Genomic DNA, 72,089 nt, shown 5'->3' on the forward strand with positions numbered 1-72,089 from the left:
TAATCTTATACAAAATGTTGCATAAACTAATTGGTTTGAAATCACTAACATACTTTGGAGTTTTGACTTTTGGAATTAAAACAATGTATTTATAATTAAGAGGATGAGATAGAGGATCATTATTTAAGAGACACAGAGGTGCATTACAAACCTCATCACCAATAAAAGCATGCAGCATAACCATCAGGGCTTGGTGGTTTTAAAGGAACCGTCTGGTTTATAGCTACCTCTACTTTAGATTGGTGAAAATCAATGAGATATTGTCATTCATTTATGCAATAACTGTAGTTTCCACAACTCTCAAGCACTCTGCAATATCTTCTATTGATGGCACTAAAGAAGTAAATAACTTTTCAAAGTAAGACTTGAAAGCTCCTCTCAACTGGCTCTGTTAAGGCTCTATCATGAGAATCACAAATTTGCCTGATAGTATTTTTCCTCTTCCTCTGGTTGGAACACACATGAAAATACTTGGTGCTTCTATCTCCAAGCTAGTGCCAACTCTTTTTTGCCCCTTTTCTCCATTTTAGATCTTCCTTATCAACCATTTGACCTAACTCCCCTTAGATTCTCCTAATATCCTCTATGTTATGGCTCCTCTCTTCTACTTGCAGCTGTTTGAGACTATCTGTTTTTACTCTAATTTCCTTTTCCCTATCCTTAGCAGACTGAATGCTCCACCTAATCAAAGCACCACTATATAGCCTAAGTAGGTCTTGCACTTTTGTAATTGGTTTTGTGCTTATCAAGTCATTACTCCATTATGCCCCTATTAGTTTCTCACAATCTTCTTCAAGTACCCAACATGCATCTTGCTTAAAGGCTTTTTCCTCATGCACTACTTTTGGTCTAGACTTACTCAAGTAGAGGATTATAGGTCTATGATCAGAGCTCCTTGCAGTCAGAACCTCCAACCACCTCTCTATGTATATTTTAGACCATTGTGAATTGACCACTGCCCTATCAAGCCATTATTTAGTGAAAGTTTCATCTCCGTGTTTGTTACTCCAAGTGAATTTATCCCTCCCTCCAGCCAATGTCATGTAAATCTCTAGCCTCCAAAGCTTCTCTAAAATTTCACATATGGTTTTCCTTTCTCGGCCTACCCCCACTTTCTCATCATTAGAAATTATCTCAATAAAATCCCCCATCACACACCAACCATGAAAGCTGGTGGGTTTGAGAGAGGATAGCAGACCCCACGCTTGCTTATACTAACATCTTGTTGACCATAGAAGCCAATTAACATCCATCTAGAATTACCCTCCTCATCTATGATCCATGTATTTATATGCCTCTAAGAGTAATTATAAATTTTCACCTTTATCTCCATTCTCCAAAAAAGAGCCAGACCACCCCCTTACCTACCAGTTCAACCACAAATACAGTTTTTATAACTCAGTTTTCTCTTCAAGTTTCCAAATTTACCAGCTTTAAGTTTAGTCTCCATAACAAAGACTAAGGTCCCGTTTGGATGTGAGCTGAATTGAGATGAGTTGAATTCTTTATAAATAATAGGGAGTTGAGATGGTGGAGTGAGTCTTGTGAGGCCCACCTAAGATGAGTTTAGATGTGTTTGAATGTTAAGATGAGTTTAGATATATTTATGAAAAGTTGAAAAAGGTTATGGGTCTAACGTGTAAAGAGATGTTAAGTTGAAAAAGGTTGTGGGTCCCAAGTGTAAAGAGGTTTTGAGTTAAGATGGGTTTAGTGATTTAAGAGTTGGGTGTTTATATGTTAAATTCAGCTTAAAATTAGACTGAACTGAGTTGATTTCAATTCATTCTAAGTTCCAAATAGGGCATAAATTGGGACTCTTTTCCTTCACTAACAAGAAAAGGTCTTGAACTGTCTAAGAGTCCCCAACCTCAGCAGTTCCAGCTTAAAATTTTTATTGTTATTGGTAGGGTTGATAAATAGCTGCTGCCAATTCCTTATCTGAAGCACCATGCTCTCCACTTTTGCCAATTATGGCTTATTTTCACCTCCACCAATAGAGTATCCTCATTTTCTTCATCTATCAATTATCTTGTAGAAATGGAACTGCAAGACAAAAGCTCCAAGACCTTACCTTTTTTATAAGCTCTTCTCTTCCATTTACCACTTGTCTAGGTCCTTCCTCTCAATTTCCTTGCATGAACGCTAGACTATTTCCTTATCCTCCTTAGAATGGCCCCATACATGGCTTTGGTGTTATCTCTATGCGTAGGCCCATTTTCTGCTTCAAGATTGAGCTCCTTTTCTCCAGAGCCCATTAGAGCATAGTTTCCCGTGCTGACATTCCTCATTGTCCCTTTGCCTTTTGAAAACTCCTTAGAAATATCCTCCCAGTTTTTTTTATTATTATTTTTAAAGAAAGGAGGACAGCACGTCCATATATTATCAAAAAACTCTGACTAAGGCAGAGGAATCACCATAATTACAACCATAAAAAACCCAAAAACAAAAAAACCAAACCTCCCAATACTCATAACGTCTAACATAAGGTAAACTCATTCTATCCGTATGTATAAGCCCCTTTAAGTCTCCTCAGACCAAACTCCTCTCCAACAAAATCTCAAGTGACGCCACTTGCCCCATGTTTTGATAAAAAATCAGCAACCATATTCGATTCCCTAAACACATGTTTAAACTGAACATTGAGAGAAGAAATAATAGATTATGCCCAATTGTTGACAAAGATGAAGGTCATCTACAAAAGCTCTACATTCAACAATGGTATTTGTTGCTTGGCCATAGCAATGGGCAAAGCCTCTAAGCACCCTCCCTTGCACATTCCGAATCACGCCCACCCAACTAGCCATCCCAGGATTGCCAAGAGAACAACCATCCACATTAAGTTTGGCGAACCCCCTTGAGGGAGGTTTCCAAGCAACTAATGTTGGTGGCCTTACTCAAATGGGAACCACTAGGCAATTTAAAGCTTCCATAATTCTCAAATCATTTTCACCCATTGATTTAAAAGATCTCAAGCCTCCTAAGATCTCTAAAATAAAACATTTAACCATCTGAATGATGCTCTTCCAATCATACCTTACATCTTCCATACGCGCCTCACATCTAGCTCTCCAAAGAGCCCATGAAATGAGGGACAATACCATGGAGCCAACGTACCTACGAGGATAAAGAAGCCCGACACCACCACACATTCACCACATTGGTCCATACACGAGAATTTGGTAAATGAACAGCAAACAAAGCCGTAAAAAAATCCCACACTTTTCTTGGTCCCTCTCCATCGCAAAGAACATGATCTAAGGTTTCAACCTTATTACCAACACAGCATTGGCATTTAGAAATAACCGGCATATCAAGTTGTTGAATAACATCATCAACCGGAATTGCATTTTGACATGCCCGCCAACACAAAAATGACATCTTCTTTGACACATGATCCTGCCATAACCATTTCCTCCAAGGACACAAATTTCCACGAGATCTAATAAGTTGCCAAGCCAACTTAATAGTAAAAATTCTATCAATTGTATGTTGCCAAACCAATACATCCCTCCATTCCCTAACCCGCACGTTTGAATGCAAAATTTTCTGCACCATTTCTTCATTCACCAACTGCCGAGTTACCTCCAGGTTCCATCCCAACCCCTCTCATACATTGTGTACAAGCAAATTTGGATCTCCCACAACTGGTAAGGAAGCTGCAATCGACCCTTCTCCAAGCCAATTATCAAACCAGAATTTTACAGTCCCCTCTCGAACTACCCACTTCGAACACCTGAGCAATACTTCCATGACATTTTTCCAGAAAGCATAACCTTGTACTGAAGCTCCCAGTCAACGTGTCATTTCCTTCCTCAAGGATCTCTGAGATCACATGCTGTTGACTCAGTTCTTCATTCACATCCTCAGATTCTATTGTATCCTTTCTATCTCCCCCCATCTCCTAATTATCTCGTTTATTTGTGTCCCTTCCATTTCATAAGCCACCTTCCATATCTGTTACCTGCATCAAACTGATACTGGTGTCAAAGAAACCATCTCTTTCCCAGCGAAACCAGTTGTCCTTTTTAGAAGTTCCCTTGAAGCTTTTTTTCTCCTGATCCTTAAATCTCGTTGCGACTCTCCTCTACAAATTGGGATGGGCACGTAACCATGGCCCGAATTGATCATCAATAGCAGACGGCTCAATCTTCTGTATATCTCTTCTTGGGCATCCCTGAAGTCCATGGATTATATGGCCATATGTAAAACTAATGCGTGCCAGTTTTTCATATTTAAAAGGAACCCACAATTGATTTCCTTGCACCATAATTGTTCTCCCTCTTGCAATTGTCCTTGTCCAATTCAAAGCAATTTGAACCCCTAGATAATTTCTCCAACCGCATCCATCCGCTTGGACATCAACATCGATCACCCTGCCATTGTGCCACCGATCTATTTTCCATAATCTCGAGTCATACAAGCCAATGGTAAATTGTGCATTTGGACCCAGAAAATCTCCTGATCAAAAATCATCTTATGGTTGAATAAAACCATCAAAAGGGTTGAGAACAAATAGATTGTTGTCAAACAACCAAGGCTTCCCGTCCCATCTTGGGTGGCAAAAGTAACCACGAAGACATTTGTTATGACCTCCAGAAATGAGGAAATGAGGTTGGTTTGCTTACCTTCCACATCCAATGTTCCGCTCTGAAAATACCTTACCCACCAAACTTCTATCTCTCTTACTCTTTTACTTCGTCTAGTATTCCATCTTCCACCTCTATAATCGAAAACTCCCTTTCCGTAGTCGTAGCTTGTCCCACTGTTCTTCTAAATCCTCTATCCCCTCCACCACGAACAGCCGCTGATGACTGCAGTTCACCCTTACCTTTTAAGAGTAGGGAGTGACGTCTTACTTCACCTCTGCCTTCTCGAGAGAGAACTGTAGAGAGAAGACTTCTAATTTTCAAGAAACCACCATTATTAGACATTAAAAAAACTTTATAAATAATTCTATATATTAAAAAATACCAACAGCTGATGCTAATTTCTGGTTTGAAAATTGGGGAAATGATGTTTCACTCTCTGAAAAAGGATTTACCATTAGTCAGCCCGAACTAAGGATTAAAGATATTTGGACACCAAATGGGCCAAATATCAATCTCATTTCTCAGCTTGGTGGAAACCAACTGAAAATAGCTGTTTTGAATTCCAAAGTTCATATTAAAACAAGGAAAGAATTGAGAGTTTGGATATCATCTTACTCTGGTAAATTTTCTATAAAGTCTGCCTGAAATTTAGTTAGTAGTCCACATGATGTTTTTCCTCTTTCTACTTGTATATGAAACCATATTTTGCCTCCAAGAATTCCTGTTTTTGGAGGGAAGCTTTACCATAATGCAGTACCAGTTGATGTTGGGGTAAAAGGGTGTGGGATTCCCATGGTATCCAAATGTGTTTACTTCCCTAACTCACCAAAGATAGAATCTGTATAGCATTTGTTTGAAAATGAGAGATTAGCTACTGAAGTATGGGAGCATTTTGCACTACTTTATGGTTACTCCTCCCTGTTAAGCTTTCCATGGAAAAGGTGTATCTGGTACCAATGATTATACTCCTCCCTGTTAAGCTTTCCATGGAAAAGTTGTATCTGGTACGAATGATTATCCTCTGGGAATTATGGCTGTGAAGGAATAACTATGTGATTAATGGAATCTTGCCATGATCTCTAGTAGTTATAAATCATGTGTTACTCATTGGTTACATGGTTTAAATGGTTTTTTTAAATTCAAAAGAGGTCCTAAGAGATCATAATTCTCTCTTTGTTGGCTTTGCAAGTGCATCAGCTGCAAGTAAAAATAAGAAGGCCCTTGTTAGTGCACTGGAGGCTTCCCCCAGTAGGAAAAATGAGATTTAATATTAATGGCTCATCTCTTGGAAACCCAGGTCCGACTGGTTATGCAGGTGTCTTGAGAGATGACGGTGAAGGTTTTTTTTTTTTTTTTTTTTTTTTTTTTCTCCCTCCACTTAGGAGAGGAAACTATTATGTTTGCTAAAGTAATGGCATTGAAGCAAAGTTTACTATATTGTTTACAGCTTGGGTTTAATGATATTGTATTTGAGTATGATTCTATAGAATTGGTACACTGGTTCGACCATATTTCTTCTCTGCCTTGAAAGTTTTTAGAGGTTTGGGATGATATAATTGTTTTTGGTCAATCTTTATCTTTCTCATTGCAACACACTTATAGAGAAGGTATTGATCTATTGCTGATCAGCTAGAAAAAGCTTGTACTAAAGGTTTGTCAGAAGTTTTCTTCTTGTCTGATTAGCATGGGGTGAGTTAAAATTGGATTTAAATGGCCTGTCAAAGTTTAGAATAGATTGCAGCTGTTAGATTTCTTTCATGTTCATTGCTTTTGAATAAGTTGTCAATATAGTTTTAAGCTCTAGTGTTTGTATTGTTGCTAATTACATTCTAGTGTTGCATAGATAGTTAATATAGTTTTTAGAATTATTTTAGGACTTGGTTTGGGATTTTTGTAACCCCCAAGTTCTGTTTTTGTACATTATATTCCTTGGCCGAAAGTGATGACTATTAATAAAATTGGGGTGCCGTCTCTCTTCCTTAAACAAATATAAAAGAAAAAATGATCTTTACAGACTTCATATGGTATCAAAGGCCTCAACTGCCATGTTTCTTCCAATAAAAAATGGCATTTCTTATAAGAGTAAACAAGTACTATGTACTACTTTTTTTTGTATCTTGTACGCACGTGCCTCCGAGCCACTTGAACTAATTAATTTCTATGCCTAAAGAGGAAATATAGCTTTGCTAAGTAGTTTGGGGCTTCTACGAATTATCTATTCTGGCCATGAGATGATTGTTTCTGCTGCTGATTTTGGTTGGCGATTATTTTCTTGATTGGAGTACTTGTGTTGGTTGGTTATGGCTTGGTGGGTTTCTGGTTGTGGCTTGGGTTTGTCGATTGGAGTACTTGCCGTGTTGGTGGGGCTTCTTGTCTTGATTGATGTCCGAAGCTTCTTTGTGTTTTGCTGTTGGAGGACTTGCTTTAATTGCATCGCTGTTGGAGTATCTGTATGTTGTCTGTTGCCTGTTTTGTAGTGAATGATTGATTCAGAATCTGGCTGCTTTGTTAAATTTCTTTGTGCAGCTTTGGCTGGTGGTGTGTTCATGCCTACTTTGTGTGGTTTTTTCTTTTAAGGAGAAATGCTTGATCTATATAGAAATCTTACCAAAATTTATTAACTAACATGGCTTGACATGAGACATCAGATTATAAAGCTTTTTAATTGTGAAGTAGATCTAATAATTTACATGATCAAGCTATGTTAATTTACAAGTTTACTTTTATAAGATATCCGTGTAAACCTTCTCATTACATTATCAAGGCATAAATTGCATTTTGAGGGAGTGTTCGAGAGAGAGTATTTGATCTTTAAGATTTTGGTATTTGGTCTAACTTTCATGAGCAAGGAATTTCCATGCACCGAAATCTTGTATCGAATTATTTTTTTTTTTTTTTTTTTACTTAATAGTTAAGGAAGTATTTTTGAATGAATTTATAGTTTTTTCTAAAAAAAAAAAATTAAAAACAATTACACAATCGGTAGCAATCCTCGCTGGATTTCCTCGGTATATAGCTCTAGCAACTGCCAAACTCAAAAAGATGTTACTACAATAAAACAACCAGTACTGATCAACAAGAGGAACCACAAAATACATGGCCAAAAACAACCACATGATTAATTAAATAACTTGGCCACAACTCTACCAAAAAAAAAAAAAACAAACATTAATCAATCGCCACTGCAGCATCGGCTCCACAAGACCCAATCAAACAGCTGCCACAGTAAATGCATTCACCCTAATATATACCAACCAAGCAGCAGCTATACAATGCGACAGACAAGACCATAATTCCACATTATGATAAAGATTCTTGATTTTATAAAGCTTGGAGTTTTAGTTCGTTAGAATTACAACTTTCAAAACTTGACATTATTTCCTCATTATAATTTCATAAATAGCATATATATATATATATATATATATTCATATTTATAAGGTCCTCCATTAATTAATTTCTTGATAGTTGATACATTAATGGTACTTATATAAAGCTTTTGCAAATATGGGTACCTCATCTGAATGCATGTGCTTTGTCGTGTTTCATGTACATATAACATATTTTCTTAAAACATCCACGTTTAAGAGGAGTTCAGATACAGAGAAATAAGCCGGCCATCAAGTCAATAGACACAAAAAAAAACCTAGAGAGAAGAAGGGGACGGATAGCTGATGATGATCATCTTATATCTAAAGCAAACTGTTTCCATTAATTTAGTTTCATGATGTGCATCACTACTTCACTGATTAGATAAGTAAAGAGTCACATAAAAAAGAAAAAATCAAACTTGAATAACATATAATACCGCGTTATATATAGCAGTACTAGCTTTATTGGACATGCAGCATATCCCCACCCAATCCAAAGTTTTTGGGCCAAGATTGAAACCGACAGCCTAGCCACATCCCTACCAAGCTAGTAGTCATCATCATTCATGGGCTAATTAAAATGACTGTTAAGATCAATGTATCTGTTTTCCGAAACATCATCCTTTTAACTTTTTTTTTTTTTTTTTTTTTAATGTAAGATCATCAATACATGAACAACATGGCAACATCCCCGGCCAAGTTGAAACATTTCTGCATGGGCCTAATCGGCCTTATATTCCTGTTGGCGCTGTTGGGATGATCTGCAGCACATGGAATATGGATCCCAGGGTTGGTTTGTTTGTTTAATGATGAATGAGTGTGAAATTATTTAGTTTTTCTGCTCATCATTTAGATTTTGGTTTCAGATATTATATGTCAAACAATAATAATAATAAAATTGATCTTTAGAAGCGAGTTTTGTTTTGGATTCTAATAGCTGGCCGTGAAGTGTGAATTGGGAGATCTGATAAGTGAGAATTGATAGATGGAACACTGAACTGAACCTTCTTCAGCTCATGAGCCCTGACTGGTGGATGATAATGATGTTAGGCGCAGACCATGACGACTTTAAACCTCGTCTTCTGGGGTTGAATCAGTCCAAATCAAAACTATAATGATTGAGGCTAGTTTGTTTTCAGAAAATTTCTCATCTTATTTCATATCGTCTCACCTCATCATTATAATTTTTTTAAATTTTTACATAAAATAAAATAAAAAATTCAACTTTTTTAAATTTCAAAACAAAAATAATATTAAAAAATATATTCTAACAATATTTTATTCAATTTTTTAATTTTAATCTCAACTCATCTCATCTCATATTTGAAAACAAACAAATCCTGAATTAACTTTGCTATTAATTAATTAAATAAATCATTTTTCTTAAAGTATGATAATATGCCTATAAAAAAAATAAAGTGCATGTGATATAAATATATCGTAATTAAATATAAAATGCTAATGTCCTCATGGTCAACCGTCGTCTTTTAATTTTTTTTCTGGATGGGTTCAAGGAAGTAAGTAAACTCACGAGGCATTACTAGGGATTCTTAATTGGTCAAAACTAATGAATTTTCTTTTTTATTTTTTCATCCCCAGTCCCACTACTAAATATTACCTTCTAGAAGGAAAAGCTTTGGCTAATATTAATGAAAGCCCTCAACCCCTAGAGCTTAGCCGTGTAATTTACAACTAATTTAAATATTCCACACGTAAGTTTATAATAAGGTTAATTTTTACCAATTAATCACATTACGAGGCATTAGGGGTAGACATGCTTCCCCAAAATGAGGTTACTTATAAATGTAAGTTTGGCAACATACTGTTTTTTTTTTTTTATGTTCTTCAAAGGGAAGCAAGAAACAAGATTTCGAAAAAAGAAAAAAGAAGATTATACAATTAGGGTAGAGATCATGGTGATATTCTACTTACAAGTTGTAGACATACCATTAAATATATATAACAAAACTTTATTTACAAGAGAAGTTTTAGATTTTTTTCAATCTGTTATAAATTATTTTATTCTCACGCTGGTCTGTAAAGCGCATTATCTATATCACTTAAATGTTAAGACTTGATTTGTAAGATTCAAATTATAAAATTTATTTTTCAAATCAAATTATGTTATATAAACATTTTACTGAATTTGCTCTATACATCAGTTTGATAATAGAATTTTTCATCTGGTATATTAACGGTTACTCATCAACTTGAAAATAAAATTTTACTTTATAAAAATTGTTGAATATGTGTCATCTCAATCCAAAACTTATACCCCAATTATCCCGTTGTTGCTAACTTGCATATATGGGTATACAGCCACACATCAAGCATAAATGGTAGTACTCTTGATTCACCATAAATAAATAAACAAAACAACCAAAAGAAGAAAAGGCAGAAGAAGAAGAAGAACAAACAATAGGAATAGCATTGTTAAGAAAAGAAGAAGAAAAGGAGAGAGTTGAAAGAAGGTGTGAGCAAATAGATAAGGTGTGAGGCAGAAAAGGGCAAGACAAGTAGAGGTGTCAAGGAATCAAATAAGGTATTATAGTAAAAATGTGTATGAACGTTGAAATTAGTAAGAATTAATAAAAATAAGGTCATCAGACACCGACAAAGTGACAAATTAGGGAATCGGCATGTTGTATTGGAAGCTTACACGAAACTGAGCTATATGTTTGTTTGCCCAATTAAATTATTATTATTTTTTTTTTTTTTTTTTTTAAAAAGGCACTTTCCATTTTCAAAGTGCATACCAAGACATCCAACTTTCCAGACTTGGCACTGAGCCGTACTAGGCAAGAGTTTCTCATTATTTTTGCAAATAAAATAAAATAAAATAAGATAAGAAGAGATTAATTGAAATAAAAGTTAAAAATTAAATAAAATATTATTAAAATATATTTTTTTTAATATTATTTTGTTTTAAATTTTTAAAAAATTAGATTATTTATTTTATTTTGTATGAGAATTTAAAAAAATTATAATGATTAAATAAAATGAGATGTGATATGATAAGAATAATTGTGAAAACAAATGAAGCCTAAAACCGTTATGATCCGTTTAAATATTGAATTGAGCTCAAAAGAACTGGACGGAATTAATTAATTTATTTATGCTTTCAAGGAAGAGCCTAGATTTATGTAAGAATAAATTTATAAATTAATATAATATATTAGATTTATTTTATTATAATAATAACTTCACAAGAATCTAGCGCATTAAACATCGTTAATTTATAAATTTTTCTATTTTTAGGTTTCTTCATGGATGAATAACTTTTCATTACGATATTTCCTTTTCATCACAATACATGATAAGGTTATATTGAGATTTTTTTTTTCCAAAATTCTCGAAAAAAAAATCATCAAAAGATTTCTTTAGTGAAAATTCTTGCATATGTAATCAAATCTTTATATATTTAAATGTATTTTTTAATTAATTATTAAGTGATAGAGTTATCTATAATTATACTTTATATTCAGGTTAATTTTTAAAATTAGAATAATGAGACACCTATAATTTTTTTACTACTCATTTCAAATCAATGAATTATATAATTATGAAATTTTATTAAAAAAAAAAAACTAATCTCATGTTTACATAACTACCATTCATTCAAAATGAAATTGTAAAATAATTGTGGACTATTTATAGGTTTATCATTTTTCTTCAAACTAAATATGCTGATTTTTAAATATATATATATATATATTTATTGTATGGATATAGTTGTAATTCCATCTAGATTGTTACTTTTTTTTATTTCTCTAATGATTTAATAAATTTGTTAACTTTATCTTTTAATTATGTTGCTGAACCAACTCCACTGACCATGCATATTTTAGATGATTATTAAAATATAAGAACTTTGGTGGGTTTCACACTCAATGTGAACCCATTCGTGGGTTATGGTTTCTAAAAGCATACATTAAAGTAGAAAAGTTCAGCTTGACTTTTTTCTTTCAGAAGTGTTACGTGGTGCCTTCCGTGGCCGTAAAAAAGAAAAGTCGAGAGAAAAACATTGACCCACGAGCCAAAAACTCCCATTATTTACGTTAACGATCCAACAAGAGCGGCATATCTAATGATTTTTGTTATGTATAAATAAATTTACGTATTAATCTATATATTAATATTATTATTTTTATATTTTAAATTTAAATTAATATTATTTTTAATAAAATTTATTTTTTGACCAATCATATTGAATGAATGCGTGTATTAATACGTAAAATTGTTTATAATTAGATTTTTTCATATTTAATATGATGCATGAACTTTGTTTTTTCGTTTTTGTTTTTTCTATTTATCGAGAAATCTAGCTCCATTTGGATGGTAAGATTGTCTCATTTTATTTTATCTCAACATTTAAATACTATAAATTCAAATACTTTTTAATTTAAAATTTAAAATTTTTTCATCTAATCATATTATCAAATCATTATTATTTTACTACCATTTAAAAATGTCTTATCATGTTTCAATATCCAAACTATGTTTAGTAGTTATTGATTTTGTTATCTAATAGAATAAATATTTTGTGCTTTAAAGAATTTTAAAAATTAAATTCATAGATTGATGTGCTTTGGTATAGTATGTTAGATTGTAAAATAGATCTAACCTATTACATAAATTTATGTCAATTTATGAGTTTACTTTTATAAAATCTTTTTATAACTGTAACATTTCTTGTCTAATAATATTAACTAAATTTTCTAATTCAAGATGACCATGAATAAATAAATATCTAAAATTCAAATCCCTGCATCCTCAACATTCCCATTTTTTTTTAAAAAAAAAAAAGAAATTAATTTGAGTAGGGCAAAGGACCAAGGTAGATTGGTAGGCCTTGGATGCCTTCACATAAAGTGTCTAAAAAATTAAGAGAAATACTTTAATCATAAAGAAATTACACAAAAGTAAATTCACAAACTGATATGACTTGATGCAATACGTCAGCTTATAAAGTTACTTTTATTGTAAAGTAAATCTAACGGATCATATGAACCCACATCAATTTGTGAGTTTATTCTTATATACTCCCTTTGCGCATACTTCTAAAAAATTAAGGATCTCTAGCTAATAACTATTGTAGTAAAAGAATTATTGTGAACTGAACATATTATACTGTCATAATATAATTAAGTGGTTTTTTTTTTTTTTTTTGGGATAATATGGTATAAATGAAGATAAAAGTTCATATTTGTAAACAAGAACAATTAAAATAATTATTGAAAAACATGTTCTCAACTGGAATTTGCCAATATAAATATTCTAAATTATTTGTTCGTACCATGATCAGCTATTGAGTATTATATACTAATAAAACTTGATACAAAATATTGATCAATAATTTGCAACTCAAAAAGAAAGGAGGAGGAGGATATATCATTGATCGAGTAAACATTTTAATATTTAGTTTCTAGTATGTAAATTCATTATATTAAAAATAAATAAAACTAGACGTATTGACTACGTGATTGTGAACATATTCTAATATAGTTTTAAAAATTATAAAAAAGAAAATGTCATTAGAACACGTGATAAAAAATAGGAATAAATTAACCTTTTCACTCAAAATTCTCTTGCACAACTTAGCTGTCTTTGAACGTCAAAGATAATTTCAACTCATTATTGGTGATGAGATTTAAGGCCTAGTTTGTATTCGTAACTCATCTCAATTCATTTCAACTCATCTCAACTCATCTCACTACTATTCATTATTATTTATCAACTTTAACTCACAAATCTCATTACTATTCACAACTCATCTCACTACTATTCACAACCCATCTCAACTCATCTCAACTTATTTTCGAATCCAAACGATACCTTATTATTATTTTAACTTTTCATAAAAATTTTAAATTCATTATAATTTAGTTCATATATTTAAATATATAGTTTAACCTATTTATATTAAAACATATTTTAATGAGACTCACAAGATATTATTATTCACATATCAACTCAAATCATTTAAAATCATCTCAATATCAAAATGCAGCCTTAGCTCAAAAATAGAAAAAACTGACTCGTCTAGCTTAGATATGAAACAAGATCAAAAGGGCATGAAAATGAAAAATGAAAAATAAAAATCAAAAGATTTGGTGAGTGGGGGGGCTCAACATCCAGACGACAGAATTAAGAAGTTATCTTGAGACTCTTTTTCTTTTCCAACAGAGGCGATGGAAGTACGTATTTTCCTGGATCCGTGTGAATGCATGCCCAGGCGAGGGGGGTGTGATGGCGCGTAAAATGATGTGCGTTTAGACTTTAGGGTCGGATCGAGTAGACAATTGGTCTCTTAATTTGGTTGCACAGATTGTCGGCTGTTTTTGTTTGGTTGTTTGGGGAGAGTTGTCTTTTGCTTGTTTAATTCAGCCGAGACGTACGTGTGTGGCTTTTCATACCTCATCCATCGACAGTTTCAAAACCTTGTACTTGTTCGCACGTTATCTTCTGTTAATCAGTAATATATTGATAGGATAATATTATGTGAACATATCCTGTTCTGAAAACGAAACTTGTGGGGGATGATATCTACTCTTTTTAGAATTAAGAATGTTTCTCCCTTTCTTTTCTTCCTTTTTTGGGCCACCTGAACTAAAATTACCATATTATATAGACTCTAGCCTCTAGGTTTGATAATTACCAATTTAGGGCATGTTTTGTTTTTTTTTTTTTTTTTTAATTTTTAACTTCCATCCAAATATATCTAAAAAAAAAAGATTATTTTAACAAATAATTATCATCTAGTTATTTTCTTAAGTTTCTGTCAATAAAAAACGTAAAAGAAACTATCATGAAAATTAAATTAAAAAAAAAACTCACAAAATCTTTTTTTATTAAATACGATCTTTGAGAATTTAATACAGTGTTATCAATTAGGAAATGTTTTCCATAAATTTTACTAAATTTAATATATAATTTCAAAACAACATGTAATTTGCTAATTTGATAGAGTATTGCTACTATATATTTAGAACAAAATAGAGTTGAAAAGCACAAAAAGAGAGACTGAAAAAATCCTATACCCCCTATATCCTCTTATGTTTGTGTTTTTATTTTTTTTTAATAAGCCACGTGGCATTCTATCAAGTACAAAGTGAGTGGTATAAACTAGGGACATAGTAGCATTTCTCAATTTTATATTGAGTTTGTGTTTGATTCATCAGTTGTAACAAAAATTATCAACTCTAGTGTAACACGTAGGGTTCAAGTTATGTCAATTCGAGTTTGGATTGTATATGAGTTAACCATCATCTAGGCCTATTTATTGTGAGATCCACAATCTTAATTAGTCTTTACTTAAGGTAAAATGTGATTAAATGGTTTTAGACGAGCAAGCGAGTAAGTTGACAAATCAGTCGAGCAATTCGTGCCCGAGCAATTTACATTGGGCGAGCATCAAGTGACTAGGCAAAGTACTTGGCTGAGCAAAGGTGTTGGATTGTAAAGAGTTAGTGCAATTAGTTGTCGAGCGAAGAAGAATGTGGGATGGCCGAACGGTCAAGCAAAAGAAGAATGTATGATGGCCAAATGGTCAAGCAAGAGAACAGGTAGCGAAGGATTAGGACGGGCAAGGAACTTTGTGAGCATGGTTAGGCGAGCAATGATGGTAAGTGCTCCAAATAGGGCGAGCAAACTGGGGTATGTTCCTCTAAACATCCAAACAAGTACTCAAAAGTATAACTAAGAGTCTTCCGGACAAATACCCATAATGCATTCCCCACTCTTCTCAAGAGTTTGGTTTAGTATATCGAGCTACTCTTTGGATAGAATGCTTGTGATCTCCGTACTACTCGTTAGTCGCCCAGTACTTGGATTGAGCTTTCCTTGGATATGATTTAAGTGCATGGTGTGTAATGCTTGAAAATGTGTAAACTCTTGCATGGATTTGCCACATTTCACGCTTCAGTACTTAACACCTCACAAAAAACTTTATTAACAACGCATGTTTGGCTTGACAATGCATAGCACAACTGTCGTGTTTGTTGTAAGCTATATATAGATAGACGGGCTTCACTTACTCCTTTCTATTGATTGCCACACTCACTTAGAACTTCATCCGATCACTTCATCTTCTTCCTTGGTTATGCAAAACCAGAGAGAAATAGAGAACGAAAGAAATAGAGTAATCAACTAGTGTTTTTAACTGAGGAAAAGTCATTTTCTGGGCTAGATCTTAACTTAGACAACAAGCTCAAGAGTAATTGATGAAAATAGAGTGGTAAGTTACCTTTGAACTTCTCTTTGTGATGTCGTGTTAATGATTATTTATTAACTAGTAGAGTTGAGTATGATTGGATTACATTGTCTTACAACTGAAACTATATGTTTGTCAAAACATAGTATCATCACATAAAGTCTTAAGTTATTTATGAAACCTTATGATGCCAATTAGGGGTATAATCGGTCTGGTTCGGTCCGGTTTTAGATAAAATTTAGGACTGAATCGATATGTATCAATTTTACATTTTCAAAACTAATTACGTCCCGATTACTCTCCTAAACCGGTACTTACGATTTTACCGATTTCCGGTCCGGTCCGGTCCGGTTTTTCAATTTTTTTAAAATGTAAAAAACATAAAATAAAGTGTTACTTCTTATAATAAAATGTTATTAATAATTTAATATATATATATTATGTTTAAAGCATATGATCAATTAAATTTTCATCTTTAAGATTAAACTTTTATTTCATAAATTATAATAACATTATCTTATATATAATTATATTAATAACATATGATCAAACAAATTACAAATGTTCATATTTAAGATTAACATTTTATGTTATAATTTATAAATTATAATATGAAATTATTTCATATATGATATATAATTGTATATAAAAATTTAATATATAACTATATATTATATATAAAACTTATATATATAAATATTTTGTATAATATATAAAATTAATTTTTATATATATTTTTTTAATCGGTCCGGTCCGGACCGGTTTTTCGGTTTAAATTTATACCACTAACGCCAATGCTAGAATGAAATATTATTCTAGTGAAATTCATTTGTCTACTATAGAGTGTCTAAAGATAGACCATGAATTGATGACGAACAATCAACACCATGATAGAGGTAACCTGTAACAACATGAGACGTAGGGGAGCCCTCTTGTTGGCGGTGGCTAGAGATGTTAAATGCATTTTTTATATGAAGTCACATCGATGAACATTACTCAAAGGTGTGATGAAGAGAGCTAGGTGTGCACACCTTTATGATGGAAGGCCCTGATAGCCTTGCAATTGAAGATAACAGAGCAAGAGAACCACCAACAACGTGATCACAGCATACTTTCCTTCTTTTGCTTAATGTATCACTAGAAATCTTCTGTACTATTTTATTTTAGACATGTACAACACACTTTTTCTATATTTGTTCTCCTTACATGTAAAGTCAACATTGTACTACTCCTATATATGCAATACAAGATCCCTCTCTAACATCGTCGTGAGATAGCATTCTCAAACTCTTACTATTATTTTTCTATATGGTATTAAGAGCCTTACAGTGATTGTCAGAGAAAGATTTCTTTTTTTTTTTTTTTAATGGCCACCAATTCCTCTTCCCTTTCCACCTCCCCACCCACAGCCTCTACTGTTTATCCTTATCTTGTCACTCAGAATGTGATAAACTTTGTTTCACTCTGTCTCACACCTTCGAACTTCCTTTTATGGAAGACTCAAATGCTTAACATCCTGAAGAGCTATGATCTCCAAGGGTTTGTCAATGGTGATATATAACCACCATCGGTCTTTATTGAGAATGAGACAACTGGGTCCATTTTGAACCTAGATTATGTTCAATGGCGAAAATCTGATTGCCTTGTTAAAGGCTGGATCATAGCCACTCTCTTGAAGGAAGTTCTTGGCATTACTGTTGGCTTGAACTCTGCTACTGAAGTTTGGCATGCTTTGTTGCATGCTTTTGCTTATCATTCTTCAGACCGCAGCCTTGCTCTTAAGCAAAGGCTCACCTCCATAACCCAAGGTACCAGCATATATTCGACGTTTTAAGTCTATCTGTGATGACCTCTCTGCCATTGGGAAATCTATTTCGGACCACAAAAAATCCTAGTGGCTTCTCAACGGTTTGGACAAAGACTATCAAGTGTTCACTACCACCATGATGCGACCACCCATGCCTTCGTACTTAGATATTGTCACTCTCTTGGAAAGCTACACTAAGCGAAATAAACTTGATACTCCAGTCACCCCTTAAATGACATTTTATACTAAAAACAAATCACAAGCCTAAGAAGCATGGCCAGCCCTTTAATTCCAAAGGCCATGGTTTCCAACCCAGCCATTCTTCACACTCCAAACAGCCTCAAGGCAACCCTGGTTTCTCATCTACACCCAAACCCTCCAAAGATGACCTCCCCACTTGTCAGATATGCAACAAGTGCAATCACACTGCCCTCAAATGCTTCAACCGCTTCAACCATTCCTTCCAAGCTGACAGTGTGCTATAGGCACTTGCTGCCATGAAGATTGCTGAGTCTCAAGACTCAGACTGGTTTCCCGATACTGCAGCTACTAACCACGTCACCAACAATCTAGGTAATCTTCGTGACCTTCAAATCTATCATGGGTCCAAAGGCCTTATGGTAGGTGAGACACCACTCTCCCTATCAGCCACGCTGGTAAAGATTCTATTGGTTATAATATTCATCTCAATAATGTACTTGTTGTTCCCTCAATCACCAAGGACTTGCTTTCTGTTAGCAAACTTGCCACTGACTATCCTTTCATGGTTGCCTTTGATGGTGATGGTTTTGTGATCAAGGACAAAGCGACGGAACACATACTAGCGAAGGGGCATAGACGTGGTTGCCTTTATGCCTTCAATGGAGCATCATCGGCTTGCTTCTTTTCTTGGTTTCGCACATTTGAACCTCATTGCTGGCACTCACACCTTGGCCATCCCATCAGTAAGGTTTAAATTTCTTGCACTCCAATAAGAGTATTTTCTTCAATATGTCAAAATCCAATGTTTCTACTATTTGTGTTAGTTGTCAATTAGGCAAGTCCTGTCGGTTGCCTTTTTGTCAAAAGATAATAAAATAACTGCTCATTTTCAAAAGGTTCACTGTGATGTATGGGGACCAACCCATGTAAACTCTAGAGAAAAATTTCATTTCTATGTTGTTTTGGTGGATGAATTCACCAATTTCACATGGTTTTTCCCTATGTACCGCAAATCTGACTTGCTTGGTTGTTTTGATGTCTTCTACAAACACATTGAGTGCCAACTTGCTACCAAGATTAAGGTTTTTAGATTGAAGAAGGAAGAGAATTCTCTTCCACTTACCTTCATCAACTATTTTCATTTCCATGGAATTCATCATTAATTAGCTTGCCCCAAGACACCAAAGCAAAATGGAAAAGCTAAGCGAAAACACCGAAATATCACTGAACTTGGACTGACCATGATTTTTCATGCCCACCTTCTAGCTCGATTTTAGGTAGATTGTTTCTCCAGTGTTGTGTTTCTCATGAACCACTTGCCTTCCAAGGCCTTGAACATGGAATCCCCCTTCTTCCGCCTCCATGGTCGTCATCCTGACTATACCAGTCTCAGAGTTTTGGGCTCTCGCTACTTCCATTTTCTTGGTTACAACATCAAACACAAAAGCTACAAATGTCTATACCCCCAACTGGTCGAGTTTACATCTCTCAGCACGTTGTCTTCGATGAAACTGTTCTCCCTTACTCATCCCTTGCACGTCTTTATGGTCAGGACACAGTCACTGGCAAGTTTTGTTCACTTTTGGATTGAAAGCCTTCCCCTCCTTCTACAAGCTCACATGCACCTGTCATTCTAATTTCTGCTCATACTCTTCCCTTGATGGCACCTCCAAATCCACGTTAAACCAGCCCCCTAGACCCTCAACTACCCATGTCTTTGGCATATGAATCTTTTGCAGAAGAGTTTTCACCACCTTTGACTCCAAAATGTGTTGTCTCCTCTACATAACATGCTGCTGCTCAACGCCATCACATGATTACTTGTGCTCAAGCTGGGATTCGCAAACCAAATCCCAAATACATTCTTCATGTTGCTCGCCCTAACATTTCCATTGTGCCTCGCTCTATTATTGTTGCCTAAAAACATCCAAGATGGCATGTTGCCATGAACGAAGAGCTAGATGCTCTGGCCAAAAACAAAACCTGGACCCTTGTACCCCATCAACCTCATATGAATGTTGTAGGTTGTAAATGGGTTTACAAGGTCAAACTCCAACCTGACAGCCTTGTAACTGAAGACAGCAAAGCAAAAGAACCACCAACAATGCAATCACAGTATATTTTCCTTCATTTGCTTAATGTATCACTAGAAATCTTCTATAATCTTTTATTTTAGGCATGTGCAGCACACTCTTTCTATATTTTTTTTCCTTAAATGTAAAGTCAACATTATACTACTCCTATATATGCAATACAAGATTGCTATATGCTATCATCGTGAGATAGCATTCTCAAACTCTAACTGTTATTTTTCTATAGGTCCATCGTGTATGGTAATCAGATAAAAACTAGTGTTGGAAATTTCAAAGTTTTCGAAGAAAACCAAAATGAATCTTTTTAATATGAATATTAACATATACATTTATTTGTATAATTTTTAATATATGTCATTGCATAATTTTCACGAGTGTAGTCGTAGGGACTAACTTACTAAGATTATTATAATGTCAACATGGTAGTTCCACTACAGTCCCACTCTTCGAAACCGTAAATTTTTTTGTAGAGCAAGTAGCGCAGGACCAAGAGGAAGAGTAGACTGATGTCTGAAGTACATTGATTAAGAAGTTTTTCGGAATGATGATATTGTGAACATTGAACACTTTGTAGACATGATATTTGTGTATAGATGTACATATCTATAAAATGGGAGGTTAATATATTCAGTTTATGAAATATGGTTTTTTTATGTGAATATTTTGGTGATATTTAATGTTTATATTGGGATGTAAATTTATTTCGTACGAGTTTTAGATTACTTTTTTACTGTAAATTATTATTGCGTATTGTTAGTAATTTTCTAGATTTATTTGTGATAATTGCCATAAATGTGAAGGGTGTGTAATTAGGAAAATAATGTCAGATTTAGGGTAGGGATTTTGCACGAACGGTCTACGTGGAAAAGGAAAAGGTACATTTCGCACAATCCCATCGCATTCGGATTGTTGTTCATCTCCCCCAAAGTTTCTCCTCCATCTCACTCTCCTCCTTTCCGAAGCTTCCCCAAGTCTCGTACAAACCCATCATTCATGTTTTCAGTTCCATCTCCCCAAAAGTTTATCTTCCATCTAACTCTCCTCTCCGAAGCATTCCCAAGGTGAAATGAACCCACCATTATCCTCCATCTCACTCTCCTCCTCTCTGAAGCTTCCCCATGTCAATATGGGTTTATGAAACCTAACCTCTTCATCTCCTCCTCTCCAAAGCTCCTTTGCAGTTGAACTTGTAGCATGTAGGTAGAAGTCACAAGAGTGGAAACTGTTTCCTCACACCTGGGTTGCATGCAAATACATATCGATTTTCTCTCCGACGTGGGGTTCCTCTTCTCCTCCAATCAAATACTTGTCTTTCATTATTAGTATATCTTGTAAAAATTGATAAAAACATCGTAAAAAAGCCAACACAAATAAGAATAAATCCTAATTGAGAGACCCTTTATTTATGGCGGTTTAAATCTCTCACAACATTTTTCACATTTCAGGAAATGGGTCATTAGCTACTTCTTTCTTTATTATTCCTATATAAATCAACACATAGAATATTCGATTTTACGAGAAGTTGTATCAAGAGTGGAGAGATTGAGTTTACCGTTGAGCATAACCGACACGACTTTCAACTCCGACCTTCATTCTAATTTTCCTCCTTGGGATACTTACTCATCATCACGCAAAAAATAACCCCTTTGTACGTTTCTCTGTAGTTTCAGCCGAAGACCCAGACAACTTTCATTGCAAAAAGTTCATTCGGATCTGGGTTTTCAAAAACATCCATATTTTATTAGAAACAAAAAGAGCTTTTACTTATCAGATTTGGTTTAATATACTTTAAACCGAGTTCTAATTTTGTTGGGTCTTTTTGAGTAAAATGTAGTAAAATGGTCTTTTTGTGGATTGGTTTAGGGAGACTCATTGAAAAGATGGGGGAAAGGCTCGGGCTTTTGTTGTGTTTTTGGTTTATTTCTTTAGTTGTAGTTGATGTAGAATAAAAAATTCTTTCCTACGCAATCCCTACGCAAGCTTCCCTGCCCATAAAAGAATTGGTGTAACTATTATTACATATTCTAACACCTTGATTTCTGTCAAATCTAAAAAAGAATTGAGTGCATCACATTTACTTGAACTGTTGGACCTCACAAAACTAGTCAATCCAAATAAACCATTCTTCTGTCTCTCTTTTCCCCGAAGCTAACCCACATCACAACACCCATTGATCTTTCCTGACACCAAATTGGGGTCATAGGGAATAGAACAAATATAAAGTGCCAAACATTTAAAGGATGAGATTCTAGTTTGGTGTCAGATTCATATACCATGTCAAAAATTATTAGGTTTCGTTTAGAAAGTAAATTGAGATGGAAGTTAAAAATTGAATAAAATATTATTAAAATATTATGATTATTTAGGATTTGAAAAAATTGAATTATTTATTATATTTTATATGAAAATTTAAAAAAAATTATAATAATGAGATGAGATGAGATGAAACACTTTTACTATCTAAACGGATCTAAGCGGCTTATTTACACCGCTACTTCCACTCTCTTGCATCTTTCATTCTATCCTCCGTACTATAGTGGCCACCAGCTCTCTCCATCTCTAATTTGCGCCACATTACCCCTCCTTTTCCTCTCGTATCATCACTTTCTTTCACATCATTCTCAATAGATTCTTCCAAGTTTTTGTTGATTTTCTCAAAAATACTTTGAGTAAAATAAGGCACAAAAAGAACTTACTTTTTTCTATGTAACATAATAACTTTAATTTCTTTTTGCCACATGTCCTAAAGTCATGATCATTCGAGAAGTCTTAAATGATGATCGGGTTCGTTTGTTTCATTCAAAAGTATCAATGTCAGCACATGGATTTGGCCAAGACCCCTTAATTGACTAGCCAATCATGATATAATACGTCCTTGCCGAGAAAAGTGTAAAAACTAAAAAAAGAATAGCTAGTCAAGTAGCTGACTTTCGAGACACAATCGACCTAACAGCAGCTCAAACTTGCCCGAAAATTAATATCCCATGAAAGGAAACTATATGTAAGTTGGGGTCTACATGGGTTTTTAGAGCATTCCAGTTCCCTTAATGACTTCCAGCTTCATTCGGCTTAGTTTGGATCTGAAGATGAGTTGAAATGAGTTATGAATAGTAGTGAGATTTATGAGTTAAAATTGATAAATAATAATGAATAGTAATAAAATGAGTTAAGATGAATTATGAATCCAAACCGAACCGAAGTGTGTTCTAAAAAATAAGCTCAATTTTCTTGTGCATTAATAAATCGACTCCAACTCCAAGCAACCGAAACTTTCTTTTTCAGTGCAATCTTTTAACCTATCCAATATGAATAATGTTATTCATCATTTTAATTTATAACATCCTCTCATTATCTTATGATGTGACATTAGATGATTAGATAGTATTTATTATATTTTACTTATGAATCTATTATCTAATGTCACTTTATAAGATGATAAGAAGATGATAAAAAAAAAAAAGACAACTAATAGATTTTTTCTTCCCCTATATAACTATAAATATCGTTTGTTGCAAGCAAAAATCCCCAAGTTCCAATCTTCGTCATTGTGATGACAACAGTACGTACGTTACCAAAAATGACATCTATATATACATGCATATATAGACGCCGACGGCCAGCTAGCTAGCTAGCTGATTAAGACTTCACGTAACCCTTAATATATACAACATAGCTTAATTTGGGTCCCCTCAACTTTTCTTAAAAGATCACTTTCCCATTGCATTTACATCCTTATTGGTGGGTTATAGGGGTCCACCATCCATTAATTGTATAATCAAAATAGAAAGATTAGTTAAAGCCATGTAAAAATATTATATGGAGCGTTGAATTGTATTTTAAGGAAGGCAGGAGGATTAGGATACCTGCTTTCGATCGAGGAGATTCATTAATTGCTTGTTGCTTAGTGCTGTTGTTGTTGTTGTTGGCGTCGTGTTTGCTGTTAATTGGGTATTTCTCTCATAAATTTTTTTATTATTTTTATGGAGGATATAATATTATTATAGATTGATTGGTAAGAATATTTATTTATTTATTTATTTAATATTACAAGCTAGCTAACTAGGTTGAATGATTGAATATATAATAGTAAAAAATGATCATCCTTTTGTTAATTATATATATACTATAAGAAAACTGCTTATTACAAGTTAATTAATTACAAGAAAATTATTTATTTATAACTAATTATTTACAACGAAATGACTATTTTTAACTAAAATAAATCTATTTTCGTCATATATAGTTCTTTTCGTTGCAAAAAAAATAATAATAAATACTCATTTTTCTTGTAGCGGCTTAATCAAAGTGAAATAATTTTAATTAGTTTTGAGATAGGAATTAATAATATGCTTCATCATATATGGCATCAACCAGAGAGAACGTGCAGACACAGTCATATAACTAGTCTTACGCAAGAGGGGGATAGAAAAATTTATAATTTGATTGTAGATGGGTCTGGTTTGAATCTTTATTAATATGATCACTTTATGTGATTACAAGAGTAGTACTATTTGAAAACCTTTACACCATGTATTATTCACGTAACATAATTTGATTTGTAGGATTTAAATTTTAAAATATTTATCTTTTAAATTAAATTATACCACGTAAATTATGTGTAGTACAAAGGTCTTTAAATATAATTATTGTTTGTGATTATATATATTCAAAGAAACATTAGCTTTTGGATTTTTTGTTAAATCCCACAATTTTGAGCTGTTTTTATGGGGTTCCTTTCGAAGCCTTAAACAAATTATAAACTTATTTAATCCTTGAAAAATGCTTTTTTTTTAATATATAGGAAGAAGTCTTAGATCACTTCCTCATTTGAATTCAAAATCTACATCAGCTTATCTCATCTCATCATTATAACTTTCTTAAATTCTCACATAAAAAATAATAAACAATTTAACTTTTTCGAATCTTAAAATAACTTTATTAATTTTCACACAAAATATAATAAACAATTTAACTTTTATTCTACTATTTACAAACTATCTCAACTTATCTCTGAATCTAAATCACCTTTTGCAATTGTAAAGGTGACTTATATGTATATATTGAAATATAAATATTCAAATTAAATAAATATAATTTTTTTTATTCCTTTTCTATGCATGATCTATATGTGTCTCTCTCTCTCTGTGTTTATTTCATTTGGCCGAATGCTATATATATACCCCATTATTCCTTGTTCCATTTATATCTGTTTTCCTCGTATTTAATTGGAAAATGTCAACGTCGAAGTACCCATCAAACTTTCTTTAAAAAATGAAAAACAGAAAGAAACAGAAAACCATCTGTTATTAAAAAGGCAAAAAAGCTGAAGAAAAGGGAGCAAAACGCTTTTATTAGTTATATATATATGCTAAAAACAGCACGAGGTGCGGAACCAAGTTCTTACAACATTATCTGCCAATAATATATACACATTGGATGTTAATTATATAGTCTTTCAACATTTAAAAAAAACATTAATATTTAATAATATCACATTAAGTACCTAAGGAGACAATATTAATAAATTATATGCATATATATATATATATATATATTGGAAATTCTAATACTGAAAAAATAAAATTAATGTTGATAGTCACAGAAATCTACCTGCACCGCCACCGCAGCCTGCATGTATGGGTTCAAAAGCCCGGTCGGTCAATGACCCATATACGTCCATACCGGCCAATTACTGTCTGCCCTCCCCCACCACCTCGACGTCTCGAGTGAATGATGTTTATCTTTGGAAATGGCCCCATGCAAAGATAAACGTGCATGTGACGACATCCATTCCTTTTGCTATATGTCCCTTCTGTTCATCTCTATCTCTCTCTCTAAGTTCATTTTACTTCCAACATTATTGATGTTTTTTTCAAACATTTGGATATTTTCACGTGGACCTTGATATTTACCCATTTTAGCAATCTAGATAACAGATAACTACCTATATATCTTGGTTCACTGACGTTTTCGGTTATTATCATATATAAATGTTGCACCCCGTCCCCAATCATATATCTATACGGAGGAGGAGTACTGTTAGCTTTTATTTCTTTTATTTTTTATTTTATCTTCAATTGATTTGATGCATTTTAATTTTATCTCAACCATTTAATTAAATGGAAAATAAATTAAAATTCTATCTCATATATATTAATCGACTAATAAAGAACAACATTCTTAATCCTGGGAAACATTATTTTTTATTTTAAATTTATAATCTTTAGTCACTTAAGTTAATCTATCCAGTACATTTTAAGCAACTTTCTACGTCGATTAATGCGCGCATATGATTAAGAATATCTTGAATAAAGAGTAATATTTCTTATTTATGTAATTATAAAAGTCTTAACTTAGGTCAAAAATGTTAATGTCGTGTTTCGCACATTTGTTAGCTAAGTTCCGACAACTAAGATATTTAGAACTTACACTTGCAAAAGGTAGGAAATGAGGCAATTGGAAATGGCGGCCTTGGGGCCAGCGAGTCTCCGTGTCAAAGTTAGTAAATTCTTCAGTGTCATTAATGCGGCATAGTTTTCTAATTTCTCTCATCTTGTTAGTGTTCTTGGTGGTCCGTTAATGTCCCTCCTGTCAGAGGAACGAGAGTTCTCTGTACATTATGACATTATACAGACAAGCATCAAGAGCTGGATATTATTAGAGGGGTTTCTAGATCGACGAGTCTCATCTCTAACAGCACGTTCCCTAATACAGATTACTTCTAGAGGAGCTTATCCATGAGTTGAATTTGAGATTTTACTTGTTTTGGACTGAGTTTTTTATTCTTATTCTGTCAAATGCCAAGAATTTGAAAATAATAATAATAAAAAAATCCCCTAACAAAAAATATGAATTTGAGTAGTGTTAGAGGGTAGAGACATGCAGAATCTAGCATAAAATCTCTTTACCCGTAACAAAAGCTTGTTTCCTAATTGGTCCAAAGAGAAAGGACATTGTGCTTTGTAATCCGAAACATTCCGGCTGCGTTTGGATGTTGAACTGAATTGAGTTTGGTTGAGTTGAGTTAAGATGATAAAATATTATTAGAATATTATTTTTTAATATTATTATTATTTTGAGATTTGAAAAAATTGAATTGTTTATTATATTTTGTATTGAAATTTGAAAAAATTATAATGATGAGTTAAAATAAATTTGACTTCCAAACGAATCCTCAATACACCAAAATGGAAAGGCATTCAAGTGATTTCAACCTGATTACTTAGTATTTTCGTCAATACCCAGCATTACTTATTAAAAAAAAAACTTTATTTTCCAATAAAATCCCATTGTTTCAAATATAGAATATTTATTATTTGAATTAACAAATAATGGGTAAATTTTGTTTATTTTCCTTTTTTAACAAAGGAGGAAATAAGAATCAAGAAAAAAGATCATAACACGAGAGAAAATCTCAATGCCGGCTAAAAAGAAGCCGAGCCTTGAAGAAGCCGGAGAGCAGTGTGTAAGATTGACTCAGAGCCGAGCCGCCAAATCGTCAAGGAAATATTACGTATATTTTTTCTTCGGAGTTCAAACTTCAAACTCAATGACTGTGGAAAACTAATCATTAGGCCAACCTCCGCGTAGCAAAAAGGCTAAAAGTGCAAGCAACCAATGAGATCAGGAGAGAGAAGTATTGCTGATATGAAACCGGAAACCGGGAACCACCGGTTGGACTTCTTGCGTGAAACCTGCTGTAACCGCCAGCTATGCCCATTCTGGCACCACACACATACGAAACCCTCGAAAACGCAGCTACATCCACCTGCCATCTGTACCTCCTTTGCAGATATATTGCCACGTGTCGAGTCATCGTCGTGTGTTTTGGACTTACAATCGGTCACGCGTTGTGGTGGTTCTCACACATTACGGAAGTGACTTTGGCGCCTTCCTCGTGGAGAGATTCAGCAAAAAGTCTATAAAACCCCTCCATTTTCTACTCAAAGGGGCAAACTAACGAGGATTCAATTGTCTTTTCGTTACGAGACTAACTAACCGGAAGATGTAGGGTGAAAGTAATCGTGTAGTGGCCGTCAGTTTCGACGTAGAAACTACGTGCGGATAGGATTTGAGATCGGCTGGATCTGTAGTTTTGTGACCGTTCAAAGTCACAGATGAAGAGATGAGCCGTCAGATTGTTTTATTCTGTACATATTTACGCTCTCTTTTAACTCACGTGATGGTTCCTTCCTTTGCTTCCACTTTTTCTCTCTCTCTGACCACAACAGAAACCAGAACTCATAGATGACACCGTCCATTTAATTGACCTTAATACCCTTCCAAAAGCCAACATTACCGTCCTTTCCGTATGTATGAGATCCCGAGTTTTTAGGGGTAATATAGTCACTCAAAACGGAAAGCAAGAAAGAAAAACAAACGCGTTGGCCGGCAAGCGTTTGGTTGAACGGTACTTGAACCACCTAACAACCTCCACTTTCCTTCACACTTCTCCGCCCTTTATTTTTAATTCTTGTAAAAATATAAATAATATTCATTAAAAATAAATATAAAATGAGTAAAATATTGTTCTTACCTTTAAAGCGTTAATACATTTAGGAGTATAAAATCATAAGCCATCCAGCCTAGGGCCCTTTTTCGGTTTTCTAAAGCCCTCTCTCTCTCTCTCTCTCTCTCTCTCTCTCGTCCACCGTTCGTCTCCCTTCCTTCCTTCCTTCCATACCTGTAAACATTGTTCCTCGCCGGTAAACAGCTATTTTCGCCGGCGACAAGCCTCCGCATCTCGCCGGAAAATTGCGCAGCCCTCTTTCTCCGAGGTCCCTTGATTTTCTTCTCGCTTTCCTTGACTCGGTCTCGGGAGACTTTGGATCTCCGAGTCTGACTTGGTCCGGTCTTGCTCGTCTCGTTTTGAGAGAATGTGGCGGGCCTCGTTCACTTTAAAGGCTTGTTATTGAGTTTTTTATGCCCGGGATTGTGATCTAGGGTTTGATTTTGAGATTAGGATTCTGTTCTGTGGTTGTTTTTTATTCCGCTCACGGTGAAGCGAACGAATACGGAGGCTTGTAGAGAAACACTTCGGAATGAAATGGTACGTGGTTAATCTTTTTTGGTTTGGTTTTCTCTGGCTTCACATTTAATTTGCATTTTCTGAATTTTCGGTTAAAACTTTTGTGGATTTTCTTTTCTTCTTCTGTTTCATCGTTTGGATCTTAGACATTGTTTTCTATTGGAGCGGGTTCATAATTTTTTCTCTAATTATGATAAGTTTTTCTGATTTTTCCCAATTGGTTTTTTATAAGGGTCTGACTTTGTAAGGATTCAGATTTTGACGGGGTTTTTAGTATATGAATCAAACGTATACGATGCATTTCCGATGAGTGGATAAATATATATATACATATATATATATATATATTTAAAATATGAGTTATGTTTTTCTTCTTATTTCTAATTTACATTTAAAAAATAAAATTAATTACCACAACTATTTTCTATTTGTACTAATGGTTTTTTGGGTGTCATTTAATGACGAAGTTGGACCTGATGAAGATTTCAACGAGACTGTTCGCGATTAGTATTCTGTTTGACCATATGGTTTAACTATTTGTGGAAAATGGATAAGATTGATAGTTGCGTTTGAAAAATCTTTGGACCGGAAGGGTTCTGATATGGTAAATATTGGGCCAATTTACTTTCCTTGCAAATTTCTTGTACGATTTGGTCCATGCAACTTGTTCGGCTGTCCTTCGCTTCTATCTTTTTCGTCTCACGTTTAATTCATGTAGTTCGCCTCTTCGTAATATCTTTACCTTTTACGAATGTTTTTTATGACGATCAATTTCAGTAGATTATTATCAAATTGATTGCTTTTAAAAATACTTCATTATTGTTCCATCTTTTGATGGGGGCAGACCTCGCTAAGGAGGGCCTTCGGACCCATCCTTAAGTAAACCCCACATACAGAAATTAAATGTGACAACAAAAATCATATATGGCAGAATCGTAATTCTGTTCCTTTTTTTACATTCATTTGTCCTTTCCGATGGTGATTTGAATGGACACATCATCTTTGATTTTGTTGTTTGGGACCTATCTTGGATTCATTACATGGAAACTAACCGGGTGGTTTATAATTCAAAATTGTGGAGCAGATTAGACATTATGGTTGGTGAAGACAATGTGGAGTCAGTTCTAGTTGGTTGAATTCCTTGCATCATTTTAATAAACATAGCTAGCAGTTTTTCCTTAAATATGTACTGCAAATTTTTTTTATGTTTTCACTAGGTTCCATAGATGCCCATTTTTTGGTATGATATAGCCGCTTTGATGTACCCATGTTTGATACCTATCTTGGATTCATTACATGGAGACCAACTGGGTGATTTATAACTCACAATTTTGGAGCAGATTAAAAATTATGGTTGATGAAGACAGTGAGTCAGTTCTCAATGGTTGATATCTATGCATCAAACTTTAATATGCATAGCTAGGAGTTATTGCCGGAAAATGTATACTACATTTTTTTAACGTTTTCACTGCCATAGACACCCATTCTTTTGCACGGTATACTGGTGTTGATGTGCCCATATTAAGTAGAGGTTTGTCACCCATGATTTAGTTTGAGTAAGCTGATCAATGGCAATTATTAGCTAGTGGCAGTAGTCATTGTGGTGGTAGCAGCTTATTGAGCACTTCTTGGTTTGTATTAATGGTAGTGTTACGTCGAATTCATTATGTAAGCTGAGTTTAGTTAGTGAATATCTGTATGTTAATAACATGCATGGACCAGATGTTATATGGGAGCTGATCTGGGTTATTGGTAAACTCCTTTATCATATTGGAGAACTTTTACTAAAAGTTAACCATTTGTGTCTTAAATCCACTTATATCTCTGCTACCATTTTGCCGATTCTGATTTCATTAAGTTATATTGCCTTTTGACAGGTAGAAGGAAGGGTTTGTTTATCCAAAGAGGCCGGAAATGGGTTAGAATATCTCAAGCTTAAAAGGCTTCAGCGAATGAAATCAGAAACTGTTATTGAGACTACAAGCGTCGCCAACATGATGACTAGGAGTGGAGGAGATGCTTTGAGAGCTTCAGCATCCTGTGGTGTGAGGCTACACAGTAATGCAGATGTCTTTTCAAAGCGTAAGGTTGACAAGTTTGACACAAGTGATCTGGAATGGACTGAGAAAATTTCAGAGTGCCCTGTATACTGTCCAACAAAGGAGGAATTTGAGGATCCTTTGGCTTTCTTGCAGAAGATAGCTCCAGAAGCCTCTAGATATGGTAACATTCTCTTCCTTTGTTTATATGTTCTGAGTTGAGTCATGCCTGTCATGGTAATTAGAATTTTGAGAGTGCGATTGCCACATGTTATACTTTAGTTTGATACCATGTTTGTTCATGGTCCACAAGCACAGGGATACGCACAGACTCCTTACATGATGGAATGTGCTTGTAAGAAATCTAGCTATGTACAAAGTATTTGTAAGATCTCTATCTATTTACACTGTTGTCCATGGGAACTCGAAATAATATTGCATTAGACTTTGATACCTAAATTGTTTTGGCCTGCCGCTGTTTTATTTTTTACATGATTTGTCACGTTGAGATCTTGTATATCAGTAATAAAAGATTAACCAAGTTCTGTATATGGTGAATAATTTTTTTGGTGAAGATTGAAGCCATGTAACCCAGTGAATGTTCTGATTTATTGATCTAGAAAATGGATTTCATCAAACAATTTGATTGCCTTTTGCCAATTATGAACCAATACAAACATGAAGAATTGTGCCGGCAGAAGATTCTGCAACTGTAATTTTTCTATTATGTTTTTTCTTTTATTTTTCTGCCATCTCTGGTGTTTTCTGATGGAATGATATTTTTTTTCCTGTTTATTTGGCTGCAACAGCTGCTTCTGAAAATGAAACTGTTGAGCTTTCACTGTTTTTTTGTCCTCATGAATGGAATGTAACCCCTTCTCCTTTGGGATCTTTACTGATTTCAGGAATATGCAAGATTATTTCCCCATTGAGTGCATCTGTTCCAGCTGGGGTTGTATTGATGAAGGAGAAATCTGGATTCAAGTTCACAACTAGAGTGCAGCCTCTTCGACTTGCAGAGTGGGACTCTGATGATAAGGTCACTTTTTTCATGAGTGGAAGGTGAGTTCCTTTACCATATAGAGCCACGATATTTTGGCTTGCTTTATTTTTCTGGTTCTGAGTGTGTATAATTTTCAGAAATTATACATTTCGCGATTACGAGAAGATGGCAAACAAGATTTTTGCCCGTAGATATTATAGTGCTGGATGTCTTCCTGCCACATATATGGAAAAGGAGTTTTGGCAAGAAATCGCTTGTGGAAAGACAGAAAGTGTTGAGTATGCATGTGATGTTGATGGAAGTGCGTTTTCATCTTCTGCCAGTGACCAGCTTGGAAATAGCAAATGGAATTTGAAGGTTCTAATTCCTTTAATTTTTTATCTATAAAATTTAAAGAATTTCCATTGCTAAATTTTAGCACTAGAGGAATGGTTGTCTATCTACAACTGGCCAAGTGTCAATAGCATATTTTATCTCTTTCTTTATGTAAATCGATTTTATTTAGTTGGAGGATGATCTAGTGCTCAGTTATGACTTTTAGTTACGCTGCTTTGGAAAGCGTAATGCCGAGGGACCCAGCCCTTTGTTCTTCTAGCTAGTCTTTGAAACTAACATGAATAGCAACGCCCCAAATAAGGTCCACACAAAAGTCCACATAACCAGCAGCATAATGCCCTAAACATCCCTATACAACATCATATAGAGTAAAAATTATGTTAAAATCCAATTAAGATTTAAAGAGCACAAGGTATACTTGGGCTTTTGCCTGTCTTTATGATCAATAAAATTTTGTTTACCGATAAAAAAATATTGATATGGCATAAGTATATCTCTGTTGATATTGTCACACCCAAGTGCTTATTTAGTGTGGAAAAAAGATCAAGTTGTGTTAAAAAAAGTTCATTCTTGGCAACTTGATCAAGACTGAAAGATGTAGATAAGACCCTCTGGATCTTCCAAGTTATCATCTGTTCATTCTATCAGGTCCTCATATCTCAGGATAGCAATTCTTTTCCTTAGAAGAGTATTTGATGAACTAATCATATAAAGTAGCCTTTTTTTTGCTTGGATAGCCTCCATATGAAATATCATCACCATGGATGACTAAGGAAACATCATATCATTGTGGTTGATTGGTGTTGTATGTCAGAAAGAGTGGGGAATATGTAGACCACCTTTTAATCTATTGTGCAGTTGCCAGTGCCTGGTGAAACGACATTGGTAAAGTTAGTTGTTTCGGGTTATGCCTAGAAATAGTGGTTGGATTCATTTTCCGAGTCCAAGTTAAATCTTTTACTGTTTAGTAGCTCAATTAGAATTTAGTTCTGATAGATAAGGCAGAGGTTGAAGAGTCCTATATAAATATGCTGATGTAGTTATAGACTTTGAAGGTGTGTTTGAGTATCAAGGCAAGCTGACCTTAGTGTAATCTTTTCACTGATTCTTTTCATGGATACTGTTTTGTCACAAGCGTAATGCTACTCGTAATGCTACGGCTGTAACGTCTGCATGATACGGTTAGCATGGTGGGCATGTATTAGCCATAAAAATATTGAAAATAAAAAATTGAACGATAACCTTAAAACCATGGATACATAGTGGTGTTACTTGGGTTATGAGTAGCATTACTCCTTTTATCTTTTCTTCTCTCTTTTGCAAACTTGAATTTGAGGTTGAAGAGTCCTATATAAATATGCTGATGTAGTTATAGACTTCAAAGGTGTGTTTGAGTATTGAGACATGCTGACCTTTGTGTAATCTTTTCCCTGATACTTTTCATGGATACTGTTTTGCCATGAGAGTAATGGTACTTGTAATACTACGGCTGTAACATCTGCATGATACGGTTAGCATGGCGGGCATGTATTAGCCATAAAAAATATTGAAAATCTAAAATTGAACAATAACCTTAAATAGGCATACATCAGTGGTGTTACTCGGTTTATGAGTAGCATTACTCCTTTTATCATTTCTTCCATCTTTTACGAACTCCAATTTGAGTTCTTCTCCTTGCCTTTGAAGCTTAAAATTTTCAACATCGTAACTTTTCTATCCTAAAGCCCACCGCAAGCGAACATAAACAGATTCTCCAGTCTGTCCTATGTCAAATGATTTGTAGGACGAGCAACCTTTTTTTCTTATTAGAAAAGGAAAAAATATATTATAGGGTTTAGACCTGTAGAATATGCGTGAACCTAAGCCTTGGATTAGCCCATAACTTTCCAATAGTCATGAGTTCATAAGGGCATTGGTTTTCAAAATTTCAGTCTTTGGTGGCAATTTGATGGCTTTGATTATTTATAACCGCTGGTTATAGTTGTCTGATACCAATCATGGAGAAATTAATGAAAACATAAGAGTTAGGAGAAAGCTGAAAAGAGAGAATTAATTAACTGGTGTCTCTTTTAGTATTCTGTTGTTACTTCTCCCTAAGAAGACTGAAATACTTGCAAGACACCTGTGTGATGTTTTATCCTGTGTAGCACTTCTTTCTCTTAAATTTTCCTTTTTTTATCTCTTATTTTATTTTTCTATTAAAATGATATCTTGTTTCTCAATCCATTTCTCCTCCCCCAAGTCCTCATCCTTAAAGAAAAGAAAAATTTATTCCTTTTAAGATTTGAACATCGTTTGTCTCTAGTACCTTAATTACGCCCAACAAAGTTTTACATTATTTAAGAGCATATTCTCCTTTTATTATGTTTGGGGATTTGTTATTTGTTCTAAATTACATTCTATTAAGTCATATATAATTTCTTTTCTGCTATTTCAGAAACTTTCACGCTTGCCCAAATCCATTTTGCGTCTTCTGGATAGAGCTATTCCGGTAATAAGATGACTTTCTGCTTTCTTGAAAACTTTGCCTTCTTCACACAATTTGCATTCATTCACTTATATTGCATCTATTTTAGGGGGTAACTGAACCTATGCTTTACATTGGAATGCTGTTCAGTATGTTTGCTTGGCATGTGGAAGACCATTATTTGTACAGGTATGTGTTTCTATTTTTCTCTTCAAGAGTTCCCGTGATCCAGTATCTCTGCTTTGTTCGTCGAGAAGCATCATTGTAGGTATTTTGTTTGTTTATTTTTTCTTTTTGTGTATGCAGTATTAATTACCATCACTGTGGGGCAGCAAAAACTTGGTATGGCATTCCAGGTGATGCGGCTCTGAAATTTGAAAAAGTGGTCAGGGAACATGTCTATACTCACGATATTTTATCAACTGATGGCGAGGATGGAGCCTTTGATGTTCTTCTAGGGAAAACTACTTTGTTTCCACCGAATATTCTGTTGGAACATGGGGTCCCTGTCTACAAAGCTGTGCAAAATCCTGGGGAGTTTGTAATTACCTTCCCAAGAGCATATCATGCTGGATTCAGTCACGGTAGGATTTACAGTTTGGTTATCCAACTGATCAAAATTAGGCAGGAGTAGTAAATAGATGTTCCGGTGATCTCTCCCATTCTTGATAATGTCGAAATTTCTGAAATGTACCTATTTTGTTATGGAACTCTAGGTTTCAATTGTGGGGAGGCTGTGAACTTCGCAATTGGTGATTGGTTTCCTTTGGGGGCGGTGGCCAGCCGACGCTATGCTTTCCTTAACAGGGTGCCTTTGCTTCCTCATGAAGAACTTCTGTGTAAAGAAGCAATGCTGCTCTATAGGAGTTTAGAACTTGAAGATTCTGACTATTCATCAGCAGACTTGGCTTCACATCGTAACATTAAGATTTCTTTTGTAAATCTGATGCGTTTCCAGCATTTTGCTCGCTGGGCCTTAATGAAATCAAGGGCTTGCACGGGTGTTTCTTCAATTGCCCATGAAACAATTGTATGCAGCATATGCAAGCGTGACTGTTATGTAGCTTATATCAACTGCAACTGTTACATGCACCCCGTGTGCCTTTGCCATGGTATGCTTTGCTCTGACTTGCTGTTTCGTGGGACTAACATAATAACTAAAGTTATATGATCTTTTAGAGATGGGATGGTTATCTCATGGAGTCTGAACAGTCCATTCATTGTTTTATAGTATTTAAAACAGATTCATCGAATCATCATCTTAAATGGGGTGGTGACAGAAATTGGAGCATTGCTATTATTTGGTGAAGTTGGAATTCATGACATAATCTTTGTTTAGGACGCTATAGTTATTTAATCTTGAATTTCCCATTCATGATGATGGATTTTTTCACCTCAAAAAATTATACTTTAAACACAGTGAATGAATTCAAATTTTTGCTAGACATCCAGATAGACCCTTCTTTTTGCTTGCATCTTCTTGATTACTTATGATGATCCTGATTGCCCAACCCAGATGTTGCGTCCCTTGACTTCTCTTGTGGGAGCAATCATTCTCTCTTTCTGAGGGTGGATATTACAGAAATGGAAGCTGCAGCCAAGAAGTTTGAGCAGGAAGGGGGAATATTAGAGGAGATTCATCGGCAAGCTAGAGGTAGTGATAATTTGTATTCACACCCCTTTTCATGTATGTTTGAGAGAGCTGGAGAAGATGGATATTCCCCTTATTGTGAGATACAATTTGAGATGAAGCCCGATCTCTATGTTACAACTGGGGATCAGTCACAAGAAGCAGAGCATGTTGCTGATAGGCAGCCCACGTGGAATTATGGCGAAGAGAATACAAAATGTGAAGTATCTGAAGCTCCCCTTTCTTGTGCTTCATCAACTCTTTTCTCTTCAGTAGATCCTCTTGAGAGCACAGTTCCAAACAATGTAAGATCTAGCTCTCTGATCGCCAAATGTGGCTGCCCTTTGGGATATAGAATTTGTGGTTACTTCCACTTCTCTGCAAGGAGTAAACTAACTCTAAATCTAATACTGAACTAATTGAAGTTGTTGTGAATTTCTATTTTTTCAAGCAGTTTAAGGTGAACGCCAACTATAATTCTGGGAATCCTGACTCTAAAAAGTATTCTGAAGCTTCACACCGTGCATATGAATCTTCTATATCCTTCCAGTCTTGTGAAGAATCCTTGAGTACACTTCCAAGCAATCTTCATCAATCCGGGTTGAAGCCCATTGTGGATCAAGACAGTGACGATTCTGATTCAGAAATTTTTAGAGTTAAGCGTCGTACTTCACAGAAGGTGGAGAAAAGAGACATTAATGATGCTGTGGGTGCAAAGCATTCTGATCACCAGGTACATTATCTTCATCTTAACTTCTGATACATGCATTGGGTTGTATTATTCGCAAATGTTACTAGTTATTGATTTTCTCCTAAAATCTAAGTGCAGTTGCAAAAGTTTGTGAAATTACATTTGCCTCTTTATTTTTTGATTAATTAGTAGAATAGTAGACTCGTAACCGTTTGGTCTGGGCATTGGAATGTTATTACTCCTCTGGGATGCCATTACTTTGCTTTTTAACAAGTCCATACTCTTGTATGGTACTTCTTGTGTCAGTTTTATATTTAGTTCTAATCATTGGCTAATTTACCTCACTGCTGTGGTATCTCAATACAAACAGGGGCTTAAACGACTGAAAAAAGTCCAACTTGAAGGGAGATGTGGGGCACTGCTGTCATCATCTGATTGGTGCAGAACTAATGAATCAAATTATAAATTTATCCCTTCTACTCGTTATAAAGACTCACCAAATTGTTCTTTGAGAGAAAGGTTTGCCAGAGGAAGCAACATTCCCATTTCCATCAAGTATAAAACTTTGGTCAATGAGGAAGCAATAAGCAGACAGCGAGAACAACAAAGAAAGGATAGGGTCCAGCTTGAATTGGGTAAGAGCACGAGGGAACCACCCCCAATAGAGATCGGGCCGAAGCGCCTTAAAGTCAGAGGCCCGTCATACGTAGGAACAGAGCAGGTTGGAGTTAAGTTTAGATCAGTAGAGTGACAATTTCTAGAATCATGGTTGGCCTGCCCTTTTGGAGCAAGCACCTTGAGCCTGACGAAGACGTTGCTAACTTCATTTTCTCTAATGGGGGTTTCTAACAACACGGATAATCTAAAGATTGATTGTGGAAGCAGTGGCAGAAGATTAACCAAGATTAGGATTAAGATTTATATTCTTTGTGCAGGCCCTAAATTGGGGCAATTTGCACGGGTGGTGGTGATTCTTGGGGTTCTCGGGCCAGGGTATTTTTCCGTCTTTGGCAGGAGAACCTTCCTGCTTTTTGCTAAAATTAGAGATCTGATACTTAGTGAATGATGTAAATTTGTTTTTACCACTCAGCTAATTCTTGTGAGGAAAGTGGGTATTATACCTACCCGTTGATTTCTCATGTGAGCTCAGTCCCTGCTGCTTCCCCCACTTTTTTAGCTTCTTTATTCATTTAGTAGCAGTTGGTCGGTTCAATGTACCACCTTGGACTACTTTAATAAAATGAAGAGAAATGCCTTCTTTATTTTGGGGAGTTTCTTATACACTATATAGCAGCTCTTATCAATTTCTCATTCCTTCCCGATCTCTGTCTAATAGAATTATAAACAATTTGGGTCTGAAGCTAGGTGATGATTATGCTCTCATTTTATTTTGAGCAAAACCAAATTTCATGTCGGACATGATTTTCAGGAAGAGCTACCTCGAAACTTGTGGACTCTGTAATGCCGAGCACTGAAATTTTATTAGACATGATCTTCTAATCATTAACATGGGCCTCACCTCTTCTAATCATTTACTTTTTTTTGTTTATCTTGACTTTCTCCGGCCCAAACCATCAAACCTTTCAGCAAGATCGAGAAATAGAGAGAGAGTACTGGCGATGGTGCTGGCATGCTGTCAATAGCCATGAGAGGCAACGATGATACTACTGATGAACAACGTAGAATTGGGTAACCTTTTTAGTTTTTAGTCGTTAGAGGGAGGGTCTTTGCACTTTTGAGGGAGCCATTTAAAAACAAAATGTTGTCAAAGTAGCATTATTTGTTTCCCTCTGGATAGAAGAGGATTGGATTGGATCGAGCTGGTTATCCCCAAATACAGAAATAAATCCAAACAGATTAAAGCCTCACTGATCTCAAGCATATCCCCAAATTATATATATCACTGATCCTGACAATTACTTTCTGAATCGAATGTCCCCGCAGATAGGAAACTCCTATCCATGCATGGCTGGCTCCCATGATGGCATGGCTTAGGCTTAGCCGTGGATAGATGATCATGTTGGTTTCAACATCCATGATGATGATGATCTGATCCAAGGTTGGGAAACCTAATTCATATATCATTCGTTCTGTACGTACCTTGACCTAGCTAGCTAGCTCGCTCATGCTTAACAACGACATAAATTTCCAATTTGATTGATTTATATAATATAGTGGGACCAGCTCTTCCCACAATCATTTCCACCTTTATTTGAAGGGAATATTTGTGTGGAATGGTGGAAAGTGATCGAAGAAAGAAAAATGAGGAATGAGAAAGGAACAAAAGCAAAATTATATATGTTAATGGGCTCTTGTCAAAATCTTGCATATATCTTTCAGTCACTAGTATCTTTAGATTTGTAGGGCACTTCTCCAAGCTCCGCTTTGCGCTATAAGTCGTTGGAAAAGATTCAAAATGTTTCATCTTTTTGTTCTTTTGTAGTAGGGCTCAGAACATGATCCCTATACGCCTTATAGCTATAGCTATAGCTAGCTAGCTAGGACTCAAATAGAAATTAATCTACTTAATTATGTGGGTTTGATTCTTACTTTTAAACTTGGTCATGAAGTTAATCATGTCTTGGGTGGTACGTACTGATCATCATGCTGAAGAAATTCTACATGGAAGCTTTACACCGTAGATGCACCTCGGCCACCTAATCAACATGCATGTGATTTATCATTTTTTATTCATCTATCTTAATGCTTAAATATGTTTATATTTAAATAGAATGACAAATCACATGTTAGCTAGGTAGCCAAGGCGTGTGGTTTAAAGCTTCCATGTAGAATTTCTCAATCATCTTTTATTTTGTTTCATATTAAGGGAAAAAGCCCCCTTCCATGATTTCTCCTTTAATAATTAGCTACACACGACACTAAGGAATATTATTGGCATTTCCACTACTAAATTATGCTTTATGTTTATCCAATAAGATAGTCCTAAAAAACGAGAAATACTTTCAACTCAATTAATTAATAGACAATTAATATTATCACTGTCAAAAGAATGAATTTAAATTCTCTGGTTAAGTTCTGAGCCATAAATTAATAAATGGCGCCCTTTATAATTTTGGGAAGAAGTCTAAAATATTCCAAAATGTGTTGCTGCCAGAAAATAAAATTATGCAAACTGATAGAGTACAAGAAATTGAGAAACAAAAATAAAAGAGTAATACTACATACAATCATGGAGTACGCAAGTATTGTGCAGTCGTTTTGAAAAAGAGTAAGGTCCACTATTAAAAAAGTTAATTTCTTTTCATGTGAATCTCGTATTTATTTACTTTTTTCAAAATGCTTGCACAGTATTTACGTACTCACAATTGCAACAATCATTTCTCAAAATAAAATCATGGGACTACTAATGCTAGGACTTACATGGAGCATTCGTCATATATATACCGTTTAAGATTCCAGTTTTAATATTATTAGGAATTATATATCTAGAGAGCATGCATGGATTCATGATCATGTTGGACTCGACTCAGCATATCGGAGAAGAAAGAATTGGTCGGCTGGGGGAGTTGAATCATCCATACGTCGGTAATTTTTAAGTGTTGCAAGTCGAAGATTTGTACGTAGTTGATTTTTTCTACGTTAAAAGTGTATAGTAGAGTGACCTGAGATTACTCAACTACTATTCAATCTTTTATTATTACTTTTCACATATTTTTTACTATTATTATTTAATATTTTATTATCACTTTTTTATTACTTTTTTATTACTATTCACAAATCATTTAGGATCACCTCATTATCTAAACGTAGCATTAATGTCTTAATGTAAGGTTTATATGTAGAATTTCTCATTTATATATGTATTTTTTAGATTATTTTTATACATTTCCCCTCACAAATTAAACTACCGTCATTTTTCACAAATTATCACCTTAATTGACCTTAGCTTTATACAAGTTAAGGCACCCGCAATACCACCACCTCGATGGATGTCACTTAACCCTATGCAAATTAAGGGCCAATCAGTGATAATATATAATAAGATGATATATAGTTAATTTGTGAGTATAAAATTAATTAATTTATAGAGTTAAATGACAATGAAATACCTTTATATATGGAATTGAAGTAAAATTCTTAAAATATCCAAATTCCAAATTAATTTTTTTTTTACAAAAAATATATTATTTTTATTTTTAAATTTAAAATCTAAAGAAAATACATGGCGACCAACCACTCAATTAAAGTGGATGGCTGGCCACTTATCAAAGCCCACCGGGGTGGCCGAAGCACCCCTGAAATAACCTCCTTCTGACCACCCCTAGCCATAGGGCCGGCGGTTGCCACGCACGCCCTTTAATGGCAACAAAAGTTCACGGAGCTAACCCGAGAGTAGTAGCTGTTATTATTATTATTATTGTATATTATTTATAATGTGAATAACACAATGTTAAAGTTTTGTTGATTGATATATATATATATATATATATATATATATATATATATACTAGTAGTAGGTAACGTCCAAGGGACGTTTGCTTAATTTAGTTAATTAAGTTATTTAATTTAACATATATATTAGGGACGTTTGCCTAATATATCATAAATAATTTAACATATTTAAATTATGTTAAAATTCTAATTATTTATATAATTTTACTTTTTTAAAAATATTGAACAAAATTTCATCATTTATTTAATGATGAAATATTAGTATTTTATAAATTAAATTTGATAATTTATTTATGATATGATATTTATATGTTGATTATCTATTTTAAATTTATTTAAATTAGTATTTAAATTTTTACACAAATATAATTTCTCGTTTGGTTACACAAATCACTTTATCTCATCTAATCATTAAAAATTTTTCAAACTCTCACACAAAATATAATAAACAATTCAATTTTTTCAAATCTTAAAATAAGAATTATATTATAAAATTATATTCTAATTATATTTTATTCAACTTTAACTTTCATCTCATCTCATCTGTATAACTAAACAAGCTAGCTAATGGTCTTTGGGTTACTCCCAAGTGTTGACATGTAATAGGTTCTACATTGGAGTCTGTAATATGGATTCACCTTAGACTACTATCAATATTATCTACCTAAAATTTTATTCAATTGAGGATGATATATATATATATATATATAAGCGCTTATATATATAGAAAGAGGAATGCTATGCATAAGCTAGTATTCATTCTCACGCCCTACACCTATAACTATTTTTCTTTTATATAGGGTGTAGGGGTATTTTTTATAGGATGTGGGGTATTTTTCATAGAATGTAGGGATGTTTTTTATAAGGTGTGTGATAGTCAATAGTGACTGATAAGAAAAAATTTTCATATATATATATATATATAGTTCTCGAGTCATGTGTAATACACGTTTTCCTAGTTAGGAGAAAAAAATTAGAGATGACTAATATTCACAAAATGTAAAATAATATGATTTTTTAAATAAAATTAATTAGTCAATAATTTAATGCATAGAGCATAAAAACAAATTTTAACAAGTATTAATAACCAAAACGTTACAATAATATGAGTAATATGAAAATTAAAAGATTTTAGATATTCTAACAATAGTTTTCTTAGCAAATTATATGAATTGTAGAATTCAATCACACTTCTCGATGACCCAGGGAGCACTAAAAAAATATAGAATCTTTTATTTTTATATTGCTCTCACGTTTTTTCATCATTAAAGTAAGTCTCTTTTATTTTGGAAACTCTAAAAATATTATAATGGTAGAAAATCATTTTATCTAAATGATTTTAGTTAATTAAGAATATTATGAGATTTAAATTATATTAAAAATTCTAATTATTTATATGGTTTTACTTTCTTAAAAATATTTAACAAAACTCTATCATTTATTTAATGATGAAAGATTAATATTTTATAAATTAAAGTTGAATTTATATTTTAATTATTTATTTTAAGTTAGTTTATTTTTAATATTTTAATTTCCACTGTTGGATCAATTTTGGAGATTCAAGATGAAATGTTAGGATTTAAACCCCAAACCCTTACTTTTTCTCTCACTTTTCCCTCTTCCCTCTCTCTCCTCCCTCCCTCCATCCAGCTGCACGCCCCTCTCTCTCTCGATCTCTCTTCTCCTCAGCTCCTCCCAACGCCGCTGGCCACCATTACCGCACCACCACTAAGCCCAATCACCTACGACCCCAAACCCTAACTTTTTCTCACTTTTCTCTCTTCCCTCCCTCCTCCAGCCGCACGCCCCTCTCTCTCTCTCTCTCGATCTCTCTTCTCCTCGACTCCTCTCAGCGTCGTCGGCCGCCGCTATCGCGCCACCACCAAGCCCAGTCACCGGTGACCTTCCCCACCCCGATCTCCTCCCCACAGACCTCTCTCTCTCCCCCCGTAATAGGCCGAAACCCATAGCCCTCTCCCTCTCCCTTTGATTTCGGCATGATAAAGATGATGCATGGAAGAAAATCTTGGTGTTCTTCGTATTTTGAGTGATCACCAACTTAATTGATTCAGTGTTCTCTCTTTGATTTCCTTTGATTTTATATGTAAATAATAGCCTGTTCTTTTTTCTTTTTCTTTTTCTTTTTCTTTTATTTTTGTTGTCATTTTTGTACATCTTGTGTGGCGATTTTGTGGCTGCTATTTTGCTAGATTTTGCTGTGAGGAAGTAAAGGGAGAAGAAGAAAACGTAAAAAATAATAGCCTGTTTTTATTTTTTATTTTTGTTGTCATTTTTGTACATCTTGTGTGGTGATTTTGTGGCCATTTTGTGGCTACGATTTTGCTGGAATTTGTTGTGAAGAAGTAGAGAGATACGCAAGGAGAAGAAGAAAACGTAAAACGAAGTTTACTGTTCATACTGTTCATTACTGTTCATTAGCGATAGGCGCTTTTAAGTATAATGAGATATATATCTATTATAGTTTATAAGTTCTTTAATTTGACACAATCAAATTATATTAAGTAAAAAAATAATTAAAATTCATTTAAAACTTGCTCTTGATTTTGAGATAAAAAATTAAAACTATTACACTCATTCAACTTATTTTTCAATTTATTTTGGGTAAAAACTTTACCATTAGTAGTTAAGCTAGTTATAATTTTTCGTTTATTTCTAATATTTGATCCATTTGGTAGATATTTTTTAAATTCGATTGATTATTTACTCCTAGGTTTGACTTGGTCATCAAGACATGCATGGCTCCCCCAACTTTTGCCAACTTGCTTGGGTTTTCTGTAATGGGGCCTTACACATCCATGAAAAATATAATTGGGATCTTACCCTTTAATTGTTTCTCTTTGGGGGCCTGCTCTAAAGGTAAAGGGGAGGCCTTTGCAGGCGGTAGTCTTGGTTACCTACCCCTTAGAACCACTATTTGCATTGAAAGTTTGGTACGAGAATGGGGCATTACATCTAACTTGCATGCCTAAGGAGGATCTCCATTCTCACATCTTTTGTTCGAAACGTATATATAATTAATGCATAAAAGCCGTTCCTGAATAATAATAAAAGGGTGTGTGTGATCCTGCATGCAGCAGCATGTGTCGATGAATGAGATACGGCTTATATATAATAGCGAAGCATGAACTAGAGATCGAAGAGAGTACTAATTTGGTCATGTAATGTGTTGGCAACAGTGATCAAAAGGTATATATATATATATATATAGAAGATTTGAACTTCTCTTTGAAGGAAAGGGAAAGGGTAAAAAAAAAAAAAAAACCTTACGACAAAAGAAGAGGATGGAACTAGCAAAGAGGAGTCAGATCAGTTTCTTGTTCGACATCCAGAGGGACAGTACTAGAAGAAAGAAGATCATGAAACTCTTTTCCCAAATTATTTTGACAAGATGTGACAATATATATGCATGAATGCTCAATCGATCTCAATTTGGTTGAAATTTCTAACGCATGATAGATGTAATTGTGTGGCTGAGAAAGAATGCAAGTAAATGGAAAACATGTTCACCCATTAAATGCTGACAAACAATGTCCATATGCAAAATAGTGACAATTATTAATAATGTCGGCATGCACAAGTACTACTACTGCTTATTTTTCCCTATAATTATATATAATTGAATTCTAATTAAGTCAGTATAAAATATAGCACATGAATGATCAATTGATCATCACGTGTACATTTTGTTCATAACTAATCACGTCCCATGCATGATTTTATATTATTATTAACTCAATATATATTAATTCATAATTACTTAATTAAGCCTTCTGCCGGTCATGGTCATCATCGAGAGAATTAAAGCTGCATGGAAATTAACCCCTTTTTCTTTTAGTGATACCTTAAATATTAATCCGTGTGGCCATATAGGCTACACGCATATCAGGCCTGGCCAGATGTTAATTAAAGGTGAATTTTCTTTTTTGGTACGATAGCTCTTTCTTTTTTAATGGGAGGGTTATATATTATAAACTAAAGAGACAATTTCGCCAGAATTTGAAGACAAAATTTTATTATATATGTAGAAGATCAGAACAAATGGAAGGCATTGGTTAAAGTTATAGATCATCTAAGGATTGAGAATGAACTTTTCTGCATTCTATAGGAACTTTTCAAGGCAAGGAAAGGGAATTGCACATATATGTTATGATCCTAACTAGGCCAGGTTAATTAAAGGACGCTTAACCAAATTAGTATCCAACAGTACTTCTAAAAGTACTTTTGAATCAATGGTTGAATTTTTAACAATTGATATCATATATATCTAAAATCGGCCTTAAGGATTGTTGAATATTAATTTAATTAAAGCTTTTAACTTTCAGGATCATGACAATATATCATAGTTCAACTAATCACTTAATCATGTCAACTAATTAGCCAGCTAGGCACTGATCTTAATGTTATATATAAGTAGAAAATTAGACTACTATATACTATATTATATATTAGAACAAGGAATATTGAGGCCCCAAATATATAGTGTAATCAGGACACTTAATTGGTATATATAATATATTAACTAAGATAAATATATCTTATTGTAATTAACAAGCTAGTTATATTATATTCTTTCCTTGATCATGACCTCTCCCTCATTAAAGCCACGTACAGCTTTATACAACTCAGATTAGTAAATGCACTAGCTAGCATAGTGGAACAGAAAGAAATATATATATATATATATAGCAAATATAAGTACTAATTAATAATAAGCAATTTTTCCTGACAAATTTAGATGCTGTCTTTCCCTCATGAAATCTTGTTTAAAAAATCCTCAAACATCGTGTCGGTAAACCCTAATTAATATTTGTTAGCGATCGAGGAGTACTTGTTGACATTCATCCGATTATATATCATCCCATTAAAGATGTACTGATGATGAATAAGTTGATTGCTACAGAAAACAAAAATGTCAGTCTTCTATTTATGTTCCGTGTTGGTCGCCACGACAAAACTTTCTATATATAATTAATTTTATATGTCAGAAACATAGATACATGCATATATATTATGAATATGAGCTGATCACTGCACATATTGACATGCATATTGCTTCCAATGTTGTCGGGAACCCTAGGAAAAAACACCATGCACCTTATAAATTATATATAAGTTTGTCATTGTAGTATATATAGTACTACTTATATTATTTACCATGCTGCATGCATCTCTCCATTCAAACAGTTCTACTAGCTAATTGCTCTGTCATTTCCATTATATAATTACAAACGCATTAAAAGCTTTTTTTGACTTTAAAGTCAAGGGAATGGAAAGTTTCGCCATCTATTGAATAGAGAGCTAGGCCAGCCGGGGTGCCACCTTGCTGTAGATCCATGAGGCCTAGCTAGCTCCATAGTATTAATTGTTCCAAGAGCAGCCTTAATTCTTTAATCATATATATATATATATATATCATATATATATGATGTTTTAATTTTATTAATCTTGGAAGAAGAGGCCAGGGACCAACCGAACGGGTTGTTTAAGATTAGATGTCCCAGCTTTTTTCCACGGAGATCCCCATGTTACATACATTAATTTTGAGCAGATCACCATGATGATCATGAGTGACATTGTGAATTAATATGCATGCATATATATATATATATATACACGCGTGTGTGTGTGTACACATGTGTGGGATATGGTCAAATTTCTTGGGTATTTAATTAGCTCTATTAATCAAGCATAGATAGGGCTCACCCCCCCCCCAAAAAAAAAAAAAAGGGCCCAACCCCAAACAATAATCGTCATTGACCAGTCTAGGTAGCTAATCGGCCAGTACATACCCTTATTACATTTAGCATTAATGCAAGGCCAGTGATCCCATGCTCCCATGCATGCATATGTGATATGATTTTGTATTAGCATCATATAAATGTATGTTCCGGACCAAGTCTGTACCAATTTAGGTACTGCATGCAAATGCTGATCTAAAAACAAACCTGCGGAGTACTAGCTCATGTAAGATCGCTATCGAATATTGCAGTAAATTAAGATTTAAGTGTATCTTCCTTAGATCAGACCTGTTATCATTAATATTAAAATCATGTTTAAGAAAGTCCTTGCTAGCGCTAGATCTAGGAAGTAATATATATTTAAGATCAACGACCCGGATCATTAGCTAATTTACTTGGGCTTTCCCATGGCTCATGAAAGATGGTGGTTGAGAGGTTTGACTGTCTGTTAATGAAAGATAGATCAAGAGCTGTGGAGTGGGGACCCTCAAGTTTATCCAGAAAGGGAACGAGTCATGCATGGATGGGTGACTCAAAGACGCATGAGAGCTAGGGGGGGGGGCACCAAAAGCAAAGTTACACGGCAAAGGTAACGCTTACCGATGCTATAGCTTACAGGCAGGGTTTAAAGTTATTAAAAGCTTTGCATCATCTTTCTATATGCCCAAGATAAATGATTCTACTTTTTTCATGAAAAAGTTAACAAAAAGAAAAAGAAATTATAAACTTTGTTTCTCATACAATTGCGCTATATTTGGATCGAACCAACCTTAATTGGCTACTGTTTCAACCTTTTTCTCCGCCAAATATACCTCTGATCTTTTGATCATAAAGAATAATATTGCATGCACATCATGCAAGATCCAACAAATACTAGTAGCTCATAACCTAACTTTCATCAGGCTTTGTAATTTGTTTTATTGCCAAATAGAGATATCTTTTGAATTATTATCCCATGATCTAATTTGTTAATTTGGATATTTCAATTTACAAACTTAATTCCATGTATAACTTCCACCCCACCTTGTCTACCAATTAATATTGCTAATTTTATTAATTCTTTTTACCAGTTTGATTAGTTTCTTAATTGCAAAGTGATATTATGCAGATCTAGCTATGAGGTCATGATCATGATCATGATCATCAGCTAATGCAATATCCTTAATTATATAGCTAGCTATATAGGTCATGATATAATTACTAGCTAGTATGTAAGATTTCCTGAATATAATATAGTGTTCCTAATTAAAGTAGTTTGACTTTTCTTCTTATTTTTAGGCGCAAGTGTGCATAATTAATAATTTGAGTCAGTTTGAAACTGATCAATATTTAGGCCTTACGAAAGCTAGCTTATGTCTAAAACCAGGCTATTTTTACAAAGCACGTATCCTGATTTAGTTAATATCTATATATAAAAGGGAAGACTCATGATGGCAATATATTTCAAGAAACATATATAACCCCGACGATAAATGCATGAATTGGACTTCTTAACCTCATAAATTAAAGATCTTACATCATGTTTTTGGAATAGGTCAAATATATATATATATATATATATATATATATATTTATATATGAACTTTGCTTGGTTTGAGAAGCACCGTACGTACCTAAAATCATGCAATATTTTACCAATCGACATCGATCCCACTGATGAAGTGATTTACAAGCAAAAAGACATGAGACCAACAGCCCCAGGATTTAAAAAACAAAAAACACATCAATTGACAAGCAAAAACACATTATCTCGATCCCTAACTATATATGTCAGTTGACATACTTGCAAGGTCGAACTATGTACATTAAAAACGTATAGCAGCACATGAGACCTTCGACCTTAAAACTAGCTAGTAGATATAATTTCAAAAGTTTTAATCTATATATTAATCAAACGGAGGATATTTCAATTAAATATTTACGTCTCTATATACGAACTAACACGTGATCCTTTTTTTTTTTTTAGGAAGAGGGATAGTACCCTCACTTTTATTAATAGCCTTCACTTTTCGTGGAGAAATACCATGTACAAAGAAATTAAAGAACTTATAACATATGATCTTGTAAATGATCACAAACGTATATGACCATGCACATGATGATGATCATGATCGAATTAAGATCCATAATTCTCTGATAATTTTTTCCTTTTTTCCATTTCGACAATCACATTAATGTTGGATTGAGGAAACCATGATTTAATAAGTACTAGACCTAAATAATGTGTGTGCATGAGATTTTCGATTAACTATTTTTATTTTGCACATGACCACCTTTCTTCTATATTAATTATTAATTTGAAGAAACTCTCCACTTCATGAGTAGTACTCTTTGCTCCCATTTTTTCTTCGAAAAGCAAAGTTATGATAAGAGGGAAAATAAAGGTGCCTTTGCTTAAGAATTCAAATAACTTTTTTTGAAATCCATGCATTTGATTATAATATTTTGCCTATATAACAATATTCCCTCCGACAAAGACAAACAAATATTAATACCGAATTAAGGTACTTTTTTTTTAAACAAATAATACCGAATTATGGGCCGAATTAAGGTACTTGATGCTCGAATCAACCACTCAATAAAGATTTTTTTTTTTTTTAAATTTCGTTGCTTTTTATCAAGTTGAAGCGCCCATTAATTGAAAAGACGGGTAGCTAATCATGCAATTAATATCGATCCCAAAGATCAAAACATGACTACATGACCATGCATCGATCCATGCATATAAAAAATAGCTAGGAAATAATTAATTTAACGAAGTTTTCAAAAATAATTTTAATATTTGAAACATTATACGTAGTTCATCAATAATTACCATAATTAATTAACTTGGAATTAAGGGCTTTAGATTAATTCATCCTCATCATCGTAATTACTCATGACCATATATATAGGTCCATATATATATATATATATATATATATAAGCAAATCATGCCAATTACAATCCGAGTGATCGTGCCAAGTGACGCGCGGGACGACGTTGGAAGGACAATATTATTATATATTGCTATATTATAATTATTTTGAAACGCCCGAGATCAAATAGCTAAACGCGATATTTTATCCTAAAGAAAAATCAATAAAAACGGCTCCACCAACAACGCTTCAACAATTTGAACTGCTAAAGCAAAATTTACCACGGTTTTGAGAAATTTCATAAGCCTGCCTGCCGACTATATCCATATATATATATATATATATATATATATATATATACGTACTATATACGTACGTACTCATCATGATGTCCCGATCCACCAATATATTATGCTTCGTTTACATCTAGCTTTCTTCTAATATAATTAATTACTGTAAGTACGTACTACTCATCATAGCCTCACACACACACCACTTGGCAATATTATTTCTTGATGATTTTGCCTTTTTATTATCGATATATCCTGCATGCATGGACTACCTCCAGCTTATTCCGATGCATATATATATATATATATATATATATATATATATATATTATATGCTAGCTTGACATGATTTTTTTCCCAAGCAGGAAGAACATTAATATATATATATATATATATATATATATACATACACATATATGCATGGCATGATATCTACTCTAATTAAGGAGCTAGCTATCCATTAAGTGATCATCACATGGCATGCTGCTAGCTAGGCGCAGCTTGGACCATTGCATGAAAATCAATGAAATAATAAATAAAGCCATTTTATATATATATATATATATATATATATATATTATATATATATATATATATATATATATATATATATATTATATATATATATTTGTTGCTAAATTATTATGTAATTGGTCAATCACGTATATTGTAGTACTTGTAGCTTCAATAATTGTATATAATTTCCGAGATTTTCCCAAGGCCAGGACAGAGGAATTAGGCCAGGGAGATCAATTCGTACCAGTACTAGTACTGAACTAATTTATAATATATAAATAAATATATATATATATATATATATATATATATGGTTCTAATTGATTGTATTATGATCCCTTACAATTATTATTTTTTGGGGTGGTCAAAATGCCAAATTAATCCCAAACCTCAGATATAATAGAAAGGGACATATATATATATATATATGGTCTTGAGGAGTATAATTTTGCCTTTATTTATTTATGATATTTGATTATTAAAACAGTATAATAATTTACATGAGCAGCCCGTGCATTAGGGGTGTCCTTCTGATGTCTAGATCAGCATACGTGAAAAGACAAATACACCCTTTTCAAAGGATTTATCTTGCTTTGCGGATAGGAAGGTAAAGCAGAAAAAAGGCAAGAAAATGAATGATGGGTAAAGTTAAAACAAAGACGAAAGCTGCGCTTTGGGAATTAGGGTGTCATCATGATCTCAATGACTGGTTGTAATGGCCGGGAAATCGACTACGGTACGAACGTCCTAGGATCGATCGATGTGCATGGCCTGGAAATATTAAAATATCAGAAAAATATGTTGTTGTTTTTTTAATTATTATTTATTTATATTTCAACTTCGATCTTAATTAATTGCACTTATTAATTAATATGTCAAATTTTAAATGACTCTCATTTAAATAATAAATAATAAAATTATTTAAAATCTAGCTATAATAATTACCTGATTAAATCATGTGAGCAAGAATGATAATATTTAAAATGAATACTTGCATATGTCAAGAGGATTTTGAAATTTAGGATTTGTGAGAAAGAGCACTACTACCGGACCTTAGGTTTCTGTGGGGTGGGGTTTGTTAGAAAAGTAAGCATGATTTGAAGAGGGACAAATGCACACGTTAAAGTTTACACTAAAAAAATCTTCCTTTCCTTTTTTTATTTTTTTATTTTTATTTTTTTTCTTTCTATAGAGAACAAAGGAAATTTGTACAAAATTAAAAATAAATAATAAAAATAAAAATAAAAGAAACAAAAGGGAAAAAGAGAAGTAAAAAGGAATCAAGTCCCAACTTATTCACTTTTTTCCTTTCTCATCTTTTTCTCCCTAGTACCTTACCCCCCACGTCCACAAAAAGAAACTCTCTCTCCCTCTCTCCCCTACAGCCTCTCAAGTGTCATTTTCTCCCATATACTTCACACAAAAGAAACAGCCATTCACTTCATACCTTGTCATTTCCTCTCTCTCTGATCTCTCTCTCTCTCTCTCTCTCTCTCTCTCTCTCTCTTTATCTCAAATCTCTGCAACTACTCCCAGCTCAAAGTGATCAAACCCCATCTTGAAACAAAACCCAGAGACCTCACCTGAAAATTGAAAACAATCACCCCCCAAGATCACTAAAAATCCCCCACAAGTTCATCTTTCTAATCTTTGATATCCATTCTGCTATCATTCAAAGAACGAAGGAAAAAGGGGCCATAAGAATAACTACTACAGGAGGACAAATACTCAAAGGAGTAGTTTAGGGGACTGGTTTGGTTGAAGAAGATGGAGCTATTCCCAGCACAACCAGATTTGTCCCTGCAAATCAGCCCTCCAAACAGCAAACCCACAACAAGTTGGAAGAGAAGGACGGAAGAAGAGGTGGATTTGGGTTTCTGGAAGAGAGCTCTCGACTCCAGAAACTCCGTGTCCTCAATGGCAAAACCCGACACCTGTTTCGAGCTCTCCTTGTCGAATCCGAGGGCTTCCGAGTCCCTCTCCAACCATAATCATAATCATCAACATGGAAATGGCAATCTTTTCCACACCTTTCAGAGAAACCAGTACCATCACCACCAACACCAGCTCCACCACCAGCCAATGTTTCAGCAACCACCGCAAGGACTAAGCCACGAGCTTGATTTTCTGAGACCCATAAGAGGAATTCCAGTGTACCAAAATCTTCCTGCTTTCCCATTTTCTCAACAGCTACTAGATGCTTCTCAACCTTCTATAGCTAATACTACCACAAGTTCAAGTCCTTTTCAGTCTCAAGGGTTAATGCGATCAAGATTTCTGTCACGGTTTCCAGCTAAACGAAGCATGAGAGCACCTCGGATGCGATGGACTACTACGCTTCATGCTCGCTTTGTTCATGCTGTTGATCTATTGGGTGGCCATGAAAGTAAGCTACCTTCATTTAACTCTTTCTATATTTCTTTTCTTTCATTCTCTCAGCTTTCTTCTTGCTTTTGCTTCTTTTTGGCTCTTCTTTTTCGTCTCTTACACCATTGCAGAACGGAAAATTAAAAACGAGAAAAGAAATTTGACTCATTAACTTTTCTCTTGTCCTTATCTTTCTATTTTCTTGCTGGGGTTTAGGGGCTACACCAAAGTCAGTTCTTGAGCTTATGGATGTGAAAGATCTCACGTTGGCACATGTTAAATCTCATTTGCAGGTAAGAAATTAAGACCTATCATTCGGCAACAATCTCAATGGGTTTCCTTCTTAATTTGATGTAGTTTCCAACGTGCACATTAGAGAAATTTAAATTATATGATGAAACTTCTTTGTTTCGTATCTCTCTCTTAAATTTCTTTGTGGCTGTTACGAAGTTTATGAAGAACTTCCTTTTCTTTCTTTTTCTAAGCGCTTTATAAAGGTTTATAGACTTTCATATCTCTCTCTCTCTCAAACTTCTTGCTTGAGAGATGAAGTACTTTGCATTTGCACAGCGTGCATTACAGGAAGGTGTTAACTGCATATATTTCAAATTCCAATAATTTCTCTTGAGAGAGTCTCTCGTATCCTTGGCGCTTCTGTTTCTACTAGATCTGATGGCTCTGCTTCTGCAAGCTAATAAACAGCTTTTTGCTTGGAAGAATGAACCACCCAAAGTAAAAGAAAAAATCAAAACTAACAGAGGAGAGAGAGAGAGAGAGAGAGAGAGAGTATTATTGATTTCAGTAAAGAAGTGAGACAAGGAATGCAAATGAGTCATACACAAGACGAGACAAGCTCGCACATATTCCATTATAAAAACCAAAAAAGAAAAATAACATCTTCACCTTACAAGGAGAGAGAAATAAAGAAAGAAAAGAGACAAGTACAGAAGACCATCATTTCTCAATGATGTCTTCCTCTGATGGGTTTTCTAACCACACTTTTTCAACCATGGTAACTGGTAATTATCTCATACATGCACATCGATGCAAATTTTTTACTGATCCATAAATGCTTCTGTATTTTAGCATGTACTTGCACTATATGTCTGATGATGTCTTGAGTATCGTGAACCTGATTTTATTAATTTGTTTTCCAGTTCAGTTTCCGATATCATGTTCTAGTCAAAAAATACGTTTTCCTACTGAACTATATTATTTATGAAAAGAGTTAATACTTTCTTAGTGTATATGATCAATATATGTGTGCGTTCTGGATATCAAATTTATGTTTTCTTAGTCTCGACTAATTCATATGAATTTTACTACAGATGTATCGAACCGTGAAGACCACCGATAGAGCAGCAGCTTCTTCAGGTTAATGCCTATATATCTACTTATATATATATATATATATATATACACACACACACACACAGAGTACATATATCAGTTACGATTACGTCAACAAATGTGAAATATAATATTATTGTTCATATGATCTTCCCTGTTTCTCTGCTTATTTTCCTGAAATGACGTTGGTTGATGTTGTTGTTGCTTACAACAGGACAATCGGATGTATTTGAAAATGGGTCGTCTGGAGATACTAATTCTGAAGATTTAATGTTTGACGTTCAGAACCCAAGAAGGCCTGAGAGATCCATTAATCAACAGGGAATTAGACCGTTAACTCCTCAAGATAAGGACTATCATGGTCTATGGAGCAACTCGTCTAGGTAATTAATTAATCTTATTGATCTGCTCGATCGTCTATCAATGTTCTTATATAATTAGTTAATATCATACTTTCCATTTTTTGGATGGAATAATCTCCGTGCATTATTGGCTGTTGGCCGCTTGAAAAATAGGTGGAAATTAAAATAAAATTGGTAACCAATGCCAGTACTTGATTAGCAAGTTATTCTACAAAGCCAGTTTATTTAACATACCCTCATCCTGGCCACAGGATATTGGAGCTAGCATGCATGCATGGTGTAATTTGACACTCCATTTATATGTACTTGCAATAAATTGTACATATGTTAAATGCAAGCTGTATAGTCAAAACAATAATGTATTCCTTAGTCGACTTTGCTCCTCAATGTGCAGATCTAGATCATGTTGTGGTGGGTGGCTTCCAAAAACAATCGTATAAAATTAATGAAGATTCTCTCTCTCTCTCTCTCTCTCTCTCATACATATAAAAAAAGACACTTGCATTCTATAAATCCCAAAGACAAGTAGATGAATTCACTATGCTTTTTTCTCTGTCCACAGTCATGGAGTCTGAAACTCCAGGATGGGTTCATTATATAATTCCCTTCTAGCTAGTTGTTAATTAAAGGGAAGGAAAAAAAAAACGAAAGAAACCCACTGCTCTACCATTTCAAGACCATGGAAATCCCATTTGACAAAATACACATAAAAAAAAAAGGGAGATATCTCTTTCCCTTGGATTTTGTGGGGCTCAGATACATATAGGCCTATTAAAAGGGTTCTACAATTAGAAAACTTGTTGTCAAAGTTAAGCCCTTGGATGGACCCATATATTGCTGCTGGAAATCTTGGACCTAAAGTTTTCTGCACTCTGAGACTTCCTTGTATAATCTGTTAAGAGTATTGAGAAATCACATGGGATAGGATTACCTTTATTTCAATCAGCACAAAATGTCAAGTGACAGACTATAAACAAGACGGTAAAGATAGCATTTTTTTTTTTTTTTTTCGCTCAGTTTGCTTTTTCCTCTGCATGCATGGCTACCACTGACAGGAAATATTCTCTCATAATGTTGGTTTGCAGTAGGGAAGCTTGGTTGCATGGCAAACCTAAGGATTCTGGTGGAAACATGCCATCCCTTGAGGTACCATTTTCAAGCCCTTCATTGATCTCAAAATGATCTTTACTTGGAAAATTTTTCTACAAGGCATATATGCACATGCCTGGGTTCTGGGAATGAAGGAATAAAAGAAAGTTAAGAGGAAAGAATGTTTTCATCTTTCTTCATGAAGTCATGCATATTAGAAAGAAGAGAAGAAAGGGGAAAAAGCCTTGCAAAAGCTGCTTTTATCATACCTTCACAAGTATTAGGGGCAACTTTGTCATTGCATTAGTCAACGAAAAAAGGCTTTTATGATTTTAAAATCCCGTCTTCCCCCTATCGATTTTTTCTTCAAACTCCCACCATTAATGATTTACAAGCCTACAAGTACTACCCACAGAACCCCAATCTATTTCACTCATCAAGAGCCTTGTTGACCTAATTCAGAGATGACCTAGCTACACTATCTCTAAATTAGTAGCACACAGGAGCAATCAAACTCATAATATTATTATGCCCTTCGTGTGTATGTGTGTGTGAAAATACTCGCATGCATACACACACATATATATATTGGCGAGGGTGGGGGAGCACCATCGTACGTACAAGGTTTGTAGTGAGCCTAGGGTAGCTTTAAAATTTAACTCCACCGATGTTTCTTCCTACTTTATATGTATTCTACATATTGTCTTGTGATTCCCATCTTCAGCTTTAAGTTTTTCTCTAGCCAATGTATCTTTGTACGTGTTTTATATATCATTCTCTGACCTTTTTTTTTTTTTTTTTTTTGTTATTACTATATGGCGGGGGCTTCTAAAGGACATGGATCCAAAATGCTTAAGCTATGAGAGAAATTCAGATGTGAGCTCATCAACAACCCATTCAAGGACAAGCCCCAAGAAGCCTAATTTGGAGTTCACCTTGGGTAGACCACTTTGAAATCTCTTCTGATTAATATTTCCCCATTTTGAAATATCATTATAACAGTACTGAAGGGGCCGGGGGGCTTGGAGATGAGAATCAGGTACCCGCTCATGAGAAAATCAGAGGAAAAGAAATGAAAAAGAAAACAAAAGAAAAGGAAAAGCAAAAGGAGAGCTAAAGAAAGACAAGGAGACAAGAAAGACAGAAAGCAACAAAAGGAGAAGGGGGTCATGAGGGAAGAAAAAAAAAAGCATATCCTTCCTTTCAGGCTCTGATCAGATCAAATTTAACATATTATATTACTACGTAAATATATGAGATCAATTGATTTTGTATGTTTCTGCACTCATAGAGAGAGAGTCTCTCTCTGCAGAAACCTTTAACTATCTTAAAGTATGAAAGTGATCTTGGTAGTTGTAATGGAGCCCCTTTACATTTTTATGATATATTTTAGGATTTTTACCAAAGGAGTTGGTGCTCTCTATTTATTCCTAGCTAGGCATTTTCACATCCTGATCTACACTTTATCTACAAAGGAAAATTAAGAAAGGATTGAGAGTAAGAGCCATATGAAAAGATTGGAAACAAAGACTATAAAAAGAAAGGCAGACTGACTTTCAATGCATGCATTTTCCTATCCCCAGATATAGTGATTACATTACATGAATATAGATCTAGTTTGTCAAGGGATTCTTTTTATCATCAATTCTCTCGCAAACTAAAGAATATATGGATCGGAAGGAGTTAGATCAGAAGGAGAATCGGGAAAAAGAAAATGGCCGGGGAGAGTCAAGATCATGCATGATGATGAAAACCAGAAGTACTATTAATTCTAGTACAGTGAGATTCCTGCATGCATGCCATATTAATTTTGTTCTTTAGTAGTAGATGATCATGATCATGTACCTCTGAATCATCTGAACAAACGTCGATTTTTCGTGCTATATATATTTTGAAGGCGGACAAAAAATAAAAGGTCTTCTCAATTAATTTGGTACCAGAATGATGCTAATAACAAAAAAGCAGCAGCTTCATGTATACACAACAACTTTGGACAAAGTGTTCCATCAAAATTGTGACAACAGCAACAATTGTAATCATAATAACTTTGCACAAAGTGTCGTCAAGTAAAGGGCAGGGGAAAAAAAAACATTGGCATTTATTTTTTGTCTTTATATACTTTCTGGCTCGAGGGTATAACGCACGTCGTAACTTCATTTATTTTTTTGGTTAAAACTGTTCAAATTAGGTTTCAAATTAAATATGAAAGAAAAATATTGTTTTAATTACCATCACAAAAATATTATTATATAAAAGTAAACTCATAAACTGATATGATTTGATGTGATACGTTAAATTGTAAATCTATTTTTATTTTAAAATAGATCATCGATCTAATGTATCATATAAATGAATGCTAGTTTGTAGATTGAGAAATATTTTAGCCACAAAAAAATTATACAAAAAGAAATTCACAAACTGACGTGGTTTGATACAGTATGTCAGATTGTAAAGTTACTTTTAGTGTAAAATACATCTAATGGATCACGTGAAGGCACGTCAATTTGTGGATTTACTTTTGTGTAATCTTTTTTATTTCTGTAACAGTTCTCTTGTAGATTTACTTTAATTTGTAGGATATCTTCGATCTTCTCTTATGTGAAAATTTTGGACTTCTGAAATTTTGGATCTCACATGGTCATATTTGAGCTCTCAAAATCCAAAATTGTCAACCAACAAAGTGTATATATATATATATATATATATATATATACACACTTTCTAAAAGAAATACCCACTTTTTCTTTTTTGATACTTTCACCTTTGCTAGCTTTGCTGAATATATTGCATGCACCAGTGGGCTTAGCAGTGCTTAATTTTACTATATATGGTACAACGTCGTATCCCTGCATTTGAATGTAAAACTACTATTCATAAATTATTTTATTATTACTCACGTATTTTGAGTATCATTCATCATCTGCATAACCAAATAAGGCCAATCTCTTTGACAGCAAATTACCGTGATTGTATATCGAAATGGGTTATTCAAGAGAAATACGTATAAAACCAAGAGTCAAAAAGCCCTATTTGGATTCAGAGTTAGATCTCAACTCATCCCATCTCATGATCTCATCTATATTATAACGTTTTCAAATTCTCACACAAAATATAATAAACAATTCAATTTTTTCAAATTTCAAAACAATAATAATATTAAAAAATAATAATATTTTATTCAATTTTCAACTTTAATCTCAATTTACTATCCAAACCTCACCTGTTTAAGATTCATCTATATGCATGTACGTATGTAATTCTCTGATCATCCATGTGGTGCTTAGAAATTCTAGCTTATTTTCGCCCTTCAAATTTTATTTTCTTGGCTACAAGTATAGAGCTAGACCGTAAGTTTTCCGGGCAACCAAACACACTCATATGTTTCAAAATCTTTGAATTCCAAAGTACATGCGAACCCTGGAAAAGCTTGCAACTGAAGGCTGAATGCTGAAGCATCGCAATGAAAGAGACAGAAGATCAAATGAGGTCAGGCCTTGCTTGGGCGCCTGTCCATGGGTGTCATGACCACTTGACATATATATATATATATATATATATATAATATGGACACTGCTACTATGCCACTGGGCCCCTTCTGCAAATTGCAATTTTTTTTTTCCTTTTTTCGTTTCCACATTTATAAACATTTTTAAATATTTTTTAAAAATAAAAAAAAATACATCAATACACTAAATCACTTCCTTAACCATAAATAAATACATGAGTGGTCAAAATGAGAGAGCAAAACCATAGGGCATATATACTATCATTTTCATATGAGTTTCGCTACTCATCATCCCCACACACTACAGTACACAACACACCACATTTTTTTTAATTTTTAATTTTTTTAAATTTTTATTTTAAAAAAATTGTATTATTCTTTCTAAACTAATTGAGTATTTATATTCATTATCTATACATTACACATTTGATAAGAAAAAAAAATAAAAAAATAATGTATATACAGTATGTGGTGTTGAGATGACGGAGATGATAGATTAAATTATTATTATTTTCGTACTTATGTTTTCATGGAAAATCTTTTCTAGAAATTGTAGTCACCTTTTTGATTGAAAGTCATTTGGGGACAATTAATTAATAATCATAAAATCCCTGCTCCCAGTTCGCATGCATGCAGGTCATGCGTGTGAAGTATACTACTCCATTCATCATGCACGTAGCTGCTATAAAGGGCGCGTGAACCTGAGAAAAATAATGCCAGAAAGTGATGATGGGATTAATTTTAGACAGAATGAAACAAAGGATCGATGCATGAGTCCTGCAGAGGGCTTCAATCGATCGGCTTCTTTAACAATTAGGATGAAGATGACGACGATGATCTTGATTGTGCCACGTTAATTAAACAAGTTGGACTCTCCTCTGCATGCATGGTAGCTTTTTAGCAAATTATTGCTGCCATGATTACTTCCCCTGCCCTTCTCCCTTTTCATCTTTGTTATTTTTATAAAATAAGATAAATAAATAGTATAACTTCAGAGAGAGAGAGAGAATGCATGAGTTGACTCATCACATATGGCGCCTCTTCTGACCATATTTAATTGTAATTCTATCATTTCTCTTAAAGAAATAAAGAAAGATTGAAAATGAAAAAAGAAAAAAGTGTGGAGCTGGTGGATGACTCTTCAGAGAGCAATGTCACTTTCAAATTTTAGTAATTAAATAAAAGAATTCAAAAAAAAATTATAGAGATAGTTTATACGTACCCTCTTAAAGAAAAATAATTTTAAATGAGAAAAAAAAAAAGGTAAATTTTTTTAAGAGATTGGGACAAAAGAGAAGGATTAGGTTTTTTGCTTTTCTTTAGAAAGGAAGAACAAAAACAATTTAATGTGATTTATACCTAACGATATATGTTGCTTTCTTATGCCTTTATGAATTGACCAAAGGCGCAAATCAAGCATCCCTGATGTCATCCTAACTCCTAATTGATTTTTGGCCAACAATTTTTCTGAAATGGTACTCCAAAATAATTTGGATTTTGTATTGAAAAAAAAAACACAAGATTGAGGTGCCATACCTACAGCGACATGATCTATGAACGAGCCATACATCTTGTAAAACATCCTCAAGATTAGCTAAACTTAAACAGATCGATCTCCAAAATGATTGGATGATCAGCTAGTTGTGGAGGGAAGATCATCTGTAAATAGTAGTAAAATAATTTATATATAATAATAATTAATTATTTGAAAATAATAATAAAATAATAACAATTATATATATTACTAAACACAAGGTAAAAATCCCTTAATTGTAGCAACTTCAATCACTTAATTTTTACATATGTTTGGAAAACGCAAATAAGTTGCTAGCTTTCTTTTTCTTGCCAGGCTTTAAATGTCTACATCAAAAAGCAAGACTTCAGATATAATTTTAGTAAAGTTTACTGCTCTTTAGTTCAAACTCCTTTCTCTCACTAATTTATTAATTTGACTCAAATATCCTGCAAGAAAAAAATGGCCATGTGCTTCATAATTAATAGCCCCTTGAGCTGAAATGCCTTCTTTCAAGTCCAATGCAATGATATGCAAATTATTCTTGTCAACTTTATGTCAAAGTAACTTTCTTTCATTTCTATTGGGTAGGAAAGTTAATTGCAGTTTGTGTCAACATTTTTCATCATTGTCCGAACAACTTCTTCAACCTTAATTTGCATTTATTATATCTTACCTATCCAGTACCTACTAATCTCTCACTTGCAATTAATTGCAATGACTTATGTTACTTTAATATCATTCTTTTTAAAATTTATACATTAATATTAAATATAAAATATTCATTTAATAAAATAATGTGAATTAAAAATTAAAATAATTTTTATGAGATAAAAAATCTTATTCTTTTCTTGATTATTATTTTTTTAATAAAAAAAATTATGTGAATGTTAGTACACTGTTTGATATGCAAAACTGCTTGTATCTAACAAGTCTATTTCTTAATTATTATTTAAGAGTTTCAAATTAAAAATTAATTAAATATATAATATAGATCCTAAATTTTAATTAAAAAATTATTTTTGCCACGTAGATTTTTATATTGACATCAAATATTCAATAAATATTACAGATTTCACTAAAAGAAGAAGAAAAGTTATCTACCGTTCCGACTCCAAGAAGGAGAGTCATCATCGACAAGATGATCTATCCATAGGACACTTTAGCAACAAATATATTGCATAAAAATAATTTTATAAATTGACGTGATTTAACGTAGTTAATTAGATTATAAAATTATTTTTATTATAAATTAAATCTAATAAATTATATAAAACACGTCAATATGTGTAATTATTTTTATGTAATTTTTTTTATAACCATAACACTATTTTTTTTTATTTTTTTTTTTGCTTTTCTCCTATTGCGTAGGTTCGTTCCCATAGTGTGGAGGGAGGAATAGGATCCATCTGCTAAAGGCAAGGACTGATCTCTAAAGAATTGAAAGTGTGCTACCATTCTGGTTGAGAATTCAAAAGTCTTTTAAAATTCAAAAAAGCAAAAGTATGAATGTATTATTCTTATTCTTTTGACTTTTTCCTGTTTTCAGCAACTTTTCACCTTCGAAACCCGTGTCATTTAATCCTTGCTAGACCCTGACAGCCACAGTAAGAATGGTATTACTTTAAAGAAATAATAAAAGTAAGGAATGGCTCTACCTTCCAAAAGCATGGACCCCATCCCATGCATACTGTTTCTCCTTTATTTACGTATCATAAATCATCATCTACCATCATTTACACTAAAAGTCTACAGTAAATTCTAAACACTACTTCTTCCTTCTTTGTATTTCTTTCTTAGTTTGCTCAGCCTGTGTTTTTAGCTGATTTTTTTTAAAAAAATAAAAAAATAAAAATAAAAACTGGTATTTGTTGAGATTAAAATTCTATTTTTTTTTATTTTTACAAAAAAGGACAGAGAGATGGAAATAAATTCATGAAACAGAGAAGTAAAAGAGAAGTGGTATTATGGACAATAGACAAGGACTGAACCAAAAAGCCCTGAGCTACTCAACCCCATATGGGGAACAGAGGTCGTCGACAGAGTTAATAGATGAACTGTCACACACACAGAGACGAATGTCAAATTATTTATTCATCATTACCCCATCATTCATTCTCTTTCAACATCTTTACACGTGCTCGCATCTCGTGGCATTGATTTCCACGCCCTCACCCCCTGCATACCGTCGGATCTGCCGGTCTCCACGGGCACTGTTTCAGTGAAAATGACCTGTGAGGGTGACGCTATTTTGACGACCTTGTTTTCAGCCAAACCGAGTCGTCTCATGAATTTTGCAGAGAGGTTTGAGTAGCTCGAGAAGTTTTGCATGGGAAAGTTTCTGTGTGGGTCCCACCCACCTAGAGCCATTAGGTGACAGCAGGATGCATGGAAGTTTTATGCAATAAATTTTGATGGATTGTTGCAGATTTTGACAGAGAAATTTATTACATCTCTCTCTTTTGCTTCTGCCCCCCTACATCAGATTTCTTGCTTTTCGATTTTCATGTAATGTAGCTTTTATTTGTGGCACTTGTGCAGATATTAATAAGATACTTGCACATAGTAAAAGCCTTTTGCCTATTAGTGATAGCCTGTGGGCCTTCCTTGTGAGGCTCGAAAACCAATCTCTCCTAAACAAAAGGGAAATGCTTATTCAACGGATGGTTTTTTTTTTTTTAATTTTTTTATTTAGTGATTAAAAAATGAATATTACTTAATTTATATATTTTTAATAAAAAAAGTATTTAAAAATATAAAAAAAATACTTGAAAGAAATGAAAAAAAAAACTCTGAAAATACACTGCATCAGTTCACTATCGGTTGGGACCATCGGTCCCAGTAGCACTATCCTATCCATTTGACTAGTTAGTAATTTTATTTTTTTACTTAATAATGTAGTTAAGTGTATTGATGTATTTTTTATTTTTTAAAAATATTTAAATATATTAAAAAAATATGAATAGAAAAATAAAAAAAATAATTTACAAAAATAACTAGCGGTATAAATGAGCGGTGCTACTCAGGCGGCAGAGTAGCATCGCTCAAATTATAAACACACATCGCTCTCTCCTTATAACTCTTTAGGTTGTATTTGGTTAGTAAGATATTCTTAAATATTCTATAAATAGTAATAAAAAATAATCATATAATATTGAATAGTAGTAAATAATAATAAAAAGTAATAGTAACATAATAAATAGTAGCGAAGTATTATCAGTACTCAAATTAGGCCTTAAATAACTATGTTTTAAAATAACGAATTTTTTTGTAAAATGATTTATAAAAATAACTTCACTTCATAAAAACATTATCAATTTAAAACATCTATTATGAAATATGTTGTGTGTATATCATACTCTATAAGAAAATGAAAGTCTATATATAACTGTTGGGAACTTATAAAAATATTGGAATAAAATCCCTTAAAGCTTTCCACTTATTCTAAATTGAGAATCTTAAACAAGAGGGGAAACTAATATACACATTGAGTTTTATTGTATTTATTGAATATCAATATTGTATGTTTAAAAATAAAATAATGCTACATAAGTCCTAGTATGTGCAAACTTTGTACACTCTCTTTAAAAAAAATAGGGTCCACCATTAAAAAAATCATTTTTTGATGTGAGTACCAGATTTATCCACATTTTCAAAGAAAGTACTCAGGACTTGCACAGTATCCTAGAACTGCAAATATCATGTGTCGTAAAGATATTATAAGCAATAAATATTATAGGGCCTATTATATATATATAGTTTTTCATATTATATATTAAAGTTTGAAAACAAGCAATTAATGAAATCTTTTTCTTACAAGTTAAATCTGTATTATATAAGAAAATGCTTGAATCGCAAAGTCTTATAAGTTTAAATATAACTTTTTGGTCGCGGCCTCGAGCATAGCACTGAGGTTGGCTTGAAATAGTCAATACAAGCCATAGGATGGACAATAGAATTAAATTAATTGAAAACTTTGTTATAAAATTTTACCTTTACTAGAGATTTAGCCATAGGATGGACAATACAATTATCTTCAAGTCTTAAATGCCTCCTCCATGAATGGTCAATAAAATGCTGCGGGAAAAGAGTGAAACTAGCTAGCTCCTTTTATCAGTTTATGGACATACTCCGCCTCGATCACGAGCCTTTTCAGGTTTATGTATTTTTTATTTTTTATTTTTTCCTTCCAAGGTTTGCATATATGATAGATCATGCAAAGCTGGCTTTTTTCATAGGTCTCATGTTCTTGGTATTAGAGAGGGGGCCTAGATCGAGAACTACTGATAAATAACCACATAAGTAGCAAGAGGTCCCAATCTAATATTATTGTTTTGACTATCTTTCCTATGAATTCATGATCAACACTAGCCAAAATGAGGTGCGAAGTGGAGAGTACTAGCTTAGAGTTTACTTAGAGTTTTGCTACTTGTAAAGTTTGATGTGTCAGATCGACACTATTATATATTAGGAGACCCGTTATAGTAATTAAAGAAATAAGGATCCATTAATACTTTTTCATTATTACGTACGAGACCCACTTCAGTGATATTGTGTTAAATAGAGCTTGCAAATAGAGTTTTTATTTCTACCTATTTTCTGGTCAATAATATTCTTGTAGGTGTGTGTGAAATCTACGTATGATCATATAAAGCAATATCAATTTGTGAGTTTACTTTTGTGAAATCTCTTTATAGTTGTAGCATTTCTCTCTCTCCTTATATATATATATATATATATATATATATATATATTCAAGAAGGGCATATACTAAAATATATAATAACAATAACAATAGAGTAGAGCAAATACTTGAGAAATTCTTGGTCTGCAAAATGATCTTAGAAAAAAAATTACAAATTTATATGACTTGATATCACACTTTAGATTGTAAAGCATTTTGTTGTAAAGTAAATATGACCTTATACTACATTAAGGGCTCGGATAGTGAGATGAAATGATTTTAAATGAGTTGAATAAAATATTATTATAATATTATTTTTTTAATATTATTATTGTTTTGAGATTTGAAAATTTTGAATTGTTTATTATATTTTGTGTAAGAATTTGAAAAAATTATAATGATGAGATGAGATGATTTTTATATCTAAACAAGCTCTAGTCATGCCAATTTATACACATTTTTATAAGACCTCTTTATTAACATAAGTACACTTCTCTAAATAATTATTGGGTACAATTATTCCATGTAGTAAAAAACCGTTCGGAGTCTAGAGAGCCCATTCGACGGCCACTGGCCTGAGTGATAAAATATATAACCATTTGGGCTTAACCCAACTCAAACTCGATAATTGGATTTCAAAGATCACTTTGTCCTTGAGGGAAATATGAATGAGCTAGGCCGGTCTCTTTGGCTCAGTTATTTTCTCAACTAATTTTTTTAATTTAAAAATTAATAATTAGCTATGCTCTATGCATACAATCATTGTAGAAATTTAGATCGAGGGAAACTATATATATATATATATATATCCTTATACTTAAAAAGAGTCTATCTCTTTATGAATAGTAGTTTTGTTTGACACTTTTCTTCTTCCAGTTATGTCCCTCTATACATCCTCATAACAATTATATTCCTCGCAAAATTATCAATCATCACAAAATCACAACACAACAGAGCAAAAAAGCTGCATCATGGCTACTAGAGGCATCATAAGGCAGCGTCGTGATGGTCCTATGGTGGTGGATCTGGAACCCTATAAAAAGAGAGGGCATGAGAAGAGCTAGGGCTTCGACTAAAGGAAACGAGGAAGGGGAGTGGTCGTCGATGAGTGAGGAGGCTGCTGGTGGTGGTACGGTGGCCTGGGGGTGGCTAACAGCGGCACTACAGGAAGAAACTTGTGCGTGTAGAAAGGCTGCGTGCGTGGGACTAGAGAGGAGCTACAGATGGTAGGTTCCATGAAAGTGGTCAACAGCGTGAGGGGAACTTGGTGGTGGTGCTTGGTGGAGCAGGGCTGAGCCGTGGTGGCGCAAGGGTGGAGAACCCATGCATCGAGACCCATTTCGGGTTGCTTGCGTGCGGCTGAGGAAGGAGCTACCAAGGGGCTTCAACGGTAGGGTTTGGTTGCCAGCGTGAGGGGAAGTCGGTGAGGTGGTCGGTGACGCCGCAGCGTGGCGCACGGCAATGTTGGGCTGCTTGAGGGAGGAGATTGGGTAAGTGAGAGGGAAGATGTGCGGCTGCTGAAGGGGAAGGAGAGAGAGGGAGAAAGGGAAAGTAAGGGGAAAAAGGCTAGGTTTGGGGTTTTAAATCTCAACCCTTTATCTTAAATTCTCAGATTTGATCCAACGGTGGAGATTTAAACACTAATTTAAACTAACTTAAAATAGATAATTAAAATATAAATATCATATCATACACTTAAAAATTAACTTTAATTTATAAAATACTAATCTTTTATCATTAAATAAATGATGAAGTTTTGCTAAACATTTTTAAGAGAATAAAACCATCTAATTAATTAGAATTGTTAACATAATTTAAATCCTATAATAAATTATGAACATGAATGAAAAATAATTTTGTTTGACACTTCATTTTTCCACTTATGTCCCTCTGTACACATAATTAAATGATAAAGTTTTGCTAAATATTTTTAAGAAAGTAAAACCATATAAATAGTTAGAGTTTTTAACATAATTTAAATCTCATAATATTCTTAATTAACTAAAAAAAAAAAAAAAAAAGAGTAGGAACAGGGAGGGTGGATTTGCTTCATACGAGTTCACGACATCTTCTGCATAGTTGGTTAACATGACATGCATGCATTGATCTCTACCGTCAAATATGGTTAATTTGTAGAGCTAAAACTTCCATACAGAGTTTTAACACTTGATTGTGATTAGTTTTTCACATACATATGATCAACCCAAAGAATATGTTTGGAGATACTGCGATTTGAACAAACTCTTCTTATTAAAGTAGAGAAAGATGAAAATTCATACATGCTAGCTTATATTAGGTTTTATGCTCTTATGCATTAGACTATTTACTAATCAATTTTATTTACTCTTTCAATCTTGATGATTGTAAACTAACAACTAATTCAATTATTTAATATTTTCTGCTGCAGGTAAAGAGTTACACTTTATTTACTATTTGGACACATTATTTTCAAGAATTTTATTTTTTCTTTCAATTAGGCAAAACCACTGCTAGTGTATATATGTGTATATATATATATATATATATATATATATATATATATATATATGGTCTTGTTTTCAATTCTACAAAGCCTGATCGGATATATCGTTTGCTGTACGAATGAAATAAATGCCGTGTTGGTAGAGGTTTTGGTCTTTCTATTTGGAAAGTTGATGTTGAAAGATCATATAAATGGTCCTTAAAAATATCAACTGCCCTGTAATCAAAATTTGGGGAAAAAAAAAAGAGGAAAATTTTCCGCTTACGTATCTCTCTCTCTTGTTCTCTCTCTCTTTCCGTCACTAATTCAAGAAATTGTGTAATCGAAATATGAAACCTAAACTACATGTTTAATAATGAATGAACTTAAGACTTAATTAGTATGTGTCAATTTCAAGTGAACAAACGTGTTGAGCTCTCTATTTTTGCCCTATTCAAGTGAGTTTATAAAGAATAAATACATGATGCTCTTCTGCAAAATTAGCATTAATACATATTACATATATATATATATATATATATATATATAAGTTTGATTATGGGAAGGCACAGGCAAAGGTAAAAGAAAATTTTCTGACATGAATTTAAGACCACACAGATGATGCACGTGAAAGAAAGACACCAAGAAAAAGAATGGGAGAGAAACTAACAAAAACAAGAACAAAAGCAAAAGCTCATTCACGTCTACCGTGGAAGACCATTCCTATAATACAACGCAATATAAGCCGAGATTCTCGCGGGAGCCATCGGTGTCATTCTTTTTACCTTTTTCCTTTTTTTTTTTTTTTTTTTTTTAATTTTTATTTTCTGAGAGAGAAAGGGAAAGAGAGAGGAAATGCCTGGTGGTCGAGGACAAAGAGCATATAAGCGATAAATTTATGCTTTCACGTACGGCTCCTCGCACGTGTCAATGGAAGTGACATGTCGAGTGTGTGTGTGTGTGGCGCATGTAAGGGATACAGTCGAAGACATATACTGTTGGTGTCAGAGCCAATAGGAAAGGAAAAAAATTAAATAAATAAAAAAAAAAAAAAAGCTAGCTTGTTTGGGCCGCAGAGACGACAGAGGCCAAAATCATTTAGCAATCTATTGCAAGCAATCTAGGATTGATGCCACCCTGACCGGACTGTCGTAGTAGCAGTACTACTGCTACTCGGATTGGGTGGATTGTGTGCAAATTGGAGAAGCAGCTTTAGCTTAACTTATTTTTGTTTTTTGTTTTTTTTGGCAAGACAAATAAAATAAAATAAAAACCATTTTGTGAGGAAAAGAGAATTACCTTCGTAATTAAAACATAATCGACCAGAATAATTGAATTCTCTAGTCCTTTGGCTATCATGTTTTAGTTGTCTCAGTTTGAATTCACAATCCATTTCAACTCATCTCACTATTATTCATTACTATTCATCAACTTTAACTCATAAATCTTACTACTATTTACAATTCATCTATTACTATTTTACAACTCATCTTCGAATCCAAACGAATGAAAATTAATGTTGGATGTTCAAGGAAGGGAGGTTGTTTGAAAACGAAATCTTTCTAATTAAGCTGTTGAGTGATCGTGATCAGTTCTCTCAAATTAAAAAGCACATGTAGGATTAATTAATTATTATGGCTGATCTTCAAATTTTTTATTAAACAAGTTTTTTTTTTTTTTTTTTTTTTTTTGTCCATTAGGACTTTTCTTCTATAATTTATGATTTTATTGTATGTCCTTTGATTTTTTTTTTCTTTTTATAAATATAAACTCACCTTTTCAGGTTAAAAAAAAAAAAAGCTTGGGGGTTCGATGGCGACCATACGTCCTGCAATGCTGCCCCTAGCTCGGGACAAGTACTGATCCTGTCTTTGCCTGCCCGGCATTCAAGACGGGCTACTATCAATCATTTTGATTTTTCTCCCACTTAAAACGAAACTAAAGTTACTATATATTAAACAATATCGAATATTTTTTGGGTTAATAATATCCTTCAATTTCATTTTGTGAATTAGTATACATGTATTGGAAAATGAGGTAGTTATAATTATCCGATTTAAAACAAAATAATGCTACAAATTACACTTCTATCTGCCTTTTTTTTTTGAAAAAAATAAAGTAGTATTTGATATATAAACCAGATACTTAGTTGATTGATCACATTAATTAAACTAATTCTTAGTTTATAAGTTATGTCTTTAAATATTTTACCCATGCACTTTATAAACTACTAATTAATTGGGAGTACTTCGGACTATATGAAAATTAATTAACATGATAATTCCCTTCAAAAAGTTTTTCTTTCAAAATAATTATTTAACTCATCATCCTAATTCTCATCATCTCATAATGTGATATTAGATGATTGAAAATTATTTATTATATTTCACTTGTGAACCTATCATCTAATGTCGCATTATGGGATGATGAGAGGATGATAAAAAAATAAATGATAAATATATTTTTTTTTTCAAAATATCCTACCTAGCTAATTACATGCATGCATGCACCAATATCTTGTCATTATGCATGCATGCATATTGGTCCCAATCCTGCTCGCTGCATGTAGGTAAGATCGAGAACCCTGCCCTGTAAACACAAGCTGCATGCAGTAGTACTCCAATCATCAGTAGTTCTCTATAATTAATATATATATATATATATATATATATATATATTTATATATTATACAGGCGCTACTGACTGCATGCCTTATAATTTGCCTTTTAGAGAATAACAATTAAGAATGCTGAAGAATTTTCTCCAGAAATGATGTGAACATGCATATATATATGATCCGATATGAAAGATCAAGAAATTAAAAAAGAAAAAGTAAAATTCATATATCCATGGTGACAATACATAGATCGTCTTGTATTTGTCATGCTCCGTAGCCACATATATATATATATATATATATATATACATCCTTTATAATTATTAATTAAGAACTAACTTTGTGGTCCAATTTTGTAATGGTAATTCTTCGTCATGATCCTCATTTTTCCTCTTTTATTTTTTGGAATTAAATTTCTTCTCTTAATAAAATGGAAATAAAAAATCTTGGTTAAAAAAAAAGAGAGAACTGGGAATTAAAGAATGACTAATAATTAATTTCTCTCTTATATATAAGAATTAGATTTTATGTGAAACGTTAGACTGTTTCTTATCATATATTTTATCATTTATACTTCTTATGGACATGCATGTAATTAATATATGTCACGCTAGCTAGTAGGCATGACACTCTTTTTTTTTTAATAATATTTTTTTATTATGTATTTATCTAACATGCATACACTCTATTCTTATGAAAATTTAAGTGAAATATGGAATAATATTTTAATAAACAGATTTTATAGGACAGGAGGCTAAGGGGGGCAAGGAGATTGACAGCACAATTAACCTTGTGGTCCTAGTGATATTCTTAAAACCCCAGGGGGGTTAATCAAGTT

General features: G+C 33.5%; 2 protein-coding genes and 2 long non-coding RNA genes across 5 annotated transcripts; 3 read left to right on the plus strand and 1 right to left on the minus strand.

Moving 5' to 3' along the window:
- The first annotated feature begins 22,177 nt into the window (after positions 1 to 22,177).
- Positions 22,178 to 44,353, plus strand: LOC121235119. Its single transcript, XR_005934519.1, has 3 exons — positions 22,178 to 22,188; positions 40,232 to 40,238; positions 44,286 to 44,353. It is a non-coding gene; the product is annotated as an uncharacterized LOC121235119 (long non-coding RNA).
- On the plus strand, positions 28,857 to 38,970 carry LOC121235118 (lysine-specific demethylase JMJ706-like). The gene is made up of 11 exons (XM_041131364.1): positions 28,857 to 29,322; positions 31,179 to 31,524; positions 32,246 to 32,402; positions 32,481 to 32,700; positions 35,117 to 35,170; positions 35,256 to 35,335; positions 35,453 to 35,730; positions 35,863 to 36,258; positions 36,663 to 37,081; positions 37,231 to 37,509; positions 37,838 to 38,970. Exons 1-11 carry the CDS (start codon positions 29,320 to 29,322, stop codon positions 38,216 to 38,218), a joined length of 2,613 nt encoding a protein of 870 aa, XP_040987298.1. The 5' UTR covers positions 28,857 to 29,319; the 3' UTR covers positions 38,219 to 38,970.
- An 8,437-nt stretch (positions 44,354 to 52,790) lies between the features above and the next one.
- LOC121235658 (probable transcription factor KAN2) lies at positions 52,791 to 67,716 on the plus strand. Of its 2 annotated transcripts, XR_005934585.1 has the most exons (7): positions 52,791 to 53,689; positions 53,887 to 53,963; positions 54,999 to 55,044; positions 55,235 to 55,403; positions 56,468 to 56,528; positions 57,306 to 57,769; positions 67,703 to 67,716. XR_005934585.1 is itself a non-coding variant. In XM_041132011.1 (6 exons), the coding sequence occupies exons 1-6, from the start codon at positions 53,071 to 53,073 to the stop codon at positions 57,423 to 57,425; spliced, it is 1,092 nt and encodes a 363-aa protein (XP_040987945.1). In that variant the 5' UTR covers positions 52,791 to 53,070; the 3' UTR covers positions 57,426 to 57,877. The 2 variants fall into 2 exon arrangements, 1 of the variants encoding a protein (XP_040987945.1); XM_041132011.1 differs by lacking the exon at positions 67,703 to 67,716 and having other exon boundaries at positions 57,306 to 57,877.
- LOC121235659 lies at positions 64,221 to 70,123 on the minus strand. Its single transcript, XR_005934586.1, has 2 exons — positions 70,089 to 70,123; positions 64,221 to 64,353 (listed from the first exon to the last, which is right to left on the minus strand). It is a non-coding gene; the product is annotated as an uncharacterized LOC121235659 (long non-coding RNA).
- Positions 70,124 to 72,089: the final 1,966 nt, after the last annotated feature.

The sequence above is a fragment of the Juglans microcarpa x Juglans regia genome, chromosome 6D (assembly GCF_004785595.1).
Source record: "Juglans microcarpa x Juglans regia isolate MS1-56 chromosome 6D, Jm3101_v1.0, whole genome shotgun sequence".
NCBI classification, from domain to species: domain Eukaryota; kingdom Viridiplantae; phylum Streptophyta; class Magnoliopsida; order Fagales; family Juglandaceae; genus Juglans; species Juglans microcarpa x Juglans regia.

Coding starts and splice junctions, on each gene's coding strand:
- LOC121235118 (XM_041131364.1), top strand. Junction 32,701..35,116: donor ATAGCAAATGGAATTTGAAG/GTTCTAATTCCT, acceptor CTGCTATTTCAG/AAACTTTCACGCTTGCCCAA. Junction 35,171..35,255: donor TTCTGGATAGAGCTATTCCG/GTAATAAGATGA, acceptor CATCTATTTTAG/GGGGTAACTGAACCTATGCT.
- LOC121235658 (XM_041132011.1), top strand. CDS start 53,071: ATGGAGCTATTCCCAGCACAACCAGATTTGTCCCTGCAAATCAGCCCT. Junction 53,690..53,886: donor TCTATTGGGTGGCCATGAAA/GTAAGCTACCTT, acceptor GCTGGGGTTTAG/GGGCTACACCAAAGTCAGTT. Junction 56,529..57,305: donor GAAACATGCCATCCCTTGAG/GTACCATTTTCA, acceptor GGGCTTCTAAAG/GACATGGATCCAAAATGCTT.